This window comes from Cryptomeria japonica, chromosome 11 (assembly GCF_030272615.1).
Source record: "Cryptomeria japonica chromosome 11, Sugi_1.0, whole genome shotgun sequence".
NCBI classification, from domain to species: domain Eukaryota; kingdom Viridiplantae; phylum Streptophyta; class Pinopsida; order Cupressales; family Cupressaceae; genus Cryptomeria; species Cryptomeria japonica.
In genome coordinates, this window is record NC_081415.1 from 417313119 (window position 1) to 417385207 (window position 72089).

General features: G+C 37.5%; 1 pseudogene; it reads left to right on the plus strand.

Annotated features, from left to right (window-relative positions):
- Positions 1-2860: 2860 nt before the first annotated feature.
- Positions 2861-45373, plus strand: LOC131073578 (naringenin,2-oxoglutarate 3-dioxygenase-like; annotated as a pseudogene).
- Positions 45374-72089: the final 26716 nt, after the last annotated feature.

Genomic DNA, 72089 nt, shown 5'->3' on the forward strand with positions numbered 1-72089 from the left:
TTGATATGATCATCTCAAGTACTCAATTCAAATGAAATATCTCTCAGATAAACTTCTTAGCTAACGTAAACAATCCATCCTGAAAAATCCTTTGGGTGAAGTATGCTACCTTGGTCAACTTATCCACAACTACCAAAATGACATCATGTTTATTCTTTTATATCGGCAACCCTTAAATAAAATCCATGCTAATAACTTGTCATTTATATTTAAGTATGTCATGTGAGTATACAAACCCTACTAGGTGTATATGCTTAGTCTTGGCTTGTTTGCACTCCAATCGTCAAGCTACAAATTCAATCTCATCCTTCTCGATTCTTGGCTAAAAATATAAAGATCTCAATTTTCCTACCATCTTGGCTAGTCCTAGGCACCTTGAATAAGGTGTGTTGTGGATCTCCTCTAACATCAACCTCCTCAAATCCCTAAGTTTAGAATGTACATTCTCCCTTGGTATCTTAATAATCCATCTAACTAAAACAAATATCTATTGAATCGATGGTGCAAGGGGTTTTTCTCTACATCTTTCTCCATTATGGAATAATATCTTTGAAGATTATGAAGCAATTTCTCAAATTAGACCTTTTAATAATAATGGCTGCTAGATGCCTTCTTCTACTAAGGGCATCTATTTTTCTATGTTTCATCTCCTTGTAGTAATCATGTTTGCACTCCAATCATCAAGCTACAAATTCAATCTCATCCTTCTCGAGTTTTGGCTAAAAATATAAAGATCTCAATTTTTCTACCATGGTGTGTTGTGGATCTCCTCTAAGATCAACTTCCTCGAATCCCTAAGTTTAGAATGTACATTCTCCCTTGGTATCTTAATAATCCATCCAACTTAAATAAATATCTATTAAATCGATGGTCCAAGGGGGTTTTCTCTACATCTTTCTCCATCATGGAATAATCTCTTTGAAGATTATGAGCCACTTTTTCAAATTAGACCTTGTAGTAATCATGGCTGCTAGATGCCTTCTTCTACTAAGAGCATCTATTTATCTATGTTTCATCTCCTTAATGTATTCAATCCCAAATTTATATTCAATAAGAAACTATATCCATCTATTTTTGTGAGCATTGAGATTGGGTTGAGTAAATATATATTTAAGGCCTAGGTCATCCATCTTCAATTCAAAAGGCTTACCCAAAAGATAGTGCCTCCACATCTAAAGCACATGAACTATGGCTAATAACTCTAGGTCATGGGATGCAAAGTTTAACTTATATTATTTCAACTTGGACTAGACTAACAAGCAACCACTTGCCCATTTTGCATTAGCACTCCTCCTACTCCTTATCTTAATTCATTTTGTTATCACCATGAATTACCCATTTGGATTGGCTATAGTCAATATAGGATCTGAAATGAGCTTCTTCAAAAATTGGAAAGCTTGGTCACACTTCTCATTCCACTCAAATATTTTCCCTTTCCGTGGAGTGAAGTGATTGGTGCTACAATTTTAGAAAATCCTTATACAAACTTATTGTAGTATCTTGCAAGTCTCATGAAGCTCTAGATTTTAGTTACATTATGTGGTGTAGGCAACCCCACAATTGCTTTTATTTTCTCTAGATCAACTACAATCCCTCCCACTAAAATCATAAGGTGTAGATAATTCACCTTGTCCTTGTAGAAAGTACACTTGAATAGCTTACCAAAGATCTTATTCTCCCTTAAGAATTATAAAACTATCCTCAATCTCTTGGTGTAATGTTCAATAAATTCATGAAATTTGTAGCATTATTTGACTCAAATGGCACTAATGTGAAATCATGGTAGCCATAATAAGTCCTAAAATCTATTTTTTAAATATCCTCTTCCTTAATCCTCAATTTGTGACAGCCATATCTAAGGGACCTATCTTAGATAATATTATAGATCGTCTCATATGATCAAAGAGATCATTAATCCTTCATAGGGGATACCCATTCTTGATTTTTACCTTCACAATTTATGAGACTTCACAATTTTCTAAGGTGTTTGAAATGAGCGATTAGGTCAAACAAATTATGGTATCTATTGTTTTTTGAATTTGGTAAACTAATGATTAGGTATGTGTTGTTTTGAATTGAGCAAGTTGGAAATTAAATGTTTGTGTATGTATGTTCTATCGAATTGACCAATTAGCTGGCATATGCAGGTATTTATGGGCCAAGAGGTGTGCAAGTCCCTGATCCTCTCCAAACAGTGTTCACGAGATGGGGTAGTGATCCCTTCGGTCTTGGTTCCTATTCACATGTTGCAGTTGGGGCATCTGGCCATGATGACTATGATATATTAGCAGAGAGCGTGGGAGATGGTAGGGTTTTTTTTGCAGGAGAGGCCACCAATAGGTGTTACCCTGCAACAATGCATGGTGCATTCTTGAGTGGCCTGAGGGAGGCAGCAAACATTTCTAGAGTCAGTTAAGAAGGTGATTGTCGTTGTTTTAGATTAGCTAATAGATTTTATTGGCACAAGAATAACAATGAATCCACCATACATACATACCAAGAAACAAAGATGAGGCTAGAGGTGGACAAAAGCGAGCCAGAGGTGGAAACTTCAGCCAAAAACCCTTGCTTGCAGTGCAGAGATCGCTCTGGCGGGGGGGGCAGGTGCGGCTTGCTTTCAAAATGAAAATGAGTTGTCTTTTTTTTTTTTTAATAAAATGCCCGATGTCGTTGGAATTCCGATGAACACGGGCATTTTTAAAAAAAAAATCAAATTTTCACACAATGCTCCTTGTCCATCGGAAACCTCCATCGGAATTTGACCCCAAATGTATTAGTGTATTTGTAGATATCTTAGATATCCTCGCTTGAATTTTGTAAACTGGGAAAGACGGATCATTTGAGCTGTACTACTTTTGGGATGGCACCTCCAGAGGAACAGAGTGTTGTTCAGATGGCAGAGTTGACCGCTAAGTGCCTTCCTCAGACCTACATAAAAGATGAGGACGAAAGTCCCAAAGTTCCACATTATGTTTTCACCAATGAAATACCTGTGATATCCTTCTTAAACTCTCACAACCCTGAAAGAGAGAGGATAGTTTTTAAACTAACAATTGGTATCAGAGCCATGGTTGGCTTGAGCAGAGATGGGATCCGATTGGATAGTTGATCCTGGAGTTGGGTGCTTTTATGTTATCAATAAACAGGCTTAAGTTTAGATGATGAGGCCGAATTAGTCATCGAAAAAATTCTTGGTAGTCTAGACTCGGTAGAGAGTGATGTCCAAGTGGAGGTTGAAACCAAATCTCATTGGTGGGATGGCTAAAAAAAGGAGGAGACTTTGGCTGAAGAAGAAGAGGGTTTGTTGTATTCGTTGTTTGAAGAAGAGACTGATTTGTTTCCCTTCCAAGATGAGGAGGATGCCTCCCGGGGTGAGGAGGATGCCTCCCGGGTCTCGAATCTAGCAAATGAGGATGACCCTGAAGAAGAACAGGTAGATTGCAAAAGTGATGATTTATTGTTGCAAATTGCAGCAGTGGAGGCAGAGTGGAATGCATTGATTGCAGGTACTGCACAAGTTTCTACACAAAATACAACAAATTCATTCAGTGAGGCAACCATGAGAATTGGGAGTGATGTTTGTAGGCTATTCACACCCGTGTGAGAGTTTTATATTTGGGTATTAAAATCTGATAATAGTGATCTAGATATTCTATTACGGGGGAGCACAAGAGCAAGAGACTTTGATGGAGTAGTGTACTATGCATCTGCAGATAGTAGTGTTCCTGATTATGGACTACCGGATGAAGTAGTTATAGAATATGTTTTTAACTCTGATCTGACTTGGAGAAGATTAATTCACACTGTTCATGAATAGAGTTTGGCGATATTAAAATCTTCTCAAGAGCTAGTTGTAGTATGAGCCTTGGAATGGAGATGCAGGGAATGTTACAGGCTATGCCGGTTGGACTTCATGGGGGAGATTGTTGGGTATATGAAGCCCAACAGTCACATGGTTGTTTGTCTTCCCCAGAAGACTCTTCATTTCATATTTGATATGTTTATATAAATGGTTGTGTGCAGCCCATATATAATGTACTGTGTAATTGGATATTGGTTAATAACAATCCTCCCTACATTTCTGGTGGACGTAGCCACTTAGTGGTGAACAACGTTAATCTTGTGCCTTGAGTTCTTTGTTGTGTCTATTATTCTTTCTGCTATTTTTTGTTCATTATTATGTGTTTTCTCTACTCGTTTTTTAAACTAATAGATAAAAGCCCAGTTGAAAACGGTCTGTCAAGAGGGGGAATGTTTCAAGTTGTAGATCATGGAGTTCCCAAGGATCTTACCACCCTCATCATGAAAAATGCCATGGATTTCTTCACGCTCTCTTTGGAAAAGAAATCACAGTATGCCTGCATGAAGCCCGGAACCTATCTTGGCTATGGCAATGGCAGTTTTATCAAGGACGATCCTCTCATGGATTGGAGAGAGCTTTATGTTACCAGATGCCTCCCTCGCGAAACAAAATCTCTGGCCCACTAAGCTAGACACCATGCATTAAGCTTGTAAATTTTACTCTATCAAAATATTAGAAAATAAAATGAGATAATTATGCTCATTTTAAGAACTGTAGTTTATTATTACAGTTAAGAAATAATATGATGTTATGGTTAATGTAGGGAAATTGGAATGAGTCTCATATGAAACAGTATACACTTTAGAATGTGTATGGAATGAGTCTCAAATGAAGCAGCACACACTAGTCAATGTTTACAATTAGGAAATAATATGATGTTAGGGTCAATGTAGGGAAATGGAAAGAATGAGTATGAAATGAGTTTCACAAGAAAATATTTTATATCTGAATATTGTAGAATGACTATCACAATATTACGATGAAATGAAATAGTTATATTTATTTTAAGAATAGTATTTCGTACCTCTTTGGGTATTGTAGGAAGATCATTGCGGATTACAATGATGCTATGGTGGAGTTAGTAAGAGAGTTGCTATAAGTTATCTTTGAAGCATTGGGGGTGGAGGCAAATACCATAGAGAATGCTTTGGGGGATGCAGAGCAAAAGCTTCTCTTTAATTACTACCTAAAATGCCCACAACCTTGAAATGGGCAGAGGCAATAATGAAATAGAACCGATGTTACGCAAGTGTACTGTTGTACATGAACCAAACAATGTTTTTTATTGCTTGCAAGAATCGGTTACATTGCCTCTATAAATAGAGGTCTGCAGAGAATGATCTAGAATCACCGCCATAGGAGATCTTTCTAGATTTGCCATTAATGTTGGGTGGTGGTGGAAGAAACTAGACTATGGTAGGTGATAGAGACTATCTAGAAAGATCTTGCCATTAATGATGGGCGGTGGTGGAAGAAACTAGACTATGGTAGGTGATAGAGACTATCTAGATGATGGTAGAAATTACCAGAGTGTTCTATCAGTCCCCCCTAATTTCTACTAATTACATTGCTATTTAAAATATTCAACTTTTCTCTTAAATATTCAAATTGTTCTTGTGCTAATGCTTTTGTGAATATATCTGCCAATTGTTCTTCAGATCTACAATACTTCAAGTTGATTTCTCCATTATTAACCAATTCTCGGATGAAGTGGTACCTCATGTCAATGTGCTTGCTTCTTTTGTGAAAGATATGATTTTTTGATAGTGCAATTGTTGACTTATTATCACAATACTCTTTTTGATCATGCTTTAAGTCCATCAAGATTCTTCACATCTAGACTGCTTGACATGCCGTTGATGTTCCTGCTACATATTCTTCTTCTGAGGATGAAATAGTCACTATAGGTTGTTTCTTTGATGCCCATGCAACAACTCTTGTTCCAAGATGAAATGCATAACCTGAAGTACTCTTTCAATCACCAATGCTCCCTACAAAATCGCTATCTGTATATCCTGTCAATTCAAAATTATTTGTTGTGGAGTACAATATCCCATAGTTTATAGTCCCTACAATATACCTCAATATTCTTTTTCCAACTTGCCAATGTGAATTCTTGGGTGTATCCATAAATCTGGAAATCAAACTGACTCCATACATAATGTCTGGCCTAGTTGTAGTGAGATAGGTTATGTACATAAAGATGGTGGTCAGAAAAGTGGACACCACCCAAAATAAAATGGAAAAACAAGTAGCACGTACGTGGTTCTAAAATTTGAAATGACCGCATACACACTTAGGTTTGTTGTTCCCGAGCCTAGAGAGGGTAGCGTGTACGCGTTGCCTCTAGGAAAATGAGCACGTACACGCTATTTATAGGAAAATGAGCGCGTACACGCTAATAATCCCAAAAGAACCATGTATGTGCTAATAATCCCAAAAGAACCGTGTACGCGGTGCTTGTCAAAAAAAGTTTTGTTTTTTTTAAAATGGGTCTTATTTTCTCATGAATAGCCCGTTTTTAGTTTGTTTTTTCTTCATTTTCTCTCCTAAACTGCGAACGGGGTGCTAGATTTCTCCTCCAGACACTATGGATCAAGGATAGTTTTTGTTTGTTTTTGTTTTTCTTTCCCGTTTGTTCAATTTGTTTTACATTTTGAATTTAATTTCATTAATTTTGATTGGGTTTTTTCATTTTTTGTTTCAAAAATAAGATTCTTCTAATCCACAACAAGAACAACCAAATGCACCTCCTGAAAACCCACAAGATACACCCCCAATTCCTCCTTTTGACTGCACACTTGAAACACAGGAGCAATTAATTAATCAGTTAGGACAAAATACGCCTAAAATCAATAGATTGATTGTTAAATTGAAAACATCCGAACTTGAGCATCATCAATCCCTCGCTACTAGCCTAGAAACATTAGCTAGTGGTGTCATAGCTATTTCCACACAAATTACCAAATGGGGAAGCTTTAGGGATAAGTGTCATGAATTCTATGCCAATGGGCTATCATACGAGGGAGTAAAAAGAAAAAATATTAGTAAACAACAAATATGTGCCCTTTTCATTGATCCCAAAAATGGTTAGTCATTGCCTCTTAATGCAAAGAGGTTTCCCATACATTGGTGTACCAATGTGCAGATGAAGAATCTTTTTTGACAGAGGTGGTGGATGGTCTTTGATGATCCACCTTGTAATAATTATGAGGTGTGATTATAATTTTTGTGAAAAGTATATTGTGATTTTGTGCTCAATGTGCACCCAAAATATTTTGACATGAGAGACTTCCATGGTAGAGGTGGTGGCTCTGCCCAAGATAGACCTAGAGCCCATAAGCGATTACCCATGGAGAGTCGTCTCCCCCTAGCACCCAAACCCAAGGTGCATCAGGTTGTCCCAGTAGAGCTGAAAGAGTCGATGGAGCTACAGACTCTTTAGGAAGCCACAACATTGAATGGTGCCATCATCCAGCATGGGATGTTGTTAGCACACCCTATTGTATTGGATGATGAGCCATTAGTTTCTCTAGGTGGTGAAAGAGAGCCCATCTAGCATATGTGTGTTAGTTGCTCGGGGACATGCTCGTGGATAGATGATACAGCTGGTGCAAATGGATCCACATATCATCCATGCATGATTTGTGGGAGTAGATGTTAGGCTCACACGGCTGAGGATTTCACACTGATAGATGAGTTGATGGACATGGTGTTTGCCCATGAGTGACAGACACAGGTGTGTTGATTTGAATTCATAGCATTTTATTTATCAGTCACTTTAAATTTGTAATTACATAAATGAATTTTCATTTATACATCGATTTAAATTGAGACAAATAATATGCATTTTAGGATGCAATAGCGGTATCCCATATTCCTCCCCCAGTTACTACAGCTACAACTTTGATGCCTGAGGTATAAATTTTTTAACATGTTAAAATAGAATAGTACACTTTGAATTCAAAAAAATAGAAGATATACTAACTATCTTTAATGCTTGGTCCAATTTTTGGTTTGTAGGTGTTGACAGGGGACCAAATGTCTCAGATTGATGACATCACACTCTCAACGATCAATTTTGGCCTACAAGGCTATACGGTATCATATTTTGTACAACCCTTTTTATGTATTGTTTTGATGGAATATGGAAGTCATTTCATTTTAGATTTTTAAAATTATGTTTAATTTATTATCTGTACTAATATCTCATGTTAATTTTATATTTTTAGGGTACCCCCTCCGCGTCTAGGGCTCGTCCTAAGAAAAAGAATTCCTCGAAGATGCCAAAACGTGGGAAGAAGGTAATTGAACACATTTTTAGTTGTACAATTGCTTGAAAATGTTGAAATCAATTATTAGTTGGGGTTTGTAGATTGATTAGTATTTTTTGTCTATTTTACATGTACAATGACCATTGAGCAATGTGGATTTGTTGAATGCACCTGATTCACCCATGGATCAAGAGAGGGCAGAGGTATGCATCTCTACTTTATTTTCTTGATTTAATGATTATATGCACACATACATGTGAACTTGTGATATATTATAATCTTATAATGTTTTCATACAAAAAATTTCCATACATATTTCATCAATGGCAAACCCTCCCCTGTGCACTAGAGAAGCACCTCAAGATCCGGTACACTTTTGTTTGATATGTAAAATTAATTGTTTTTAACCTACAATACTTATCATTATATTAATTTAATTTAATCTTTGATCATTTTTTTGTATAGGTAATAGCGGTAGTTTCTCCATCGATGGTGAGCCATCCTCAATCCATTGGAGAATCATCTCAGATACGGGTATTTCATTGTTCTCTATATTATATCTTTTAAGTGTTTTTGATATATTTATGTTACTACATTGTATTAATTGTACATTTAATCTACAATAGACCCCTTCGTGGTATGACCATAACGTGGATCCATTTAAGTATGTCTTTAAGAAAACTCCTAAGAGTGACAAGGAGAGGAGAGCAAAGATGTTAGCTCCTAGATCAGCCGATGAGGTAATCTACATTTCAATTGCAAAGGAATTATAGTTAAATGCATAGTTATGTTGTTAATTGTGAACTATTTTCTATAAAAGAATTCTAACTTGGCTTTTAAATTGTGGTTTTGCAGCCCTCTACAGAGCCACGTACTGCATTGAAGAGGCTTGATTTTGATGATCCATCACAAGTTTAGGATCATCTAGTGTTATTTTTGGTCATAGAATGACCAATACATGTAGATATATTCCACATTTTTATTGTATATTGATTTGGACATGGCATATGCCATATTTTTGTAATACTTGTATTGACTTGGCAGACATGCCTTTTTTTATATATATAAATGTCGATATTTGATCCAATAAATGTGTACTCAGTTCATTATTTTGTATTCATTGTATTTTGTGGTTTTCCTTTTATAATTTTAATTGATCATTTGCCTATGTAATCAACAATATGAATATAAACAACAAAAATATATGATATAAAACATTGCAATCGTGGAATATGATTTGATAAAATTTCTAAAATGTTGAATTAACCCTACAAAACTCCTTGTATTCAGTTCATTATTGTGTATTCACTGTATTTGGTGGTTGCCCTTTTATAAATTTAAATGAATATTTGCATATGTAATCAACAATATGAATACAAGGGTATGGTAAGTTAAAAACTCAGATAGTAAAGAAGAAAACTCAAATTGTTTTAATCCCTTGGGGGAGAAGAAGGAAGTGCCCTTAGCCTCTATCTCTAGTCCTACAACCCAGGAAGCTCTAAGAAATTATCCAACCAAAGTCAACCTCCCCATTACTTCTCAAACAGGGGAGCAGAAAGATCAGACTGATTACCCAAATTATATAGTTGAAGTGGTGGCTGATACTTGTGAAGGAAATGAACTGCAAGAGAAAAATGATCAACCAGAGGAAGGGGAAATCCCTGTTTCCCAAGAAGAAAAGACTGATTCCTCTTTGCTCAAGCCTAGTCTTGAAATACAAGAAGCCCAAAAATGTTCAATTTTGGGCCTGAACCTCTCAGACTCAGTCTGGAGTTCAAAATCAGCTAACAATGATTTAAATGATTCAAATGCTTCTAGAACCCCTAACTGGGGAAATGAAGAAGAAATTTCCAAAATCCTAAACAACCCAGTAGCGGCTCCTGAGATAGACGCTGAATGGAAAATACCAAAGCAAAGGAATAAGAAAGGAACTACTCCCTTGACTTCTCTTCTTAAGAAATCTAGCAGAATAGCTCAAGTGGATGTCAGGTATACCTCCTCCTCCCCAGGTCATCCCTCTAATCACACAGTTAGAATCAAGGAGGCCAGCAAGAACATTGCAGATGGAACCCAGAAGACTCTTAAGGAGTTAGGAATTGGTAAGTATCTATGAAGATTATTTCTTGGAATATTAGGGGACTTAATAACCCCCATAAGCATGACATTATTAGGAATATAATAAGGGATAGTAAACCTGATATCTTTCTAATTCAAGAAACCAAAATGAGTAAAGAGAAAGTTGAATCATTGAAGTTTTTCAAAAATGGAAATGTTAGTGGTAGTAGCTCTGAAGGTGCTTCAGAAGGCATAGCAACCATTTGGAATCTTAATTCTGTCAAAGGGCAAGTTATCATCTAGGACAACAATTTCTCGTGTATCAAATTTGAGCACCTAAAAGATGGTACTTCATGGGTCCTCACCAACATTTATGCTCCCAACACCTTGAAGGCTAGAAATTCCTTCTGGAAAAAACTTATTCAAGCTAGGGACAGCTTCAGGAATCTTAGCTGGCTGGTTATGGGAGACTTCAATACTTCTTTGAGAGAGGAGGAAAAATATGGAGGAAGCCCCCCTCAGCTAGAAAGCAGGTTGGCCCTTATGGATTTCATTAACTCTCAGGCCCTCAATGACTTGGAAATATAGGGATGTAATTATACTTGGACTAACAGGAGAACTGGTACTGATCTTATCCAAGTTCATCTTGATAGGACTCTCATTTCCGATGACTGGTTTAGTCATTATTTTTGTTCTCTGTCGGCCCACATTCGGGTTGGTTCAGATCATTTTCCCATCACCTTTATTGCTGACTCCATCAACAGAAGGAGAAACTTCCCCTTTAGATTTGAAAAAATGTGGACCCTCCACCCAGACATCAAAAGCAATATCCAGAAATGGTGGAGCATTCAAATTGAGGGAACTGCTATGTATAGAGTTGTTAAGAAGCTTAAGAGTGTAAAGGACAACATAAGAATCTGGAATAAATCTAGCTTTGGGAAAAAATTTTAGGCCAAAAGAAAAGTCCAAGAAGATCTCAAAGAAATACAAACTCAAATCCAGAAAGATGGTTTCAGAATTGTGTCCATTGTTGATGAAAATGCGACTCTCAAAAAATATCATGATATCATTGCCAAAGAGGAATCCTTTTGGAAGCAGAGATCAAGATGCATCTAGCTTAAGGAAGGAGATAGGAACACAAGATTCTTCCACATGTCGACTATCAAGCATAAAGAAGTTAATAGGGTTACCAAACTCGTGGTGGATAAAGGGGAGATTATCAAGGAAGCTAAAAGGTTTTTTTCAAAACTGCTAATGAGGGATAATAGATTGGATACTGAAGCTCAATCTTCTTTTCTTCTTATCATCCCTTATCTCATTGATGATCATAATAATGCCTCCCTTTCTTCCATTCCTTCTAATCAGGAAATCAAAAATGTTGTCTTCTCCTTTGATGGTAACAAAGCGCCGAGCCCGGATGGTTTTCCAATGTTCTTTTTTCAAGATTTCTGGGACATTGTTGGGAAAGATGTTACCAATGGAGTCAAGGAATTTTTCGGGGCTAGGAAACTTTTGAAAGAAATCAATGGCACTTTTCTGGCTCTCATTCCCAAATCTCAAGACACTGACTCTATGGACAAATTTAGACCTATTAGTCTTTGCAATTCCTTTTATAAGATTATCTCTAAGGTTCTTACTTCCAGATTGCTTTATGTCCTTCCTTCTCTTATTAATCACCAGCAAAATGGTTTTGTCCCTGGTCGTCAAATTCTTGACTCTATTATTACTATCCATGAGAACATCCACTCTCTTTTTAAAGCTAAGAAGCAGGGTCTCATCCTTAAGCTTGATCTCTCCAAAGCCTATGATAGGGTTGACTGGTCTTTTCTCTTGAAGGTTCTCATGTCTTTTGGTTTCTCACCCAGAGTTTTGGATCTCATCACCCAACTTATCACCTCTGCTTCTTTTGTTGTCATTATCAATGGTTCACCTTCTCCTTTTTTCCAAGCTTCTAGAGGTCTTAGGAAAGAAGATCCTATTTCCCCCATTCTCTTTATTATTATGGCAAAATGTTTTGGAAGGAGTATGGAAAATTTGGTTTTGCAAGGCTCCTTTAAGGGTCTCCACCCTTCCTCTGCGGATCTTGTTTGTTCTCATCAATAGTTTGTCAATGATACTATTATCATGGGGGAATCTAGTATTTCTGAAGCTAAAATTTTGAAGAGTACTCTTTGTAAGTTTGCCTCTGCCTCGGGTCAACTTATCAATTGGACTAAAAGTGAAGGATTTTTCATCAATACCCCAGAGAGAAGACAATAGAGAATCAGTAGAATCCTGGAGTGTAGGATTGTTGATCTTCCTGCAAACTACCTTGGTCTCCCTATGGGCACTACTCCTCCTGACTCCTTCTAGAGCTCTCTAGTGGACAAATTCCAGAAAAAGTTAGCTGGATGGAAAGGAGCCCTCCTAAGTCAGGCTGGAAAGCTCCAACTTCTTAAAGCTTCTCTTCTAAGTATTCTGATATATGGTCTTAGCCTTTTCAATATTTGAGTTAAGTATGCTGATGCTATCTAGAAAATCCAAAGAAGATTCCTTTGGTTTGGGGTTGAGGACAAGAAAAGAATGTTCTTCGTGGCTTGGGACCAGGTCTGTAAACTAAACAGCCATGGCGGTCTGGGCCTGAGGAGGATCCGAACCCTAAATGAAGCTCTTCTATCCAAACAAATCTGGAGAATGTTTCATCTTGATACCAAATGGTGTAAAATTTGGCAAAGTAAGTACTCTCTTCAGTCCTCTTCCCTTTCTTCTTTTATCAATTCAGATATTAGTATTAATGGCTCCCACATATGGAACTATGCCTCTAAATGTAAAGAAAGTATAGCTAAAGGAGTGATCTAGAAAGTTGGAAATGGTAGGAGAATTAAATTCTAGGAGGATCCCTAGATTTTTGATAAACCTTTGATAGAAATCGATGAATGGGCCCCCTATGCTCCCTCTTGTATTAGATCTTTTGGCTCCTTAGTTGCTGAGTACTGGACTGGTAATGAATGGCAGAATATTGAAAGCATCCACCCAAGCCTCTCTAAGTTCAAGATCCATTTGTCTGCGGTTTGGTTGAACAAAGAGTTTGACTCCTTGATCTGGAAACATGATCCTAAAGGTACCCTTACTATTTCCTCTATGTATTGTGTTCTATCCCCTGATCCTTTAGGTAATCCCTTCTCATCTAAAGTCTGGATTAGAGGCCTTACCCCCAAGATCAATTTCTTCTTCTGGATCGTCCTCCATAATAAAATCTTGACCCTTGACAACCTGAAATGCAGAGGCTTTGCTATCCCTAATAGATGTGCTCTATGCCTTCAGGAAGAAGAGTCGATGGACCACCTTGCCATTCATTGCCCCTTCTCAGCCTCAATTTGGGAAAGATTTCTCAATAGTTTTAGCATTGCCTGGGTGTTTCCCAACACCATCACAGATCTATTTTCCTCCTGGAACATAAAATGGACTAATTCTTTTTTGAGATCTTTGTGGCAGCTCTTGCTTCCTCACATCCTATGGGGACTATGGAAAGAAAGAAATAATTGAATCTTTAGGGATGTTTCCCTCAATCAGGATATTGTGTTCCAGAAAATCCAATGGGCGATTCAGGAAAATATAGAGATCATTGAGCGTCCTTGTTTTTCGAACAATACTCTGGAAGCAAATATTTTAAGTGTGTGGAACATGAAGAGTACCGACAGTCCAAACCTCAATCATAATAAAAGGCTTGAAGCCAAATGGCAAACCCCCCCTCATGGTTGGTTCAAAGTTAATTTTGACGGTGCTGCCAAAGGTAACCCGGGTCCTTCAAGTTGTGGAGTTGTTATAAGAGATGACAAAGGAATGTGCAAGGAAATGGTTGCTGTCCCTATTGAAATTCAAACTAATCATAAAGCTGAAGCTGTGGCTGCTCTCCAAGGTATCCTCCTAGCAAAAAAATGGAATTGTCCCCACCTATGGATTGAAGGGAACTCAAACAATATTATAAATTGTCTTAAGGGGATCTCAAAGCCTTCATGGTCAATCAACAACATTATCATCTCTGCTAGAGACCTTATTAGTACCTTTAAAAAAAGCTACATTTCCCACATTTACCAGGAGGCCAATGGATTTGCTGACTGGGCTGCCACTGCAATGGTTAACAAGGAAGCAATTACCACGTGGACGGGAGAACAAGGACTCCCCGAAGATGTCAGGCAAATCATTTTCTATGATTGTTATAGAAGTACTCCCAAGATACTTGATGGACAGGATAATTATGAAAAGAACTGACTTGAGTACTTCGAGTCATTATAATAATGAGAGACTCATTTATTATATTACCAATGCCATAAATTCCCACGCTTTCTGGGTGACTTTGATAATTCTGAAAAGCTCACCGGCTAATCTTCTCTGCAAGTTTCAAAATTTGGTGTTGAACAACGACAATATGGGTGGTAACAGGAGGCGATATGAACCAAGTAGCTGTAAAGAATGGAAATAGAAGGAGGAGGTTTGGGGTTTTCTGTAGAAGGGTGGCTTCTCAAAATTCATGGAGAGACTCCATGGTCGAGATGACATGGTCACCAGTTTTTTCTGTAAAAATTGGAAAAAGGGCATGCTGAAAAAGGGAGACCAAACTATAGAAATTGATGAAGATTTGATTGCTCAAGCTACGGGCCTCACAAGAGAAGGGTGCAACTTCTACAGATATAGGAAAGTCAGTAGGGAAGATATTGAAAGATACCCAGACACCGAGAAAGAGAAGAAATGGCTGGTAAAGTTGAGCAAAACCTACTACCTGCCGAGGGCTTTTGCCAAACCCTAGCGGGAAGTCCTCTTTGTTTTAATGTGATACATCACTCTAGATGGTAGGTTCAATAAAGTTTATGGTTATCACTTTGTTCTACTAAATCACTTTAGGCACAATGATAAGGTTAACTTCCCTTCTTTTCTACTCTATTCGATGAATGCGTCCCTCAAGGCCTACAAAGAGAACCCACGAGGTGATATGGCCATGCACCAAGGCCTTATGGTACTAATCTATGACCATCTTAAGGCCAACCAAATTGCTCGGATGCAGCCCTCTGTGGATTCTGAGGATGAGGGGTTTGACCCTACCTTCTTAGAGGAAGTGAAGTTTGAAAGTGACCCTTCGACTGATACTGAGGATAGCATGGATGTCTCGGATAATGAAAGTGGGAAGAAGAGGAAATAAATCAAAACTAGACCCTCATCCTCTAAGGGCAAAAAGCCTAAAGGTAGACCCTTGATTAGCATTTCTTTCGAAGAGGAGACTTCAGACAACTCTGAGGAGGAGTACCCTCAAGGGCGACTGAAGAAGAAGAAAAAAGCTCACACCTAGGCTAGGGAAATGCACAAGAAGAAAGAGGAGACTGTTAAGGAACCAGAAGCCCACAAGCAGGTAAGGGCCCTAGAAGATGATCAGAATCTGGAAAAGGAGACCATGGAAGAGGCTCTTAGGGCTGTTGACACAACCATCCAGCACACCCCTAAAGAGGAAAAGGCAACCCCTAGAAAAGTTGACCCCCCCTCTAACCCTCCCCCCGAGGGTTTGCAAGGTTTCATGGAAACAATGGAGTGGCTCATCAATGGTTACAAGAAAGTTGTGGACGAAAATAAAAAACTCTGTAACAGAATCTTGATCCTGGAAACCATCAATACATGGGAAGGGAAGACCATGGCCAACTTCATAGAGGACCTAAAAAGTACCATCACCAAAGATGAAGACATAAGAGATGCTTTCAACCCCAGGTTCAAAAAAATTGAGAAGGATTTGCTGGAAAGAATCTTGCTGACACTAACAACCACACTCTCATGGAAACTATTAGCAAAATTGGTAAAATTGAGGAGTGTCTAAAGAAAATTGTTGAACAGAGCCTTAGCATCCTATAGATTTCAGCCAACAACACCAACACTCTCATCAGCAAACTAGATGATGAAAAGGAAATCCTGGACATTGACCCGGAAATGGAAGGAACAAGGGAAGCTCAAGGCCCCATAACCCGCACCAGAGGCAAAAAGAAGGACAAAAAACCTAACAAGGATCTGGAAGACCTTAAAGCTATCGGGGCTACTTATGATGAGCTGGTGACAAAGGTGGAGGACTTGTTGAAGAAAATTTATGTGTAGCGCCTTCTTAGTTTCTTTGTTGTTGTTAGTTTTGTTGTCTTTTCGGTTCATTGGTTTTTTGTCAGTCTTTTTGTATGTAGTTCTTAAGCACTAATATTTTTGGTGTCTTATCTTAATATCTTATGTTAAAGGTTTTGGGTCCTGAAAACCTATTTTTTAATTAATCAGAACAATATGAATATAAATAACAAAAATCGACAATATGAATATAAACAACAATATGTGTTTGGTGCAAGAGCACCCTCACGCTTGCAATGGTCGAATTTTGTTCATCGTGTGCATAAACCAAAATCACGAGTGTGTCTAGGTGGACAATTTTACACTAGGCATGCCCCTATCATGCATCCCAAAGTGTTGGAATGTCAAGAGTCATACCATACCGGTGCGATCTCTCAGGTGCCTTGAGTCCAAAAAATTATCAAAATTTGATAGACTATTGCTTCAAATCCAGGACACAAATGGTCGATCTGTTTGAACCCATGGGGTCATGTGAGGCTCCTCTACAATGGCCTATCTTAGTTTTTGACGACTCGGAGCCATTTTTAATTGGTAGCATTTTTCGCATGCTGCAAAAACCATCAGTTGCATGCAACGCAAAGTTGCAAGATTGGCTATAATTGATTCGGCTTGTCATGTGCACAAACTGATGTCGCAAGCACATTTGGGTGGGTAGGTTTATGCTAGGCATGCCCCTGCCATGCATCCCAAAGTGTTGGAATGTCGAGAGTCATACCATACCAGTGCGATCTCTCAAGTGCCCTGAGTCCAAAAAATTATCAAAATTTGATGGTATGTTTCTTCAAATCCAAGACCCATATGGTCAATTTGTTTGAACCTGTGGGGTCAACTAAGGCTCCTCTACAATGTCCTATCTTGATTTTTGACGACTCGAAGCCATTTTCAATTAGTAGCATTTTTTTGCCTACTGCAAAACTATCAATTGCATGCAATGCAAAGTTGCAGGATTGGCTATAATTGATTCAACTCATCGTGTGCACAAATCAACATCGCATGCATGTCTAGGTGGGAAATTTTATGCTAGACATGTCCCTGTCGTGCATCCCAAAGCACCAAAACATCGAGAGTCATACAGTACCAGTGCGATCTCTCAAGTGCCTTGAGTCCAAAAAATTGTCAAAATTTGACAGACTGTTTCTTCAAATCCAGGACACATATGGTTGATCCATTTGAACTAGTGGGGTTGGGTTAGGCTCTTCTATAATGTCTTATCTTGGTTTTTGATGACTCATAGCCATTTTCAATTGGTAGCATTTTTTGTATGCTACAAAAACTGTCAGTTGCATGCAATGCAAAGTTGTAAGATTGGCTAGAATTGATTTGGTTCATCATGTGCACAAACTGACATCACAAGTGCATCCAAGTGGGCAGGTTTATGCTAGGCATGCCCCTTTCATGTATCCCAAAGCGTCGGAACATTGAGAGTCATACCGTACCGGGGCGATCTCTCAAGTGTCATGAGTCCAAAAAATTGTCAAAATTTGATGGACTGTTTCTTCCAATCCAGGATACATATGGTCAATCCATTTAAACCCATGGGATCTCATGAGGCTCCTCTACAATGGCCTATCTCGGTTTTTGACTAATTGGAGCTATTTTCAATTGGTAGCATTTTCTCGCCTGCTGCAAAAATCGTCAGTTGCATGCAATGCAAAGTTGCAAGATTGGCTAGAATTGATTTGGCTCGTCATGTGCACAAACTGAAATCACAAGTGCATCCAGGTGGGAAATTTTATGCTAGGAATTCCCCTCTCATGCATCCCAAAGCACTGGAACATCGAGAGTCATACCATACTGGGGTGATCTCTCAAGTGCCATGAGTCCAAAAAATTGTCAAAATTTGACGGACTGTTTATTCAAATATAGGACACATATGGTTGATCCATTTGAACTTGTGGGGTCATGTAAGGCTCCTCTACTATGGCCTATCTCAGTTTTTGACGACTCGGAGCCATTTTCAATTGGTAGCATTTTTTCGCCTGTTGCAAAAACCGTCAGTTGCATGCAATACAAAGTTGCAGGATTGGCTAGAATTGATTCAGTTCGTCGTGTGCACAATCTGATGTCATGAGCGCATTCGAGTGGGTAGGTTTATGCTATGCATGCTCCTCTCATGCATCCCAAAGTGCTGGAATGTCGAGAATCATACCGTACTGAGGCAATCTCTCAAGTGCCCTGAGTCCAAAAAATTGTCAAAATTTGACAGACTATTTCTTCAAATCCAGGACACATATGGTCGATCCATTTGAACCTATGGGGTCATGTGAGGCTCTTGTAGAATGTCCTATCTTTTTTTTTGACGATTTGGATCCATTTTCAATTGGTAGCATTTTTTCGCTTGCTGCAAAAACTGCTAGTTGCAGGATTGGCTAGAATTGATTCGGTTCGTCGTGTGCACAAACCGACATCACGAGCACATCTGGGTGGGCAGTTTTATGCTAGGCATGCCCTTGTTGTGCATCCCAAAGTGCCAGAATGTTGAGAGTCATACCCTACCAACACAATGTAGAAGTTGCTTGACAACTTTTTTGACAATTTTTTTGACAACAATGACAATTTTTGCTCAAATTGTATCTAGTCTCAATCTAAGACCCCTATGACCCAATAATGACTCAAATAATTCTCTATGATTATACAAGAATAAAGAATGCTCATGATTTCTAGAGACACATCACATATACTCAAAACATAGTCACAAAACATTGACACACAAAATAGTCACAAAACATTGTCACATATTAGTCAAAAATTTGCCTCTAAATATGGTCAAATCAGCTCTTGGCTATTTGATTATACAAAAAAATGTCTTACAAATCATCTCATGGGCTTTTATACAAAATTTGGTATTACAATATGTGCAATTCTGCTCATCGCCATTTTAATATACAAAATTTGGCATGTACATATGTACAAATCAGCTCATTGCCATTTAAATATACAAAATTATGCCCCTAAACATGTAAAAATCAGCTCATGGGAATTTATATCTACAAAAAATGAATATAGAACAATATGTCGATGATTTACACAAAATTATCAAATTCATTCTACTCTGAACTGTAGAATCAATCAAGTGATCCTTCAGGATCGACTCTAACCCGTATTGTGTCAAGTATTGCCTCATGGTCAGATTCACGAGCTTTTCATAAAATCTTGTTATGAGGTCTACCACGATACTTCATCAAATGAATATTTGTTGCAACAACAAGGTTAGAGAAATGAAGAACATGTCTGTGTGTTTCAAAGTACTCAAACAACCAAACATCAAAATTCTTGATAGGTTATCTCTGAAGCCATGTTCTTGACATGACAACAGACCCTATTGGGTACTCAATACCCTCTCCGTCAATGATTGTGGTTGTCAATTTTTTTTTTGGCTCAACACAACAACAAAAATAGTAATATTTTCCTTCTTCATTGTTCTCTTCTGCAACAATTGCATACACATGACCTGCATTTTATAAAGTGTTAATTAATACCAAAAATAAAGTATGATGTACAACAAAAATTACCAAAAAGAATACTTGCAAAAAAATTAACTCAAAAAATCACCTGAATCCACTAGGTCAGATACATGGTCAAAATCCATTGATGTCTCCATCTAGCTCAATTGTAGTGCTTTGGAAATTTTATATGAATCAATGGGAACCAACGGTCTACAAGACCATTTGTCAACCCACTCTTGTGATTCACATTCTTCCCACAAATAATACATGCATGAAGAGAAAAAAAATACCATCTGTCTCGTATAAATTACCAGTGAACTTGAATTTGAACTCATAAATGAGTGCATGTCACTCGATCCTACAACTGCACAACAATCTAGATAGTTTTCAATGTTAGATTGAGTGATCAACCAAAAATATCTATGAACCATTGAAATACATGGATTACCTAGATCCATCATAGACTTACATCATCGCACAATTGTTTTTACATCTATCAACTTAGCACCACCTTTGTACTTCAATTCTTCTCTAGCTAGGGCTCTTTTCACACATGCTCCTGCACCATCGTGCTCTCCCTTACCATGTCCAGCCTTAGTGAAATTCCAAAAATGTTGTACACCACTTGTCATATGCATCCCTGTCAACCAATAAAACATCCTTGCATTCTAGAATTGTGCAGTGCAATTATCTGACCATATTAAGTGTCGGTTGTATCGTATGTTCCTTTCCCTTAAACTATCATAGAAAAATTTAAAGCATCCTTGTACAAACTCTGATGAATTAGTACGATCATCACTTATGTAGAAGTGATACTCTCTTACAACCTTTCTATCTTCCTCTGTGCTATCATCTGCATGCATGAATGCTATGTGTACAAAAATAGAAACTTGTGTAAAGTGATAATACATAGATTCCACTTCATTTTGAGGTTGTAGTGTATAATTTTTAGAGAAATCAATGATAGAGACAATGGTGCCAAGAGGAAATGTGTCCTTACATAACTTGAATTGCTCATCTAACCATCGAGCTCTATGTGTATGCATTATATACTCATAAACTAGTTTCTCTTGAAACATTTTCATAAATTCAGCTACAGATATATCATTTTTCACTAGCTCACGTCTCTTCAAATATTTTCCATCTTTAACTCCATATGTGATTGTCTTGTATTTTCTGAAAGAAACTAGTTTCGTACCAATTTCATGTGTGCTCTCCAAATGTATGCATCTTGGTAAACGTTGCAAACCACCACATATAGCACAAGAACCTTCCAAACAAGGCATCTTATAATAAATGCAACCATCATGTCTATTACATAGCACACTTGAAATAGATTCTCTTACCAACTTAGGAGGTGCTTGTATATTGCATTCTTGCAAAACATCTTTAGTGTGAAAAGTAGAACAAATATGACGAAAAAATATCAAAGTGCATGGAAAATTCAATATGCATCCTACAACAACACATGGTGCGTACATGATTAATCTTAATATAAAAAGGTTTTTCCATTTCAAAAAATCTTTGAGAAATTCTTATTTGAGGAAACTTTTGAAGATATATTTCATAAAATTTAGTTTGAGTCATATCCAAATAGTGTTTGGCATGTGGCTCATGATTTGTAGACCCAATTTGTCTTCTAACAACATCTCTTTGGTTGGGCGAAACTCTCGTGTTGTCATGCCAAAAATTTTCAATTAATGTTCTTAGTGCACCAACAACAGCCTTTTCTTTGCGTGGTAGTCTACCCGAGAATGCCCAAAGAGAATTATTGTTAGGTTCCTCTATTTTTTCTTGCATCTTTAATGCTTTACTTAATGTTGTTCTACTAACATTTAATGACTTACTTGTTTTGCTTATCAAACGATCTTTTTTTATTTTCTTGCTCATTATGGTTGATGTAATGACACATCGAGTAGCATTAGAATCTTTAGTATGTGATTTTGAACCAATAGCTTGATATGCATCAAATATATTTCTCACAATAGTTCTTTCACTGTTAGTTTTAGATGATCTTAGGCCTATAATTTTCATTGTCTCTCTAAAATTCAAATTTTAAATCATTTTAACAATTAATTGACATCTTGCGGTTCGGTTTAAGTTTTCAAAATAGTTTTGCCATATTCTTTTAACCATTCTCCTACAAGTTCGTTCATTCATTTTATTGGGCATTGGCTTCAATATATTCTCATCAATGTCAATTAGATACTTTGGTTTCCTACGAATGATTCTAGGAGGTGTTAACATCGGTCCATTATGTACATTCAATTCATCAGATAGAGAAGGTGTATGTTCATCATTTAATTGATTATTCAATGTGGTATCTTCTTCAATTGCATTAGGTTCATACGGTAAATCAAATTTCTCTTCTTCAATTGCATTAGGTGCATTATGTTCGTTTGGTAAATTGAATTGAGATGTTGAGGATGACATACCTTCTTCTCCCATTGTTCTTATGTCACATAATTTCTTCATATGTTGCCTTTGTCTTTCCTTTTCAACCTCTCGTTGTTCCATTATTCCTCACTTGTTCTTTCCCATGGTTGATATCGGTTGTCCTAAATAGAATCATATTACATATATAGGTAAACAAAAGTTCATAAACAAACAAATAACCATAAATATGCATCTTATCACTATTTTTTGGAATCAAACTATTAAACAATCACAATACTATTGACAAAACTAATAAGAACAACAATTCAATTATTTGAAATCATGCAAAAACAAAAAAATCACTTACTTCTATGTATAAAACAGTGATAGAAGTGCAGACACAGTTCCAATGGGGCCTTCAACGACCTCAAAAACTTCTTTTGAGGTCGTTGAGGCTCATGGGCAACTAAAACTATGTCTATGTACCGTGTACGCACTAAATTAATAACCATGTGCATGCTTTTAGTCCATAAAATGTTGGCAAGCCCAATGATATTTTTTCCCCATTCTATACTAATAAGTAGCATGTATGCACTCCTAAGCCTAAAAAATGTTATCATAGGGTAGCGAATAATGGGCTTAGTACCCCGTACGCGCTTACAATTAATAAGTTCCGCGTACACGCTCCTACGCCTCAAAAAAGATATGGCAGGGTAGTGAACTAATAGGTTCAATACCTCGTACGTGCTATTGGTAGTAGAAAAAATATGAATGAAAAGGGAGGGAGGGAGGGAGAGAGAGAGAGGGAGAGGGGGGAGAGTAGGGGGGAGGGAGAGAGGAGGGGGGGTGGAAGGGAAGGAGGGAGAGAGGGAGAGGAGAGGGGGGAGGGAGAGGAGAGGGGGGAGGGAGGGGAGGGAGAAGTAGAGAGAAAGGAGGGGAGGAGGGCAAGGAAGAGAGAGAGAGGGAAGGAGGGAGAGGGAGAGAGAGGGAGAGAGAGGGAGGGGGGAGGGAAGGTAGAGAGAGGGAGAGAGGTAGAGAGAGGGAGGGGGGAGGGAAGGTAGAGAGAGGGAGAGAGAGAGAGAGAGAAAGGGAGAGGGAGAGAGGGAGTGAAGAAGGAGGGGGGAGGGAGAGGAAGAGAGATCAAACCCAAGACACAATATGACCCCTAACAACATCTAAGGGGTCATAGGGTGTCCTAAGGGGTCATATGACACTATATTATCCCTTACAATACCATAGGACCTATAACGACACCAAATAGTGTCTTAAGGGGTCATAGAACACCATATGACCCTTTAGAACACCATATGGTGTTGTTATGGATCATTGGTGTCCCGAGGGGTCATATTGCATCCTATGACCCCTTAGGACACCATGTGGTGTTGTTATGGGTCATATGGTATCTTAAGAGGTCATATGGTGCCCTAAGGGATCACAAGACACCATATGACCTCTTAGGAAACAATACAACCTCATATGACACCTAAGGGGTCATATGGTGGGCTAATTAAAATGATATATTATTTTTAAAGTTATGAATAGAACATCATACAATAGAACATCAGTAGTTTAGTTTTGATATAGCTAAGTTAGACCATTGTCAACATAAGAAAGACTACAAGCGAACAAACAATGAGGATTCGCTAAAAAGAAAGTGTAAGAGCTTGAACTAACCCTAAGAGTACTGCCTAAGTTCTAAAACATATGATGCTATTACATTTGCAAGGTTATAGGACTGATCTCGATTGTGACTATAGGAATTATAGAAGAAGAGAATGAGGGAGGGAGAGAAGAAGAGGAAGAGTGATGGGGTATGGAGGAAGGGAGAAGGGGGAGAGAGCGAGAGAGAGGGATGGGGTGTGGAGAGAGAGAGAGAGAGAGAGAGAGAGAGAGAGAGAGAGAGAGAGAGAGAGAGAGAGAGAGAGAGAGAGAGAGAGAAGAGAGAGAGAGAGAGAGAGAGAGAGAGAGAGAGAGAGAGAGAGAAGGATGGGGGAGGGAGAGGAAGAGAGATCAAATCTAGAACACAATATGACCCCTAACAATTTCTAAGGGGTCATAGGGTGTCCTAAGGGGTCATATGACACTATATTATCCCTTAGCACACCATAGGATCTATAACGACACCAAATAGTGTCCTAAGGGGTCATAGAACACCATATGGTGTTGTTATGGGTAATTGGTGTCCCAAGGGGTCATATGGCATACTATGACCCCTTAGGACACCATATGGTGTTGTTATGGGTCGTATGGTGTCTTAAGGGGTCATATGGTGTCCTAAGAGGGTCACAGGACACCATATGACTTCTTAGGAAACAATACGACCTCTAATGACACCTAAGGGGTCATATGGTGGGCTAATAAAATGATATATTATTTTTAAAGTTATGAATAGAACATCATACAATAGAACATTGGTAGTTTAGTTTTTTAGTTTTGATATAGATAAGTTAGACCATTATCTGCATAAGAGAGACTCCAAGCAAACAAACAATGAGGCTTCACTAAAAAGAAAGTGTAAGAGCTTGACCTAACCCTAAGAGTACTGCCTAAGTTCTAAAAAATATGATGCTATTAAATTTGCAAGGTTATAGGAATGATCTCGATTGTGACTATAGGAATTACAGAAGAAGAGAAAGAGGGAGGGAGAGAAGAAGAGAAAGAGGGAGGGAGAGAAGAAGAGAAAGAGGGATGGGGTATGGAGGAAGGGAGAAGGGGAGAGAGTGAGAGAGAGAGGGATGGGGTATGGAGGAAGGGAGAAGGGGGGGGGGGGGAGAGAGAGAGAGAGAGAGAGAGAGAGAGAGAGGGGGGGGGAGGGAGAGGAAGAGGAAGAGAGATCGAATCCAGGACACAATATGACCCCTAGCAACATCTAAGGGGTCATAGGGTGTCCTAAGGGGTCATATGACACTATATTATCCCTTAGCACACCATAGGACCTATAATGAAACCAAATAGTGTCTTAATGGGTCATAGAACACCATATGACCTTTTAGAACACCATATGGTGTCGTTATTGGTCATTGGTGTCCCGAGGGGTCATATGGCATCCTATGACCCCTTAGGACACCATATGATGTTGTTATGGGTCGTATGGTGTCTTAAGTGGTCATATGGTGTCGTATGGGGTCACAAGACACCATATGACCTCTTAGGAAACAATATGACCTCTAATGACACCTAAGGGGTCATATGGTGGGCTAATAAAATTATATATTAAATTTAAAGTTATGAATAGAACATCAGTAGTTTAGTTTTGATATAGCTAAGTTAGACCATTGGCGGCATAAGAGATACTCCAAGAAAACAAACAATGAGGATTTGCTAAAAAGCAAGTGTAATAGCTTGACCTAACCCTAAGAGTACTGCCTAAGTTCTAAAACATATGATGCTATTAAATTTGCAAGGTTATAGGACTGATCTCGATTGTGACTATAGGAATTACACACTTGATTTCTTTCATGGGCATGTACCATTCCAAGCCTTTTGACAAGTGATGATCATCATATATTACCACTGCCATGCATACAACAAACTTTAATTTCTTTAGGTGATAGGCGTTGTGTAACAACATGGGAACTCTTGCATACCCACCACTATCATTCTCTAAGACATCATCTGTGTTACTCTCCCTCTTTCTCTTCCTACCGATTGTTTCCTTCTGAAAAACAAATTGTAGGTACTCTGACTCATCATGTTGCTTTGTTGACACTATTTTCCACATCTGCTCTACTCATTAAAAACACATTCGAGAAGAATATTGTTGTAGGTTTCCTTGTTTGTCATTGTAATGCACCCATGGTTCAATTTCAAACCCTATTCTTCCTATTCAATATACACACGCAAATCCATCAATCAATTTTCTTAGGAGAGCATACATGATAAAAATCAAAGAGGAAGTTGCAAATAAGAAATAAATCCACTTACTTCTTGTGTGAGGGAAAAAGCGAGACTAGGTTATCATGCCCTAATCCTACCTTTTGACACACATTACGGAACACGAAAGAGCCTAGAGGTATCACACAATTGGCTACTTCTTTTTGTGAAAGAGAGAGCCATGGGCTACCTATTAGGATTTCTATTCCTTTGTTGTATTTGAAAGGTAAGATTATGCAAGTTCAATTCCTAACCCTAAAATGCAAGTATGAGCTAACAACAAGATTGCAGAATTGAACTTAAACAATGGAAAGCTGTAAACACAAGGATAAAACAAGAATGCAGATGCGTACCCGGAGTCAAAATTTGACTGAAAATGTTTGGGCGAGGGCGCGGGTGCCACTGTCCTGATTCTGTCTCGGAACTGCACCTGAAATTGTTGTTTTGCACTCTGGAAAATTGTCTGAAATGCTGTCTGTCAGGAGGACCAGGGCGCCCAGTGCCTCTGTCCCAGGGACCAAGGCACCCAACACCCCTGTCCTGATAGGACTAGGGCACCCCACGCCCCTATCCTGGTATTTTGCTCTGCAATTTGGTGTGGGGTGCTGTCTCGACCTGCTTTTTCCGGATCTGCAACCTGCGGCGTCGTCCGAGTCTCGAAACCTGCACTTATATCTGAAAAAGGTGTTTGGGCGGCTATATAGGGTTTTTCCTTAGTCAAACCCCCGCTTTGGTGATTTCCACCTCCACGAATAGCCAAGTTGTATTGTAAAAGTAATGTGTGTGCAGACCTTGTGTGTGTGCAAGATCTAAAATGCAAGCAAACTAGAGCAACCTAGAAAGTAAACCCTAATTGCTTGTTAATGATAATGTAAATGCTCTAAATCAAGATGCAAAGTGATCTAAAGCATGAATAAATGAGATATTGAAGCTTATGCAAAGACATGAAAACAACATGAAATCATACCCAACCCCCAAGGGAGGGGTACAAGCCAATCTTCAGTCGGTAATCTCCTATTGTTCTTCAATGTCTTCCAAGCCCTAAATGGATGAATGGAATTGATAAATGCTTGATAGAGGGATGTTGAATGTTGTTGAAGTCTTCAAAGATCTGCTCTTTCGCTGCATATGAGGTTCCTGAAAACAAAATTCCCATCCCTTCAAATGAAGAAAGAGAGCTCTTATGTATGAAACCCTAGGTCGCAATTTTGTCTTTTGGCCAACCTAGAGATTGAATCTCCCACCAATTTCTTGGGGTTAAGCTTTATTTTATGATTGGATCGTGCTCCTAAAATTTTGGGAAAAATGTCCGGGACCGTGTGCACTCCGGGCGCCACGGTCCCGACAACTTTTCACCAAATTTTCAGGGCCGTTAGATATGATGATTTTAGAGAGAATCCCGAAGTTACAGGTGATTTCGAGATGTTTTAACCCCCGAAATCAAGCCCCCAAGTTCAAATTAGGACTTAATTAGGGTTTTCGATTAGATGATGCATTGGAGGAATCACATGAAAAGGGGCACACTTTACTGAAAGGGCCCGACTTTATGATGTGAAGGATGATGAAATAGGACCTTAGACCTAATTAATTTGATTAATTAAGTGCTAAAGGGGAAATGTAATGCAAAATGCAACTGCGCCAAGGCGGGTGCTAAACTAGGTGTTAAATTGTACTGCTTTAGCAAGTGCGTACAATTTATGACATTACATTTAGCCCCCACTTTAGCGGTCATATGAGTCCTACGTGCATATGCAAGCTAAAGTATAGAATGTAAACATCATTTGAAAAAGGATATATCCATAAGTTGTCGGACGAAGCCCCCAGCGGTATCTACAGTACACAGTCAGGAACCGCACCCTACAAAACACACGTTAGATCACAAAATCACCTAATGCTTACTAAGAAAGGTGATGAAATTTGTGAGTAGCTATATGCCCCCCCCTATTTCGGCTTTCTTATTAGGGAGGTGAAACAGGGTAGCATGTTTACTTACGACAAATTGTGTAATAGAGTATTGATGAGGGGTGTTCACTAAAAAGGCTTCATCAGAGCACTTTTTGGAACATCCCGAGAGTAGGGGAATGAAAATACAATTCCTACACAACAAACGGTTTGAAAATCGCATCTCCCAAACTCAAGTTATGATGAAATGAGTGATAGAGGAAAATTAGGGTTTTGAAAGTAAATGTAAAAGAATGAAAGTATATACCTTTGAAAGTGACATTTGCATTTGTCACTTTGTTGATTCTGAGTATTGTCTATTGCAGCGAAGCCCACATAGCCATCATCATGCCTTCACGATGACCAGAGCATCCCACGAGGATTGAGATCCTGCGACAGGCCGTGATCGACGACGAGCCACTGGACGAGGTGAGTTGACTGAACGTTGACTTTTGATTTTCTGCATTTGACTTTTTGTGATCATTTGCGGGCCCTGGAACCCGACCGTGGGTCCCACACAAGGTGCCATGGACCCTGTGGGGCGCCATGGTCCCCTCAGGGCACCATGGTCCCTTCAGGGCGCCATGGTCCTTGACAGGGCGCCATGGTCCCAATCAGGACTTGGCGAGAGATGCCAGGGTTAGCATACGATGTTTGACAATTTGCATGAATGATTTTTGATGATTGAGTACTGATTATAGTTATGTTTTTGTGATGCAGGGTCTCCCATACATGAGAGAGCACACGGCGGGGCAGATTCTTCGCAGTTTGCGAGATCAGATTCCCCGACTTACTCAGGCAGAGAGAGACACATTGTCGATAGTAGGTTTGTGGTCTATGATTCTTATGCCAGCCATCCGATTTCATCCCGCGATGCTGATGGCACTCATGGAGCGATGGGACCCTGACACATGCATGTTCCAGCTTCCAATAGGGGAGATGACGGTGACACTTGAGGATGTGTACCGCATTCTTTGCCTACCGATCAGAGGAGCTACCGTGACATATGCAACCGATCGGTCAGTAGAGGATCATCAGAGGGAGCAGGTATATTGCATAGGGAGAGTCATATCGAGTGAGATGAGAGGTCGTATCATGGTCAGCTGGCTCTTACATCCTACAAGAGAGGTGCCCCTCATGAGACATCTTATGATAGCCATCATTGCACTAGCTGTCTGCCCTAACGGGCGAGGTACACACATGCATGGGGGTCTCACATGGTGCATCAGGACTATGGAGAGACACAGGAGAGTATATGCCTAGGGTCGGAGTATGCTTGCACATCTCTATCACGACCTTGAGGAGTATGTTTTCGAACAGGGTTGCAGCTTGATGACATGCACACTTCTGCAGGTGTGGATATTTGAGCACTTTACATGCACCAGGCCTGTCAGCTATCTGATGAGTACGGCTAGCGAGTGACCTAGGGTATTTGCTTATCCACTTACCAGCGAGTGGAGATTTGGAGATCTATTGTATTGGAGAGTGATAGTTGACAGATTGACAGCTGAGGTGATCATGTGGAGACCATATCTGCGGATGCACAGATGGGATGGGATGGAGAGACAGTTAGCATGCCTACAGAGGAACTGCCTACTGAGAGGACGATATCCCCACATCATAGTCCCATTCTACTTTGACCGAGTACGGAGGCAGTTTGGGCTAGAGCAGTGTGTTCCAGCCGATGTGCCCATCTACACTCGACACTCCCGAGTCCTTCCCAGACCCAGAGCAGTAGCGAGACCGACGATAGACGATATTGAGATCATAGTTATGGAGGGGTCCAACCAAGATGTGGTCACTGATTATGCTGCAGACCCCGGGGCACAACGCAGGTATCATTCCTGGTTTATGAGATCATACCCAGGGCCTATCTTTCCACCAAATCACCCGACAGGCCATCCAGGTCCATGGAGGCATGGAGATCGAGATGAGGATCAGGGATCCAGATCGAATGAGCCAGAGGAGGGAGAGGATCATGAGGAGGCAGGAGGTCCTGGTCTGCCTATAGGAGATCAGCCTAGTGCCGAGGAGGAGGAGGACGAGGATGACGACGAGGAGGAGAGAGATGATGATGAGGAGAACGAGGATACAGATGAGGATGGGGATGATGAGGAGGAGGAGGATAGAGATGATGAGGAGGGGTCAGATGCTGCTCCCCACCATTTAGGAGATGATACCATAGCCCTGGATCCTCCTCTTATTCCCCAAAAGGGGGAACACGAGGCGCTATGGAGACCTGCACCTATTGTGCACAGATCGCTCGAGCGTGGGGAGCCTAGTAGTTCCCAGTCACAGATGCTACCATATCACGATCCCTACTGGTGTGAGGGAGATCCAGGTATAGTAGGTTTATATTGATTGATTGATGTTTTGATGATATAAAATGGTACTAACACAAAATCTGTTCCACTGCTACAGCTAATGTGTAGGAGTGGCGCTCCTTGATCTAGCAAGCAGTGACAGATATCTCTACGATAGCGCAGATCCCTAGTTCCTCATAGGTTGCTTATAGACCTCAAGGGAACGCGGGTCGGGATGATGATTTGTTTTCTCCATTCTGAGTACAGGTAGAGATATGGAGGGAGAGAGAGTGAGCTCTATCAGAGGACCTTCAGCGAGCACAGCGTGATCTAGCAGCAGCTCAGGCCGAGGCTACCTTGTATCACGCTATCCTTATGGATAGGGATCGTAGGAGTTCCTCTCGGAGCCATTCACGATCTATATCACGGTATACGCCTATGGGTCCACCTGCACAACCGGATCAGGAGGGAGCATCTAGTCATCACTCTCTGGCCACTAGCCCTAGGGATAGAGGATGATTTTATGATGTAGGGTAGGTCATATTTTGGGTGTATAGGGACCTACCTTTGTATATTGGTCCACATATATATATATATACACATGCTTCTTTGTTTCAAACGTGTTATCTTTAATGCCTAAACAATGTGTATTGTGATTAAAGTTAATACATTTGGTAAATGTACATGTATGTTCCAAATTTAATTTCCATGTGATTGATTTCTCAATGCTCCATGATTAAATTGATACATGTGTGGCTTAATTAAAATATTTGATCAAGTACTATATTGATGATAAGGAAGAAAGTATGTATTAAGCCTACAAATCATATAACCAATGTGATTTAATTTGAATTTAAACACAACATGACATGATTCAACTTAACACATAAAAACATTGTATAATATGTCAACATAATGAAAATGTAAATCTTTTGTAATTTACTTAAATGAATTCAAGACAAACCATAAAGTAAAGACACATGCTTGTCAGGAACGAAGCAATATAGATTAAACAAAACATCATTTAATTCTATTTGCTCTAATCAAAGATATGTTAACATATTATCCAATTTTGAAGAAGTGAGAAAGGAAATAGATAAATGATAAGGAATGAGGCATTAAGCATAGTATCTACGCAAGTGCATAGTGTTTATAGGGTCTTTAAGAGGCATACCGTCTACATCCGCTATTTTGTAAGCACCTGATCCATAATCTTCAATAACGATATACGGTCCAAGCCAATTAGGACTGAATTTTCCCTTTTCTTTAGGTAAGGCATTCACATTGCGCTGATTCTCATAGAGCACTAAGTCACCCACTGAGAAGGAACGTTGAATAACCTTATCATTATAGCTTCATTGTAGAGTTTTGTGATACGCTTGAATATGCTCAAGAGCATTTATACGTTGTTCATCAAGCATCTCAAGCTGTTGAAGTCTTTGTTCTCTATAGGAGTCATCATCTATTATACCTTTGAGAGAAACTCTAAGTGATGGAATCTCTAATTCTAAAGGCATAATAGCATCAGCACCATAAACAAGATTATAAGGAGTAGTTCCCGTGGCAATTCGTACACTCGTTCGGTAGGCCCAAAGAGCATAGATTAGCTGAGTACTCCAATCCTTATCATGCTTGTTCACGGTTTTGCGAAGAATTTGTTCGATTATTTTATTGGATGATTCGGCTTGACCATTTGATTGAGGATAGTATGGTGTAGAAAATCGATGTTTAATATGATATTTCTCGAGGAATTGCTTCACGTCTTTATTCTTAAATGATGTCCCATTATCAGAGATTATAGTGGAAGGTATCCCAAATCGAGAAATAATGTTTTCTAGAAGAAATCGACAAATCACTTCGGCTGTAGTGGAGCGAAGAGGAACAGCTTCTACCCACTTTGTAAAGTAATCTGTTGCGGTTATAATGAAAATATGTCCTTGAGATGAAGGAGGGGAGATTTTACCAATAAGATCCAGCCCCCATGCAGAGAAAGGCCAAGAAGCTACCTGAGAACGGAGTTCTTGGGCAGAAGCATGAATCAAATTATTGTGTTGTTGACATTGATGACATTTCTTAACAAATGAAAAAGAATCCTGCTGCATAGTTTGCCAATAATATCCCATACGAAGTAATCTTTGAACCAAGGATTTACCTCCAAAATGCCCCCCACAGGCACCTGAATGCGCCTCTTCAAGAGCAATAGGGATTTCTGATTTGTTAAGACAGCGAAGGAGAAGACCGTTATAACCCCTTCGGTAAAGAACATTAGAAAGAATGATATACCTAGCAGACAACTTGCGAACTCTAGCCCTGGTGTTCCTATTAGCGGAATCAGGAAAGGTACCATCAGTCAAGTATCTTACGATATGTGAGTACCATTCATCTGAGTCTATGAAGTCGCAACATGTCACCAGGCTGGAATCATCTACAATAGCTGGAGAAGTAAGGTTGTGAATAACAAATTTAAGATCAACCACAGGGTCCTCTAAAGATACAAGAGAAGCCACACATGTCATTGCGTCCGCATGTCGATTATCTTTTCAAGGAACAGGTTCTATGGTGTAAGAATCAAATTTTTATAACAAAGAGATAGCAAGGTCTTTATATTGTGATAACTTGTCTTGTTTTGCTTGATACAGTCCTGTTACTTGTCTTATAATCAGTTGAGAATCTCCAAAAATATGTATGTGTTTTATATTCAGAGCTAAGGCTGCCTTTATTCCTGCTATAAGAGCCTCATACTCAGCAATGTTATTGGTACATAGGAAATTGAGACGATAAGATAAGGGAATAGACTTCTTTGTAGGAGAAATCAGAACAACACCTGCCCCCGATCCCATACGACACTTAGAGCCATCAAAATACAACTCCCAAGTTTCATCTTTCTCTATACAAAGAATGAAGTCGTCAGGAAAAGACTCAGGGTTAGGGAAGGAGAAAGGTGAAGGGGCCTCAACTAGGTGATCGGTCAATGCTTGCCCTTTAATTGCTCTTTGTGAAACAAATTTAAGGTCAAATTCAGTTAACATCATAACCCACTTAGCTAGGCGTCCTGATAAATCGGTTTTAGAGAAAAGATGCTTCAACGGATCAAACTTTACCATGACGTGGACTTCTAAGTTTAAGAGATAATGTCTCAATTTCTGAGTCGCAAACACCAAGACCAAGCATTGTCTTTCTATCGCAGAATATCGGGTCTCATAATCGAGTAAGGTACGACTTATATAATAAACCGGACACTCCTTACCATCTTTATCATGTTGTGCCAATAATGCTGCAAGAGCATGAGTGGAAGCAGCTGTATAAAGAAGGAAGGGCTGAGAAGGTTCGACCGGTCGAAGGATAGGAGGATTAGCCAGATACATTTTTAAATCTTCAAATGCTTGCTGACAATCTTCATTCCATTGAAAAGTGATATTTTTTTTGAGAAGTTGAGTAAAAGGAAAGGTACGATCCGCAAGTTGAGATACGAACCTACGAATAGCTTGAATCTTTCCTTGTAAGCTTTTGAGTTGAGACACATTTCTAGGAGGTGGCATGTTGACAATAGCATCTATTTTCTTAGTATCCACCTCAATCCCACGATGCGAAACTATGAATCCTAATAGTTTTCCACTATCCACACCAAAAACACATTTTCGGGGATTCAAGCGCATGTGATATTTATGAATCCTTTCAAATATTTGACGAAGGATCTTAATATGATCTATGCGAAGAATGGATTTGGCTAAAACATCATCAACATAGTCTTCTAAAATCTTATGCATGTAATCGTGAAAGATAAGGGTCATCGCTCGTTGATAAGTTGTACCGGCGTTTTTAAGTCCAAAAGGCATCATTATCCAACAAAACGTACCCCAAGGAGTGGTGAAAGCGGTTTTGAATCGATCTTGAGGGTTAATGAAAATTTGATTGTATCCTGAAAAACCATCCATGAAGGATAACAAGGCATGTCCTGCCGTAGAATCAACTATCATGTCAATGTTTGGAAGAGGGAAATCATCTTTTAAAGAAGCCTTATTTAAATCTCAGAAATCGGTACACATTCTTATTTTATTATCTGGTTTAGCCACAACGACAATATTTGAAATCCATGGGGAGTAATCAATAGGGCGGATAAATCCAGCCTCCAATAACTTTTCAATCTCAGCCTTAACAAGCAGAGCCACCTTAGGATTCATTTTTTGAATCTTTTGTTTCACGGGCTTAGCATCAGGGACTAAGACAATATTATGAGTAAAAATCTTAGGATCTATACCAGGCATGTCAGATTATGTCCAAGCAAAGATCTCGGGGAATTCATGCAATAAATCTTCATATTGTTTTTGTTCCTCTTCATCCAAACATTTTCCAATTTTAATAACTTTTTCTTCATTGCAAGGATCCATCTTAACATTAGTAGTGTCACTTATGAGAAGATTACTTTGTTGAGGAGTATCCTTTAACTGAGGGAATTCTTTCACAATCTCATCATTATCAATCTCTTTTCCAAAATAGGCCTCAGTGTTCAAACAATAAGGGAGTCCCCTATTGTGATGATAACAAGGAAGAGTATCATATGCTCCTAAAAACTCAGCTAAAGCATCATTGGTAGGAAAAACATCAAAAGCACAAGCACACGAAGGATCCTCATCAATGTACTTAGGGTGTTGCATTGATAGAGATGTAGAAATAGCATTAACACTAATACATGGTCTCTTAGAAGCTTTAGTACGCTTGCAGGGATTATAGCCAAGTCCAAAGGCATAATTGTGAAGATTATTCTCTAGAGGAACTTTTATCCCTTGTTCGTGAGCACCACAACCATTTCCATGATACCCATGCTTAGCAAAAATGCGAAAACCATGACCATAACGATCAGCCATTTCAGAAAGAGAAGGCGGTTTTTCATAAGACAAAGAATCAAACTCTTCAGCATTAGAGGTGTGAGGAGAAGAAGTTTGGGAAGTGGCCACAAAATTATTGCTCATAGGCTTAGGTAATGTTGATTGATTTTTAGCTTCTTCCTTCTTTTCAACTTTAAGCTCTCTAGAAGGAACCTTATATTCACCTACAAAGGTGGGATTAAAATCAAGGGATCCCCAATCGTCGTCTGCAAGAACCTTCTCAGGATCAAAATCCTTCTTATGTGTAGTTTCAAGTCGAGAAGAGTCTTCTTCAGGAGCTCCAGACTCATCCAAAGAATTTTGATCATCAGAGAGTGAGGATTCATCGATAGGTATTTTGTTTAAAGAGTCATCACTAGACGAGGATGGCTTAGAAGAACCCCCTTTGGAAGTAGATGTTTGTAAACAAGCTTGGAAATTAGTATCACCTATCAAGGTATATGTCTTATTGTTATAGATAAATTTAACTTGTCTGTGCAATGTAGAGGGGACAGCTTGCATACTGTGAATCCAAGGTCTCCCTAATAACAAGTTGTATGTTATATTTCCCGACATAACATGGATAGGAGTAGGCAAAGTAACAGGCCCCACTGTGATGGGTAAGGTGATAGTACCTAATGAAGTTTTAGCCACATTATCAAAGCCTCGAATAGGACGAGAGTCCGGCTCAATTAGGGATGTATCCACATTCATCTTATGCAAAAGATTAGTGCTACACACATTAAGACCAGAGCCATTATCTACTAGTGTTTGTCTTATAGAAATGTCTTTCATGATAACCACAATCATCAAGGGATCATATTGATGTTGAATTTCACTAGTAGGCAACTCATCTTGGGTAAACACAATTTGAGCTTTAGGATTCATCACAGAGTTAACCAAAGATGCTATATTACTAGATGTCTTCGGTGGAGGAACATTCAAATCTTTCAAGGCATCTTGTAACATTCCATGATGAGCGGAAGAAGTTTGAATCAAATCCCAAAGGGATATCTTAGCAGGGGTAACTTTAAGTTGTTCTATGAGATCATATTCCTTACTAAGAACTTGTGAAATATGTGGAGCTTGCGGAAGAATTGGTTGAGGATTCGGAGGAGAAATTGGAATAACAGGAGGAGGACTAGGCTGCCTATTATTTCTGGTATGATAAGTATGGGCAACCGCATGATAACTCTCTCTAGTTATTTGCTTGGCATAACTATAAGGACTTATAGGTTTTCTTCCTTGCACAATGATGATTGGTTTATTCGGAGTACGAAAGGAATCATGATCATACCCTCCCTGGACAGTAAGGAGAGGTGATTTAGGAACTTGAAAGGTGGGAGAAGGATAAGCACCTTGGACTTCAAAGAGAGGCTTTTTATGCTCATTCAAGTTTATCATGTTAACCAATTTAGAAGTCTTGTTCTTGTTTAAAGATTTCGATAAAGCCACAAAGTCATCAAGAGCATCATCCAACAAAGCATGATCATATCTATGAAAAGGTTTATCTTTTGATTCAAAAGGAGACATCTCCTCATAGAGGGGATTATTGAAAACAACCATGTTACTAGATTCAGTGGAAGAGTTGATAGGAATGTACCCTTGAGAGGACTCATTCAACTTATCTTTCTCATCACAATGAAATGGCATAGTAACAAGGTTTATGAGTTTTTGGTAAAATGAAGGTTTGGCATCTTTAGGGTTCAAAAACTCATCTAAAGCTTCATCTAATTCATCTTGGCTATACTCATAATAATCATCATAAGCATGAACATTTTGTAAATAAAAGTCTGACATTTTGAAATAAAAGTTGCATGAAAATTAAACACACAATGCAAAGAAACACACTCTTTTTTTTTTTTTTTTTCTCTTTTTAATGAAAATGAAATGAAAACACACTAAATCTAGATCTAGATCTAACAAATGCAATGCAAGAAGAAGCAATGATAGATTCACGTCGGGTTCACCAAAATGTGTGAGGGAAAAAGCGAGACTAGGTTATCATGCCCTAATCCTACCTTTTGACACACATTACGGAATACGAAAGAGCCTAGAGGTATCACACAATTGGCTACTTCTTTTTGTGAAAGAGAGAGCCACGGGCTACCTATTAGGATTTCTATTCCTTTGTTGTATTTGAAAGGTAAGATTATGCAAGTTCAATTCCTAACCCTAAAATGCAAGTATGAGCTAACAATAAGATTGCAGAATTGAACTTAAACAATGGAAAGCTGTAAACACAAGGATAAAAAAAGAATGTAGATGCGTACCCAAAGTCAAAATTTGACTGAAAATGTTCGGGACAGGGGCGCGGGCGCCACTGTCCTGATTCTGTCCCGGAACTACACCTGAAACTGTTGTTTTGCACTCTGGAAAACCGTCTGAAATGCTGTCTGTCAGGAGGACCAGGGCGCCCAGTGCCTCTGTCCCAAGGACCAGGGTGCCTAGCGCCCCTGTCCTGATAGGACCAGGGTGCCCCACACCCCTTTCCTGGTATTCTGCTCTGCAATTTGGTGTGGGGTGCTGTCTCGACCTGCTTTTTCTGGATCTGCAACCCGCGGTGTCGTCCGAGTCTCGAAACCTGCACTTATATCTGAAAAAGGTGTTTGGGCAGCTATATAGGGTTTTTCCTTAGTCAAACCCCCGCTTCGGTGATTTCCACCTCCACGAATAGCCAAGTTGTATTGTAAAAGTAATGTGTGTGCAGACCTTGTGTGTGTGCAAGATCTAAAATGCAAGTAAGCAAACTAGAGCAACCTAGAAAGTAAACCCTAATTGCTTGTTAATGATAATGTAAATGCTCTAAATCAAGATGCAAAGTGATCTAAAGCATGAATAAATGAGATATTGAAGCTTATGCAAAGACATGAAAACAACATGAAATCATACCCAACCCCCAAGGGAGGGGTACAAGCCAATCTTCAGTCGGTAATCTCCTATTGTTCTTCAATGTCTTCCAAGCCCTAAATGGATGAATGGAATTGATAAATGCTTGATAGAGGGATGTTGAATGTTGTTGAAGTCTTCAAAGATCTGCTCTTTCGCTGCATATGAGGTTCCTGAAAACAAAATTCCCATCCCTTCAAATGAAGAAAGAGAGCTCTTATGTATGAAACCCTAGGTCGCAATTTCGTCTTTTGGCTGACCTAGAGATTGAATCTCCTGCCAATTTCTTGGGGTTAAGCTTTATTTTATGATTGGATCGCGCTCCTAAAATTTTGGGAAAAATGTCTGGGACCGTGTGCACTCCGGGCACCACGGTCCCGACAACTTTTCACCAAATTTTCAGGGCCATCAGATATGATGATTTTAGAGAGAATCCCGAAGTTACAGGTGATTTCGAGATGTTGTGACCCCCGAAATCAAGCCCCCAAGTTCAAAATAGGACTTAATTAGGGTTTTCGATTAGATGATGCATTGGAGGAATCACATGAAAAGGGGCACACTTTACTGAAAGGGCCCGACTTTATGATGTGAAGGATGATGAAATAGGACCTTAGACCTAATTAATTTGATTAATTAAGTGCTAAAGGGGAAATGTAATGCAAAATGCAACTGCGCCAAGGCGGGTGCTAAACTAGGTGTTAAATTGTACTACTTTAGCAAGTGCCTACAATTTATGACGTTACACTTCTATAGAAGTGCAGACACAGTTGCAGTGGAATATGGATGGAGGGAGGGAGAGAAGAAGAGAAATAGGGATGAGGTATGGAAGAAGGGTGAAGGGGAGAGAGTGAGAGAGAGAGGGATGGGCTATGGAGGAAGGGAGAAGGGGAGAGGGGGAGAGAGGGAGAGAGAGAGAGAGAGAGAGAGAGAGAGAGAGAGAGAGAGAGAGAGAGAGAGGGAGAGAGGCACCTTGTATGTGTTTGAGAGGGGGAGACAATACACTTATATGTGTATATATATACTTAATATATTATATATTATTATATACATATATATATATTATATATTATATGTATATACACATATTATATATACAATATCATATTATACACACGCCCAAAATTTAAACAATAGCACGTACTGTTTATAGTAAAAAGAGCGTGTACACGTTGTTTATAGTAAAAAGAGCATGTACGCGCTTCTTATACCATAAGTACCCCTTACACACTTTTTGTACCACAAGTACCCCGTACGCGCTTTTGACTATTTAGGCTTGGATGACAAAGCTACGGTTTGGAAGTTTGATTTCCCTCCATTTCTCTCATTTTTGATGTGTTTTATTTTATCAACTTGGTTTATCGACTTTGTCATCATCAAGTTTACACTTCATCAAGTGGGAATTTCTAAAATTGCCACCATATTTTCACCCATCTTCTGAGCTTTCTAACCATATAATTTTTTTAAAATTTGAAGAACAATAACATATTATTATTGAATTTCTTTTACCAGTGTCTCCATAGTTCTCACAGACATAGGTGCACCATTTTTTTAATAAATTTTGATATACTTATCCAAATTTTAAAAAACTTTATATATTATTGTAGTGCAGTTGATTCTTTACAATTTAAAAAAAATAAAATTGTATTTTCGATTTGTTTATTGCAACTTATGCTTCATGCACAAACAAGTACCTAATTTTTAGGATGTGCTCGATTGGAAAAATCATACAAAAAAATTACTCAACAAAAAATTACAAAAAAATACACATCTTCTAGTGATCACTCTTAACTATCTTTTTGCCATAGGATTTGTCAAAATACTAAATCTAACTATGACTTTTTTGATGCGCACGTCAGACACTATGTTATGTTTTTCAAAAAAAATCAGGGTCTATTTTTCATGCATGAAGTATTTGACCCCCTTAATCTTATCAAATTTTGAAAAAGTTTAGTAGTTTGGAAACTATATTCAAAGTACTACAATATTTGTTGTTCGATTATCTTCATATCTTGAGTGGATGACTTTCAAATTTTGCCTCCAAGTTCAGGTTCACCTGATTTCAAAAAAATAGTGTCCACTTATACCCCCCTTTTTTACCACCATCTTTGTGCACTTACCCATACATCAAACTTCCAACAAGTCTCCTATATATGATTGAATCAATATTGTACTCTTTATCTTCTTTGCTAAGCTTTGTACCTGTTGCTATAGGAGTAGATCTTGGTTTGCAATTTATCATTCTAAACTTCTTCAATACATCCTTTGCATACTTAGTTTGACAAATGAAAATCCTTTTATTATTTTGTATAACTTCAATTCCAAGAAAGTACCTCATTAATCTCAAATTCCTTTTTCATTTCTATTTTAAACTCATCAATAGATAAACTTCTAGTAAAGATCAAATCATCAACATATAAACAAACAATTAGCATCTAACCTTGTTTGTTGTCCTTCGTGTATAATGTGGGTTCATTGCTGCTTCTGCTGAATCCATTACTCACCATGTATGCATCAATCCGACTGTACCATGCTCTAGGTACTTTCTTTATTCCATAGAGTGCCCTTTTTAGCCTATATACCTTATCTTCTTGCCCATTTTTCTCATATCTTGGTGGGTGTTGTACATAAACTTCTTCTTCTAGAAAACCATTTAAGAAAGTTGATTTGACATCCATTTGGTAGACTTTCCACTTACTTTGAGCTATTGTAGCTAATACCAGTCTAACTGTATCAAGTATTGCAACGGGTGCGAATGTTTCATTATAATCTACTCCATATTGTTGTGCAAATCCCTTGGCTACTAACCTTGCCTTGTGCTTTTCTATATCTCCATTTGCATTAAATTTGGTCTTGTAAACCTATTTTACACCTATGCATTTTTTTCCCTTTAGAAAATCTACATATTCCCATGTGTCATTCTTTTCTATTGATTCTATTTCTTCATTCATTGCTTTAACCCAACATTCTTCTTTAATTGCATCTTCAAAATATGTAGGATCATGAGCAAATAAAGCAAAAATTGATTGCAAATCTATTCCAACTCCTTGATCATAAATTTCTTGTAAATTTCTTATTTTCTTACTTCTATTTCTTGATCTTAATGATGCAAGAGTAGGATTAGAGTCATTACTTACTTGTGAGTTAGGAGAGGAATGACTTGAAGATTCATCTTATTCAAGATCCCTTGCTGAATTATCTCCTTGTGGACTACTTGATGATGTTCCTTCTTGTTCATGCAATTGATCTCCTTGGCTTCCTTGTTCTTTTCCTTCTTCTTCATCATAAGGTATTGTTATAGTACCTAAAATTGTTTTGTCTATACTTCCATCCCAAGATTCTTCTTCTTTAATGACAACATCTCTACTAATGAAAACCTTCCTAGTGATGGGATTAAACAACTTATATGCTTTGGACTAGCAGGTTGATTAATTATTAGAGCAGGTTTCTGAATTGACAGTGGTGCATAGGGAATAATAGTCGCTCGGTTGGCATGTTACGTATAGAATCGATAAAATGGCCCTACTATTGCCCTCCACCATAGAAAATCTATAGTTCAAGTAGGTACATGACACTCAAAATGTCATGCTAAACAGCATGGAGGTTCAAGTCCTCTTCAAGGCAGACATATTAGAATGTCTATTAAATGAGCAATTCAATTGATATTATAATTATAATATCAACAAATTGTAATATTGACAAATTGAATTGAAATAATATCAGTTTTATTTTCTTTTTTGATACAGGCTAAAATACTCAAAATTATTGTTTTCAAAGTCTTGCAAAATTCGGACCGATCGAATTTGAACAAATAATAGGAATCTATAGAATCCAATGAAAGATTATTTCTTCGGAATAAAAAAGAAAGAGTAAACATAGTAGAGAATATTTCATCAAGTTCAAGCGAACTGACTTGGTTCATATTTATTACTATGCTTACTCTTACATCATCGTAATATCAATTTATATTGAAATGAAAGATCTAGGCTTTTTTATAGGACGTAGAGAATCAGGCCTTCTGTACCACAATAAAGATGCATTTCTCACCTTTATCATCCAACTTACTCCTTATTTCCTTAGGCACATGTGCAAATGCAACACATCCAAAAAATTTGAAATGAGATACAGAATGAGACTTACCACTCCATGCTTGTTGTGGAACCTTGTCTTTCACACTTTTTGTTGGACTCTTGTTTAATATATATACTACACAAACTACTGCTTCAACCCAGTATTCATTTGGTAATTCTTTTCCTTCAACATACTCCTTGCCATTTCCATTATTGTTCTATTCTTTCTCTCTGCAACACCATTTTGTTGAGGTGTGTAACTCATAGTGAATTGTTTCTTTATTCTATGATACTTGCAATAATCTAAGAACTCATTTGATTTGTATACTCCACCTCTATTTGATCTCAATACCTTGATGGGTAGGTCACTTTGCTTCTCAACCAATGCTCTAAACTCTTTGAATTTTCCAAATTCTTTTGATTTGTACTTAAGGAAACAAACCCGTATTTTTCTACTAAAATCATCAATAAAAGTTAAGAAATAAATGCTCCCCCCTAATGATGGTGTTTGCATTGGACCATATATATCTGTATGCACAATCTCTAAAGGTTTCCATGCTCTATATGACATCCCTTTTGCAAATTTATCTCTATTTTGTTTAGCCAAAATACAACTATTACATGAATTTAATGGCTCTTTAATTAGGGGCAATCTTGTTACCATTTTCTTTTGCTGCAATAAGGATAATCCTTTGAAGTGAATATGTCCATACCTCAAGTGCCATACCCATGCTTGATCCAAATAAGTTGTCTTGAAATTTGCTTCAACATCTCCAACCTTTTCGCTCTTCATTCAAAGTGGGTAGATTCTATTTCTTGTCATTTCAATCCTTGCAATCACTGTGTTACTAGGAGATTTATCAAATATAGTACACACGTTGTTCTCAAAGATAACCTTATAACCTTTTGAACAAGTTGATCCACACTTATGAGATTATGTTTCAAACCCGGTACATAATAAACATCAGGAATAGTCCTCTTACCAAAATTTGTCATCACATTGATTGTACCTTTTCCCATTACTTCCACTGTGTCATTATTACCCAATTTCACTTCTGATTTAATTGAACTATCCAAGTAATCAAATAAATCTCTATTTCATATCATGTGATTGCTACACCTGCTATCTAGAAACCAAGAATCACTTGGACTTTCTTGTTCTACATGACATGTAATAAACAATGTTTCTGAACTATTTTCAGAAAAAAAATTACATTTTGCTTTCCTATATCAACTTGTTTCTTTCGACATTCACTAGCAAAGTGTCCATACTTCTTGCAGTAGTAATATTGAATATTGGACTTATCATACCTTTGGGATGATTGATTATTGCTACGTCCTCTTGTGTTGAAACTTTGATTTCTCCTTCCTCATGGTTCAGGACTTCTTCTTTCCTCTCTTTGAAAATTGTCTCTTCCTCTTCCTCTAAATCTTGAATTTCCTCTACCTCTGCCTCTGCCAAATGTCATTTATGACTTAAAGGCATTCTCCAATGAAGAATTATTATTCCTATTCAACCTGTATTCATGATTGTATAATGATCCAAACAACTCATCTATAGACAATTTTGACAAGTCTTTACATTCTTCAATTGCAACCACAATAGTATCAAACTTGCTCGGCAAACTTCTAAGAATCTTTTCTATGACTTTTTGATCTATTAACTCGTCACCATTTAATCTAACTTGATTAACCACATTCATAACTTGAACTGAAAATTGTTCTACTGAATCATATTCTTTCATTTGAATATTTTCAAAATCCCTTCTAAGTGCTTGCAACTTTGCTACTGTAACCTTACTTGTTCTTTGGTATGTTGTCTCTAATATTTTTGATGATTTCTTAGCTGAAGTAACTCCATTAATTCTAACAAGAACAATATCATCCATACCTTGTTGAATAATTTTTAAGGCCCTTATGTCCTTCTTCCTATTCTCCTCAAGCTTATTCTTTTCATCTATGGTTAATGATGCCTCATTTTATGGTTCTACAAATCCTTTCTCTACTATATCCAACAATTCTTGAGAATGAAACAATGTATTCATTATTATTGCCCAAGTATCATAATTTTTACCAGTAAGAAGTGGAATAAGGGGCTGAAAATAGTTAATACCTGATTCCATACCTGCTAACAACTTTAGCTACAATCTTTTTCCCAAACCATTGTGTGATCTGCTCCTTCTGCAAAATCTTTTGAGTCGGTTTCAACTCTCAATCTTGGCTCTTAACTTTGTTATTAAAGCTGATTAACGATCTTCTTGAAAACCGATCTCCTCTTAGTTGTACGGTCTTCCTCAATGACTAGGCGATCTCCTCAAACTGATGTTTCCCAAGGTTGCGACCTTTCTGCTAATTATTGTTTCTTTTACAGACCTTCTGTTTGGGCGGCGGTCTTCAAAAAAACTTCAATCTCTTTCTTGATTCACCTCTCTTTAATAACTTTGTCATAATTCTGAAATGGGTGACAAACCATGCTCTAATACCACTATGAAGTGGGCACATGCATTAATGAAATAGAACAAATTTCTACGCAAGTGTACTATTGTACATGAACCGAACAATGTTTTTTATTGCTTACAAGAATGGGTTACATCGCCTCTATTTATAGAGGTTTGCAAAGAATGATCTAGAATTACCGTCATAGGAGATATTTCTAGATTTGCCATTAATGTTGGGTGGTGGTGGAAGAAAATAGACTATGGTAGGTGATAGAGACTATCTAGATGATGATAGAAATTACTAGAGTGTTCTATCAAACTTGAGATGACGCTGGGACTAAAGAGGCGCACAGATCCAGGGACCATAACTTTGTTGCTCCAAGATAAAGTTGGCGGTTTGCAATTCACCAAAGATGATGGCAAAACTTGGGTGATTGTGGAACCCATTGATGGGGCATTTGTGGTGAATTTGAGAGACCGAATGCATGTAAGTGTTAATTTTCTTGCCTCTTCTTCCTCATCTTCTTGAATTCGCCCTCTTTCTTGCCATTCATGTTTTTTATCAAGTGATTGATTGTGTAGGTGTTAAGAAATGGTATTTTCAAGAGCATAGATCATCGAGTAGTGGTGAATTCAATCACAACACGATTGTCCATTGTAGCTTTCCACAATCCAAACCTTAATTCTATGCTTTATCCACTGGATGGACTGGTTGATGATGAGCATCCAAATAAGTTTCAACGTTATATCTACAAAGAGTTTTATGCTAGGAAAATGACCAAACATATTCAGGAGAGAGAGGAAAAACTATCGAGGAAGAAGGAAAATTGTGGTGAGGATAATGGAATAATTTAATCACTCTAGACAAAGAGGACTATTATCTATGAACCTCAATCCATAGTCAAAATTATTGAATTTTATTGTAATAATATGTATTAGCATTAAGATTTGGGATTTTAATGTGATTACATGTATTTATTGTATTCCTCCTACTTATTTCTAACTCCACTATTGAATGTGATAATAATACTGGACAACAACTTTTCTCCATTCAAATTGAGTCTAAAGCATCATATCATGATTCTAACATATGGTCTAATATATTCCTTACATAAAAGGGTATACAAAGGAATAAAGTGCACATTGTCTTTACTCTTACATACATTTTCACAATATATGAATTATATTGTATAATCCAATTTATAAAATAGGGTTAAGTTAGTGCTAGAGATTGTTGGTCATTGTTGATGTTAGGATATGTTGTTGTCATTGATGTCAACATATTCCTATGATTTGTTCTGGTGTGTTTGGGAAGATCTTATGATCCGGTTTTGCAGTTTTGTTTTGTTGATCATTGTTTTACAAAGTTCAGTATTTCTTCCGATATATTCTGGTGTGATCAGACCTTGTGATGAGATTTTGGAATATTGTTTTGGATGATCTTGTGCATCATCATTTCAGATGGATCATGATTTGGTGCTCCGCAAGTTATCTTTCATCTTGACAGTTGTTGATTGGTTGTGTTCTTGAGCTTTCAGACATTGACAGATGAAGATTTGATTAGTGGTGTTGGCATAGCTATTCCTGATGATTCTGACATGCTTGCTAGTGTTTCCTAGTCATGTCCTATTTGTTTTGATGATCCATATTGATCGTTGAGTGATTTTTTGGTGGTTTTAATGAGCCAGTGATGATTTTTGTGTTATGCAGTATTTTTGGTGGTGTAGCGTGTTGCAATTGATCTTGGCGTGATTTCCAATGGAGTTGAGTGTTTTGTAATTTGATTTAGGTCCATGTTATGTCATGTAAATAATTATATTGGTCTGGTGGCTGATATCTATATCCTGTGATATAATTTTGTAATTGTGAGTTGAGGGTTTAGCTGACCTTGTTATCAAGGTTGATGATTTCCGTATATAGGTGATATTGTCATTTAATTTAGTAGTTGAGGTAGTGTCTGCATTATCAAAGAGTGGTATATGTGTGATCAAGTGATTCATCCTTTAGTGTTATGATTGAGGAGAGATTGGTGTTGTTGAGCAAATAACTGTGCTTAACCGGAACTGTAATCAGGCATTTGGAGATGCTATTCTTTCAATTTATTTCTTCCAAATTGTAGTCGGAATCTTATTGTAATTCAGTGAGACTTCCCTGAGGGTTGTATCCTTTTCAGCCATTATCTTTTGAGAAGTGATCTCTAGACAGTGTGACTAAATGCATGTGCATTCCACATTATAATATTTTCACATACTACTGTAGAGTATCATCTTACTATGGGTAGGTTCCCACTGTGGTTTTTTCCTTAATCGGGTTTTCCACATCAAAATCTTGGTGTTGTGTGTTGTGCCATTAATTTTCTTATCTTTATTATTGCTACAATTTATTAGATCTATTTTTGTGGTTAAGTTTGTGTATCCAGTGAAGACTGATTCACCTCCCCTCTCAGTATTCTGTCATTGTTGCTGCCAACAATTGATATCAAAGCTAGATCCTCTAGAAGAAGCTTAACTACTTGAAGAGATCCAAGATGGCAGATTAAGGCATTATCTTTAAGAAGGACAGTTTGAGGTTTGATGGAAACAACTATGCTATATGGAATAACCAGATGGAATTGCACTTGAAATATCTTGGTGAAGATTACAAAAAATGCCTATTCTTCTCCTCCAAATGGACCGGTTACTGTTGATGACATCAAGAAAGATGAACATAATATTACAGAAAAGGAAGCATTGCTTAGTGCCTTGACTGATTCAAAAATGACAAATGTAATGGGACTTCAGACCGCACATGAGATATGGGAAAAGCTTGAAATCTTGTATGAAGGTGATAAAAAAGTGAGAGTTGATAAGTTACAGAGTTTGAAAGGAAAGTATGAGATGTTGAAGATGTGAGATGATGAGAACATACACTCTTTCATGGCTAAGGTGAATGATCTGGTCTTAGGTATCAGATGTGTCAGTGGAACCCTTGAAGAAGATGAAATAGTTTCTAAGGTGCTGAGATCTTTGCCTCTTGCTTACAAACATAAGGTTGATGCTATTGATGAGATCCAGAGTGTGACTACAGTAACAAGAGATATGCTGGTTGGATAGATTGTTGCATTTGAGCTAAGAAAATTTGGAGAATCACATGGAAAGTCTGAGACAATATTTAGAGCATCAACATATGTATCCAGTAAGCAGAAGTATGCTCTTGGTGAGTGCAGAATATCTAGATATGAAAAAGAGAGAAGAGAGATGGAAGAGAAAGAATAGGAGGTGGATGAGCTTGAAGCATTAATTTCCCGAAGATTGCCTAAAGGAGCCAGTAAGTATGATGGAAAACTATCTCTAAAATGCTTCTCTTGCAATAAGATAGGACATTTTACTTCTAGATGCCCAGAGAGAATTACTAAGTATGATAGGCATGATAAGTTTGATAAGCATGACAAAAATGATAGATATAAGAAGCATTCAACAAGTATGATAAGCCTTACAAGTCTAAGCAAAAGTATAGGAATCATAAGAACTGTTATTATGTTGTCGATGAAGGTATTACAGATAAAGAATCAGAAGGAGATGAAGTTGTATTCCTTGCCATTGAGGAAGATGGACCTCTACCTGTTGATTTCACAAGTTGTACTATTGAAGAGAAATCTTTAGCTGCTAAAGTTGAAGAGAAGGATGAATGGGTAATTGATAGTGGTTGTTCACATCATATGACCAGTGATAAAAGAAAATTTGTTAGTATGGAAAGATATGATGGTGGAATAGTTAGATTTGGAGATGACAAAGCCTGTGTAATCTGTGGGAGAGGTTCTATTTATTTTGATGGTAAGAATAATACTGATGATGTCTTGTATGTTAAAGGTTTGAAGCATAATCTTTTGAGTGTTGGACAAATGGTTGATAAAGGTTATGATCTAAAATTCAAGGATGGAAAATGCAATATCCTAAATGCCTCTGGTGTAGAAATTGCATCTGGATCTAAGACTAAAGGTAACATTTTTCATTTGAATGTTAGTGAGAAAAGTTGTTTGATTGCTCAGATTGATGAGAGTTGGTTGTGCCATAGGAGAATGTGTCATGTGAATTTTGATTCAATGATTAAGATTTGTTTTACACAAGCTATTAGAGATTTTCCTAAGATTATTAAGCTTGCTAATCCGGTATGTAAGGAATGTCAGTTGGGTAAGCAAACAAAAATTTATTTCAAGAGCAAATAGTATACATTTGATGGATTGCTAGATCTTGTGCATACTGACCTGTGTGGACCTAAAAATGTTAGAAGTGTGTAGGGTGATAGATATTTTATGTTGCTAATTGATGATTATTCCAGGATGATGTGGGTTATTTTTTTGAAGGAGAAATAAGAAGCATTGGACAAGTTCAATATATTCAAAGCTAAGGTGGAGACTGAGTCTGGATTGAAGGTGAAGTGTCTGAGATCTGATAGAGGTAGAGAATTCTATTCCAGTGAGTTCAATTCATTTGGTGAGAAGCATGTGATTAGAAGGCAATTATCTACTCATATAACCCGTCAACAGAATGAAGTTGTTGAAAGGAAGAAAATAATTGTCTTGGATGCTGCAAGGACTATGTTGATTGAAGGGAATGTTATGAAGATCTATTGGAGAGAAGCTATTAGCACTATTGTTTACATTTTCAATAAATTTCATATTAAAGGTGATACCGATAAGACTCCTTATGAGCTATGGTTTGGTCATGTTCCTATTGTGAGATATTTCAAAGTATTTGGTAGAAAATGTCACATCAGGAGAGATGAGGATATAGGAAAGTTTGATGTTAGAAGTGAAGAAGGAATTTTCTGGGGATATTCAACAAAGAGCAAAGCCTACCTGTACTACAATAAGAGACTGGGAAAGATAGTGGGAAGAGATAATGTGAAGGTGGATGAGAACCTTGGGAAAGAGATCAAAGCATGTGGATATGATGATGGAAAACATATTGTTTTAGCCCCTGTTCAGATTGAAGAACCTAAGCATAATCATTTGGTAGAGATAGTTAACCTTGATGTTGCTGTTGTCGGTGAAGATGTTCAAGAACCTGAAAAATCAGAACAATCAGAAGACTCTAAGGTATGTAAGATTGAATCATTCTAAAAATCAAATTATTGGTGATAAGAATAAAGGTGTGATGAATAGTAGAAGGTTAGCTACTAAAGAAGTATGTTTGATTTCTAAAGTTGAACCTAAAGTTTTTGCTAAAGCCTGTAAAGATGAAAATTGGATGAGAGCTATGGAAGAAGAATTAGATTAGATTGAAAAGAATAACACATGGGAGCTTATTCCTAGACCTAAGAATAAGAATTTTATTGGCACTAAATGGGTATTTAGGAACAAATTGAATGAAGTCGGTGAAGTTGTCAGAAATAAAGCTAGACTGGTTTGCAAAGGATACTCTCAGAAAGAAGGAATTGATTATGAGGATACTTTTTCTCTAGTGGCCAGACTTGAAGCTGTCAGACTGTTGCTTACATATGCCACTTATAAAGATTTCAAGGTATATCAGATGGATGTCAAATTTGCCTTTTTGAATGGTAATCTCGAAGAAGAAGTCTACATTGAGCAACCTAATGGGTTTTCATTATCAAATGATGGAGGCATGGTATGTAAACTGAAGAAAACTCTTTATGGATTGAAGCAAGCCCCTAGAGCTTGGTATGTTAGACTAGATAAGTATTTATTGAAATTGGGATTTAATAAAGGCGCCACTAACAATAATATGTAATTTAAGATAGAAAATGATAACATCTTGATTGTTGAAGTCTTTGTTGATGATATTATCTTTGGAGGTGATGATAACCTAAGTATGAAGTTGGTTGGTGATATGCAGAAAGAATTTGAGATGTCTATGATTGGTGAGATGAAATTTTTCTTAGGTTTGTAGATTTCACATTTTGGAAAAGCTATATTTATATGTCAAACTAAGTATATGAAGGAATTACTAAAGATGTTTGGATTAGATGACTCCAAACCGGTTGGAACTCCTATGGTGAATGGCTATAAATTGTCTAAGAATGATGAATCTCCAAAAGCTAGTAAGAGTTTGTATAGATCTATGGTTGGTGGATTGCTATATATTACTCAAACTAAACCAGACATTATGCGTGTTGTGTGCATGGCTGCTAGATATCAAACTAACCCAAAAGAGAGTCATGCCACTGTTGTAAAGAGGATATTCAAATACCTAAAGGGGACTGTGGATTATGGTTTGTGGTATCCAAGGAATGATGATTTCATGCTATGTTCTTGCATTGATGCTGATTGGGCTAGTGATGATGACCGAAAGAGCACTATCAGTGGAACATTCTTTTTGGGTAAGAAGTTGGTTTGGTTTCATGGGCAAGTAAGACACAAGATTTCAGTGTCCTTATCTACTTCTGAAGCTGAGTATATTATTGCTGGTAGTAATTGCACTCAGGTAGTTTGGATGAAGCAAATGTTGAAAGATATCAGAATTATCTATGATGAGCCTATTGCCATATACTGTGATAATTCCAATGCTATTAACATGTCAAATAATCCAGTACAACATTCAAAGACTAAGCATGTGTCAATCAAATATCATTACTTGAGAGAGCAAGTTAGTGAAGAGATGGTGAAGTTGGAGTATGTATCTACAAAGGAACAAATAGCTGATATTTTTACTAAGCCTTTGCCTGCAGATACATTTATCTATTGAGAGACAAGTTGGTGGTATCTATCCCTCCTGTTGATAACTATATGCATTGAGTTGTATCAATCTGGTGGATTTCAGAGCCTTATCTTTTTATCTGGATTGATGAGTTGGTGATGCTCCTTTGGTGGAGTAGTTTGATATCCTGGTTGTGTGTCTCAGGGAGAGAGAATCATGATTTGGTTATCTGTTTTGAGATCTTTAGCATTGTTGTCAAAGGGGGGGAGAGATCGTGTGAAAAACTGCTTTATCTATCTTGAACTTAGGGGGAGTTTGCTAGAGATATCTTATTTCTTTGCATTGACTCTTTTTCACATTCATATGTTGCAATCAATGCCAAAGGGGGAGATTGTTGGTCATTATTGCTGCTAGGATATGTTGTTGTCATTGATGTCAACATATTCCTGTAACTTGTTCCAGTGTGTTTGGGAAGATCTTATGATTCGGTTTTGCAGTTTTGTTTTGATGATCACTATTTTGCAGAGTTTAGTATTTCTTCCAGTAATTTCGGTGTGATCGGATCTTATGTTGAGATTTTGGGATATTGTTTTGGATGATCTTGTGTATCATCATTTCAAATGGATCATGATTTGGTGCTCAACAAGTTATCTTTCTTCATGATAGTTTCTGATCGGTTGTGTTCTTGAGCTTTCAGACGTTGACAAATGAAGATTTTATAAGTGGTGTTGGCGTAGCTATTCCTGATGATTCTGACATTCTTTTTGGTGTTCCCTAGTTGTGTCCTATTTGTTTTGATAATCTACATTGATCGTTGTGCATGTTTTTGGTGGTTTTAATAAACTGGTGATGATTTTTGTGTTATGTGTTATTTTTGGTGGTGTAGTGTGTTGCGGTTGATCTTGGCATGATTTTCGGTGGAGTTGGACATTTAGGAATTTGATTTAGATCCATGTTATGTCATTTAAATCATTATATTGGTCCAGTGGTTGATCTTTGCATCATGTGATGTAATTGTGAGTTGAGGGTTTATTTGACCTTGTTATCAAGGTTGATGATTTGTATATATAGGTGATATTGCCATGTAATTTAGTAGTCGAGGTAGTGTCTGCATTATCAGAGAGTGGTATATGTGTGATCAAGTGATTCATCCTTCAGTGTTGTGATTGAGGAGAGATTGGTGTTGCTTAGAAGACAACTGTGCTTAACCGGAACTGTAATCAGGCATTTGGAGATGCTATTCTTTCAGTTCATTTCTTCAAGATTGTAGTTCAAATCTTATTGTAAGTCAGTGAGACTTCCTTGAGGGTTGTAGTCTTATGGGCCATTATCTTTTGAGCAGTGAGCTCTAGGCAGTGTGCCTGAATGCATGTGCATTCCCCATTGTAATATTTTCACATACTACTACAGAGTATCATCTTACTATGGGTAGGTTCCCACCGTGGTTTTTCCTTTAACCGGGTTTTCCACGTCAAAATCTTGGTGTTGTGTGTTGTGCCATTAATTTGCTTATCTTTATTATTGTTGTAGTTTATCAAATCTATTTTTGTGATTAGGTTTGTGTATCTGGTTTAGACTTATTCACCCCCCCCCCTCCCAGTCTCCTCATTGTTGTTGCCAATATTGTTCAAATTAAAATGTTTTCATTAGGTTTTAAAAGTTATAATGTTTTAGAAGGTAATTGTTATTATATCATATTATATGCTAGCTTTTTTTAATTGAGTAGTTATGAATACATGATTATTTTAGGTTATTATATATAAATTGAAAAGCATCATGTAATTACATAGATTTATGTATTTTAATAATTAATTGAATTTACATTTCTATAAATAGAATGATAACTTATTTTTCTCTAAAGATGTAATTGTGAAAATACTTATCTTTTGTACCATATTATGATCCTCTAACGGTCATATGATGAATACATCACTCAAAAAATGCCTTGTAGTGTGCCCAAGAGATTGAATAACCACAAACATTCCCTAGTTTACCATATCTTTAAGTCAATGTCCAATGTCAAGAAAATAATTTATTTGTCTCATCTTCATATTTTTAATTTTGTTGAATTGTAATGGCTAATATTCCCTTGCACATCTTATGACTAACCTTTCTTCATCCATGTGCTTTTCATTAACCATCTTGTGTGATTAGGATACTCACCTATTCTAAGCATCGACACTATGCCTAAATTCATATATTTCATTAGTTCTTGTGATTGGAGTATGATGTTGGTGGATGAAAATACACTATATATTCTAGTTTTTAAATTCTTTTTTGGTCTACAGTTGGAGTTATGTCAATCCGAGTTTAGGTTTTTACAATGACAAAGTGATAGTGTATAGGGAATGTGTTGCATTCATATTTCTTTAGATATGTTGATGATGCAATTTTACGATTTGGATTTTTTATATTAGGTGATGCTATGTTGAGCATCTGCAAGTGTTTTTGGTGGTTCAAATTATAATTTGAATAAGTTGAGTTGGTGTGCCTTAATTGTTTTATCTCTTGGAGTCAACCTATAATATTTCTGCATGTGCAATAGTGTGTTGATCCATAAGCATTAATTTGGGATGGATAGAAAGGTGTGTTGGCATGGTGTGATGCTTCACATCCCTCATTCTACCTTTTGCATTTCCTTGACGAGCGTTTTTGGACTGGAAATTTATATCTACATGTTACATCTAATTAGACCGACCAAATTGATGTTATTGTGACTGTGAATGGTATATAAATGATGAGATCATTGTAGACACCCAAAATTGTCCAGTCTAATTAAATAAATATTTTATTTATTTAATTATCTAAGCTTAATTCTTCTATTAATTAAATAAATCTTTATTTATTTAATTAATTCATTTATCCTCTTCTAGCCTTATTTCTAAATTAAATAAATATCTTATTTATTTAATTGATCCCACTCCTTCTATTAATTAAATAAATCTTTATTTATTTAATTAATTCATTAACCTTTTCTACCCATGACACATGTCATTCATCTCTTAATTCATACACTACCTACCCCTTTCATTATTTTATTATTTCTTTTACCTACCCTCTAATCATAGCCGACCTCCTTTTACACCTCTCAATCTTATCCCTCCATTTCTTATAGTGTCTTCTATATAAGGAGATGCTTCCTTCATTATCAAACCCTAACCATTCTATGAATTCTAATCAATCATTCTAACTACTTGATCAATTGACTACACTACGATCCTACTAGCAACCACATTCCGTTCTTTGTTGAGCTCTTGTGCACATAAAATCTGAGAGCAAATATATCAAGCAAGATCAATGGAGATAGGAAGAATGGAGATCCAAACCCTATTGGACATGTGATGGTATAATCTTTGTGATTTCATTTGACTTGCATTGTCTTAGGTAATCTTCATATGTTATGGTGGATCTTTGTTGTTGTTAGGCTAGGGTTTTGTGGTTGAATTCATTTAGCCTTTCAATATTGTTATTATTGTTATCCATTTTCACCATATACATTTTGGCATGCCCCGTGGGACATGGATTTTTGTTAGATCTGTGTTTTTTTTTCAGATTTTTTTAACCCTATATTGTTGTTTTGTAAAACAATTTGGAGAATAATCTTGTGCAGCTAGGCTTTTGGACACAAAATCAAGATCTTGGAGAGATTCGATCATATCTCACAAACGGCTAGGAAATTTTACACCAAATTTTTTTTGCAGGTTGAAGAAAGTATCAGGAGCTCTCAATACAAAATTCAGAATTTTTGGAGCAAATTTTCATTTTCTATGAATTTTTTATGATTTTTCATAAAAAATTAATTTTGAGAGCAAATGAGAGAATGTTTTGGATTTTCTTACATTTTTGGAAATCTCTCATAATTATACATAGGATCTATTCTTTTTTATTTTAATTTTGATGCAAAATATTTCCCTAAAAATTGGATCTTTAAAAATTAGGGTTTTCCTTATTTTCATCAGATCTCACAAACGGCTTCGAATTTTGACATAAAATTTTTTTGCAGGTTAGGAAAAGTATCAGAAAGATTCAGTAAAAATGTCAGAGTTTTTGGATTGATTTTGCATTTTATATGAATTTTTTATGATTTTTCATAAAAAAATAATTTTGAGAGCAAATTAGTGAATTTTTTGGATTTTCTTACATTTTTGGAAATCTCTCATAATTATACATATGATTTGTTCTTTGTGATTTTAAATTTGATGCAAAATTATTCTTCAAAAATCAGATCTTTGAAAATTAGGGTTTTGCATTATTTTACTAATATCTCACAAACTGCTTAGATTTGTTGCAAAAAAGTTTTTTTACAGGTTTGGATGACCATTAGGACTCTCCAGTAAAAATTTCAGATTTTTTGAATCGATTTTGCATTTTATATGAATTTTTTATGATTTTTCATAAAAAATTAATTTTTGGAGCAAATTAGCAAATTTTTTGGATTTTCTTACATTTCTGGAAATCTCTTGAAATTTTACAAGTGGTTTTTTTTTATGATGAATCAAATCTTTTAATTGGTCAACAAAATGCATTGTTGAAGGCCCCTATTTCACAAAGTCTTTTGGATCTAAAATTTACCTAACTTGTGTACTTGCAGGAAGGGGTGATCATTTGAAACAATCCAAACTACTAATAAATATTTGTTGCAGGTCCTTGGCAAGGGTTTTTGGATTTTTATTGTGTGCCTTGTTTTCATAGACTAGCAAACACTTCAATTGGTGCACTAAAATTGAATCATTGTCTTTTGTGTCTTGAGCAATAGGCTCTTTTTGTTTAATCTTTAGAGGGCCTGTCTTCCCGTGTGGTCATTAGGACTACTAGTGAGAAGAGAACAATCCAAGTGGTAGCGAGGAAAACCCACCTCTTTCGAACCACTAAAAACAACTGTATTCATGGTGAAAACTATGATAACATGTGCTAATTAGTTCATACCGACACTATGTCTCCCCATAAACCCGTTTGATCAAATTTATTTGATCATTTGTAGGGCGTAACCCCTACCGGCTGGGAGCCTTTTGTATTTACAGAGCTGAAAGTGCCGCATGTATGGCCACACGAGCGGATGCCCTTACTAGCACCTTTTTGTTTTAGAAGCCAAAATCTTTCTAGTTGTTGAGGCAGGAGGTCGGACCTCTGGTAGCGGCCCACACACATACGATTCTTAGTAGAGATACAAAGTTTGCCACGAGGAGTTTTCGTGGGGACTGATGCTTGGCTGACCCGAGAAGTGAGTGTCGAGGGTGGAGCCAATGAGTTCAAGCATCTAAGTATCCGCTCTGAATAGCGTAGCCTCGAGGGTAAAACCCCATGTGGGGTCAACAACTATTGTCTTGGCCAGCCATAAAAATTGTGCTTGACTTATTTTAAACATTCAAAACATTCAAGACCAAACAGCAAAACATTGTGTCTTTTGTGTCTTCAAGTGTGTGCAAAACATTTTTACATCAAACAACACACTTTTCTTGGAGTTATTTTGAGTCTAAACACTTGCAAACATTGAGTCCTCATCAACATTGTGTCCTCTTGTCATGAAAAACAGTCAAACATTCAGATTTGGTCACAACCAACAACTTCACAAATTGGAAAAATTTTACAGTCCAGCAAACAGGAGCAATCAGTTTCGGAATTCTTGAGCTTCCTAGGTTGTTTCTCCAGGTTTTCATCTAGCATTCAACTTGTCTTTGGGTCTCACAAAGTCCATCATTGCTTTACATCTTCCATTAAATTTACATCTGTCTAAACTTGAGTCAAAAGGTCACTTGCTTGTCCTCATCATACTTTGTCAACACACTACATACAACAACATTTTGCTAAGTGGTCCCTCATCAAGGTCTATCACCTTTGGGTCTCATTTGGTCTTACTTAGAGTCAAAGTCAACTTACCTCATCAAGAGAAACTATCCTCTCTTTGGAAGTCACACCTACTCTACTACATACATACTTGGTCTTACACTTTGGACATTGCAAGTACACTTCAGATTCATTTACATTCCATTCAACTCTTGGTCTTCCATACTTTTTCCATTTTTCATCTAGTCTCACACATCTCAGTCAATACCTAGTTCATGGTTGAAACTTGTCTTCAAAAATCTAGGAGAGAAACTAAAGAGGCTCAAGAGTCTGCAAACATGAGTTCTTATGAGTATGACAATGATATCTTTTTCAATTCTGATCATATTACATTACTCGACATGGATGCCTATAGAAACATTCCAAATGTTGAGAACATGGGCACTACAAACAACAATGATACACACAATGATGATATGGACAACTTTTCAGTACATTTAGTAGATGTGGAAGAATCCATAATGGATCCTCGCTTCAATCAATTGATTGAGGAAATAATGAGGAGGGATAGACAATACTTCTTACAAATGATGGCACAAAATGGAGACAAGATACCTCATGATTTTGACATGTCTCAAATAATGGAAAATCAACCTTGCAACAAACTCACTCAAACATGGATCAAAGGAGACCTAATAGTGGAGGCAATAGAAGACCACATCTTGTGCCTAAATCACCATCATCTTTGTTTCAAAAACTAGAGATCCCACATACACATGGTCAAGCATATGATACTCACCTTCACAGACCGTTATGGAAGTCTTATGCAGAAAGATATGCTCAATCACATACCAATGCTAAGGATCAACCACCAAAGCAATTGGATATTCAAAGGTGTGCTCAAAATTTGGACACAAGGAAACCCCGTGTCAAATTTGGGGCTAACACATTAGAACACAACATGCCTGTAGAGTATGGTATACATGGACAAAATAGATATGGCATTCCTCAACATGAATCTATACCAAGTGGTCCATATACACATCAGCACTATAGACCTCCTCCATATGAACATGTGTATGATCAATATCATCCATATATGCAACATGCTCCTCCTCCAATTAGTGCCTCAAGCATGGGGTATGGTCCAAGAAGTCGATCTCCACCTAAGAGCGATTTGGAGCAACAAATCAAGGACTTACAAAAGAAAATGGAGGACATAAATACACCAAAGTCAACATACACAATGAGAGACATATGTCCTTATCCATTTGACAAGAGCATTCCAATGCCTCCATTTCCTACACACTTTGTGACGCCTAAGTTTGATAGGTATAGAGGAAAAGGGGATCCTAAGGCACACATAAGATAGTTTTTCACAGCTTGCATTGAGGTAGTAGCAAAAGAGACATATTTGATGAGATTATTCCCACAAAGCCTAGGTGATCAAGCTATGGAATGGTTCTCCCAACTTCCACCTGGTATTAAGTCATGGGGTGACTTAGCAGAGGCATTTATCCAACATTTCTCCTACAACATAGAGACAGACATATCAGTCACTACTTTGTGCAACACCAAGCAAAAAGAGGGAGAATCTTTTGCATCATTCTTACAAAGATGGAGAAATCTAGCCAGCAGATGCTCTTGTGAAATTCCACAAAAATAAATGGTAGAAATGTTCACCTAGAATGTTAATAAAGACATTGGCTATGATCTAAGAAAAGCTTGTTTTTCCACCTTCAAGGACGTTATTGAAAAAGGCTTAGCGATAGAAAAGGTCCTAATTGAACAAGGAGTCATCAAGATATTCAAGGAAAACAAAGATGACTTTAAAGGAAAAGACAAGCCAAGATTTTGGAATAAAAACAAGAACACAGTCAATGATGGTGTTGTTGATGCCAACACAGTGCGACCCAAATTCATTTTTTCTGGATCAAGTTCTACAAACAATCAAGTGAATACTCAAACAACTTCCAGATCATGAAGGAAGTACACCCCATTGGGAGAACCACTTGAGTCAGTCTTCAAGAAGCTAGTGGCAAACAAGGTAATCATAGTTCCAGATTTTCCTCCATATGAACCAAAGGTTAAACCAAATTGGTGGAATGATGATGAGTATTGTGAATTTCATAAGAGTAAGGGTCATAAGACAGGAAATTGTCATCGACTAAAGAACATCATACAAGATCTCATTGATAGAGGTGACATTGAGATTGAAGGACACTCATCCAATCAAGAACATGAGATGTTTAAGGAACCATTCCCAAAACATGACAAGGGAAAAGCTAAAGCCATAGATGACCAAAGAAATTATACCAGAGCATCTTATAACTATGATTCAACTGTTAATCACATTTCAATGGACAATTATGTCTCTACCATTATCATCAAGGACAAAAACCCCAAGAATTCTACTGAGAGAACCAAGATTGTCTTAAAAGGCATTGGATCTTCTTCCGAACCTACCTCTGAATGTCATGTTACAACCCATCAAGGTAAATTCACTTTGCAAGGTGCTCCAACTAAAAACATCGCTTCCTCATCAACCAAACCTGAGTATGACCTTGTAGAATAGTTAGGGAAGACACCCACACTCATCTCCATCCTTGAGCTCTTATGCATATCCCCCGCACATAAAGCCATTCTTGACAAAATCTTGAGAGACACCGCCATTCCTATTGATCTAAACGTGGACCAGTTTCAAGCCATGGTGGGATACCTTTCCATTCCACACTCCCTTACATTCACAGAAGCCGATGATGCCTTCGTAAGTCAGCCACATAATGAACCACTACACGTTGAAGCCTTCATACCAAACATAGAATCAAATGAGTCCTGATAGATGAAGGAGCAGGTCTAAACATTTGTACATTGAACACTATTAAACAATTGGGATATTCTGACAAAGCTGTGAATTCTACAAACAAAATTACTATCAAAGCATATGATGATGAAGAGCGTTCATCCAAGGGTACAGTCACCTTACTTCTCAGAGTTGGGCCAGTTACAAAGGATGTGGTTTGTCAAGTACTTGATCTGGATCTCACATACAACATATTGCTAGGATATCCTTGGATTCATGAAATGAGGGCAGTCCCATCTACATATCACCAATGCATTAAGTTTCCTCACAATGGAGTTGAAATAACAGTTAATGCTGACCCAAATCCATTCATATATTGCAACAATCTATGACCTAGATCAGAAATAACAATTCCAACCAATCGAGAAGTTGTTCCATCTTCAGCATATGTGGATCTAGAATCATTAGAAGCTTCTACGTCAAAACAAACAGAGCTAAAAGAAAAATTCAAGATTAAAGACATGGGATGTAGTGAGTATATCTTTCATGTTGATCAACTCCCACTATCTCCTAAGACATTCAGTTGACAAGAACAATCTATAAACAATTTACAAGGAATTGGATGTGAACCACCTAGTGTTGTGGCTACTAAGTCTAAATGTAAATCTCCTCTAGTGGTGCAAGCAACTTTTATATCAATAGTCCTAAGAGTGGATCCAACAAAGAATCTATTGAGCATATCACCAACCCTCTTAAGAACTCACATAGCCTTACCATTTCATCCACTCATTCCATTTCCATTCCACTCCCAGACTTGGATCAACAAGAATTACAAAAGCCCTTACTCATTGGGGATCAAAAATCAAGATTTGAAAAGAAAAATCTAAAAGTCAAAAATAAAGAAAAGTCCTTTAATCCAAATCAAAATCAAAAGCTATTGGACTCTGCAAAAATCAAAGTCAAGGATAAAAATCCTATGAAAGAAAAGGAACAAGAGTTGATCTCCCCTAATATCAAAATAACTGGGGGCAAAAGTTCTAAAATTTCAAGTCAAAAAGAATACTTGTTGATCCTAAGTCTCCATCATGCTATCCTACTTTCACTTCTTTTCACAATCATAAGCCTTCATCACTCATCCACTTGTTCCTCACATCCTTTCCCTTCTGGTGATACATCATGGACCTTTAATGGAGCTTCCTCAAAGGACTTTGTTATCAGAGATGCCCAAACTTCTTTAGGTGACACGCATATGGGCCTACGTAGTCCACACACTAGTAATTCTATCTTAGTTCCTTTATCAAGGAAGATAGTCACTCAAGCTACACATCATTCAGTCAAGGAACAATATAGTTACAATCATAAAGTCAAGCCTCACACATTTGAGGTAGGTGACCTGGTTCTCAAGGAAAACCCCAAAAATCAGCAAGACAGAGAGAAGAAGGGCAAGTTTGAACCAAATTGGCTTGGTCCTTACATCATTACAACACCATATGGATTTGGGGCATATCAGCTCTCAACTGCAGAAGGTGAACCTTTGGAGGATCCTATCAACAACATGCACCTTCATAGGTTCTACACATAGCTCTTTGGAATATCCTAATTCAAAAATACAAAAAAATCAAAAATTTCAAAAATACAAAAAAAATCAAAAATTTCAAAAATACAAAAAAAATTATAAAACAAAAAAAATCGTTACTTGGTGAAAACCTGGCAAACAGGTGCCTTGTGACACAAAAAAAATTGAAAAATCAAAAAAGTAAAGAGAAATAATTTCATCCAATGGTAAAAACCACTTTGGTGGCGCCTTGGGCAAGTACCATGGTGAAAACTGGGTCACCAGTGCCATGCGTAGAGACATTGCTCCTCCCTCCTTCAGGATTCTCTTTCATCACTTCACTTTGCACACACTCATGACCAATTCATCCATAATAAACTTACCCATTCCCATCATGGCTTGTTATTGATCTACCCAAGATTGGTTAGCCATTCATAATAAACCTCCCTTTTCACCTCCCTTTCCATCCATAATAAATCAGATCCTATCTGTGGCTAAGGAAAATCCTACGTCTAGTGATGGGTGTGGAACTAAGAGCATCACATGTTTTGAGGAGTATAGTTTCTTCCAGCTTCCTTCAGTCTATCTGCGCACAATCCGCAATAAAGCAACATTTGCATCACAGATCTGCAATAAAGTATCGGTTTCATGGATTCAGTCAGTTTCAGATGAGACACAGCAACAACAATGGGCTTCAACAAATCAAATCTTTCAGCAGACTCAGACAACATATGGTTCAATGCTATCTATCCTTTTTGTGAAAGTAAACATTGTGACCACAATCAAATAAGACTTATACAAGTGACAAGACACACTAAACTTGAGGGCTACAGTGGATGTTGGTGTCGAGTCTTGGTTTTCTTTTGATTTCATCTTTTTTTTGGTGACATGTCTTTTAGCTTTTCTGGGATGTCTCTGACTAGAGATTCGATCTTGAGGATGTCTTTGACTAGAAAGGTGAGGATGGGGTATCGTCACCTATTTTTCTTTGCTATCTGTGGATTGTCTCTTAGTAATGCTATGACTTGTCCAAGGATATGAGGACACTGTGATTCTAGTGTGAACTAGGGTATTCCTTGTTTGTGACTGTCTTATCTCCATGCAAACAGGTACAATGACTTTCTGGGTCGAACATATGCCTTGATTGTCATAACCTACTTGCCATAATAAAGCTCAATGATGATAACGCACAAGAAGCTCTTTCACTTTCATATCTTCTGTCTTTCATCCCCCTTTCTTGATTGACTTCCATCATCCTTCTCGAGTCCACGTAGCCTGCTATCACATGACTGAGTATAATGACACACCAAAAACATTTGCATTTCATGTAGTTGCACCTACATTACCACATATAAGCATTTTATACATACATATAGATATCACAACTGCATCACATCCTACACACAACACCTGTTAGCACAATTTACATTTGCATTATCATATTCATCTACATTACATACATTCACATTTGCATCATGCATACACATATAAAACATAAAAGAAAAAAAAAATATATATATTGCATTGCATCATATACATATTTGCATCCATATCATAGAAACATACATCATGAAACATCTCATCACATAGGTACACATGCATATAGCTGCCGCAAAGATGAATCATCTCATATATATATCAAAATCATAAGTGTCATGATACAATGATGTCAAAATACATATGGCTATAGCCAATCCTTGTGTCGCCCTATCCAGACACAAGAACCCACTGATAACTCCTGCCAACACTATTGGTAGTGCTAATCCTGTCCATGTCATGGTATCCCATGCCACATGTTCCACCCTCATCTCCAATCCCAGATCCTAGAACGCTCATCTAAGGGCATCCCTATCTCCATCTCAATCGTACGGAATCAGCTCCTCGTCGATCGGTATCCACAAAATCCTATATACATCCTCAAGGGTGACTGTCATCTCACCCATCGGCAAATGAAATGTACATGTCTCAGAGTGCCATCTCTCCACTAGTGCAGTCAACAGTCCCATGTTCACCCAAAACTCAGGCACATACAGAATATGTCTCAATCCCATAACCTCAATCGCAACTTGGTCCTCAGCTGTCAACTCAGGTCGCAGCCTCTGAGTCGATGGGAATCTCTCCCGTGACTCCAACATAGGAAAATACTCCTGCAGTCACACAAATCAATCATCTCAGTCCTAGTGACACTCACTGTTCATCACAAAGTGTTGCTCATATTTTAGTACTCCATGTTCATCACAAAGTACTATATCTTGGTACTCACTGTTCATCACAAAGTGCCTTGATCTATCTTATCCTAGGGCCTCTGCTTGAGTGAATCCTCTTGAGTAGTTTCCTAATTGGCAACATATGTTCTATCATAGAATTGTCAATCCTAGCCCTATTTGTTATCCTAGTCTTCCCTAGAGGACCTGCTTGAGTGTATCCTCTCAGTAGCTTATCCAATCGACAACGTATGTTCATCACAGAACTGCCGATTTGACCTAGAAGACACAAATTCACATTTTTGGACACAAACGTGCTTTCCTGACATAAGCGTGCATTTATTACATTACCTAGTATACATTAATGACAACAATAAATGCATCAAAGTACAAGGAGGTTTTGTGGTACTTACTGGCTCTCCTGCCTCTGCTGGCCTCTAGAATCGGCGAACGTGGTCGAATCTATGAACCAAAGCCATCACTGCTGACTGTTGCTACTCTTTTCTCTCTCCTCACTCTAATCTCTTGGAGGTGTAGATGACAATGAGGATGTATTTCCCTCATGGTATATCTTATAGACTGCCCTAGCCCTCATTTCCCAAGTCAGTCTTCATTATCCTGTGACTTTGTCACTTTATCCAGATAGTCCATTCTATCCCATCTTTCTTATCAAGAGATTGTCTGCGATCTTTTTAGACATTTTTTTTCATCCAATCTCTCGAGGGGGCATATCATTCCCATCTTGGGGCAACTCTATATCAGTTCATCTTATCTTCTTTGAAACAATGCGACAAGCCGCATTGTCTCAAAGAGGGGAAAAATGTAGACACCCAAAATTGTCCAGTCTAATTAAATAAATATTTTATTTATTTAATTATCTAAGCTTAATTCTTCTATTAATTAAATAAATCTTTATTTATTTAATTCATTCATTTATCCTCTTCTAGCCTTATTTCTAAATTAAATAAATATCTTATTTATTTAATTGATCCCACTCCTTCTATTAATTAAATAAATCTTTATTTATTTAATTAATTCATTAACCTTTTCTACCCATGACACATGTCATTCATCTCTTAATTCATACACTATCTACCCCTTTCATTATTTTATTATTTCTTTTACCTACCCTCTAATCATAGCCGACCTCCTTTTACACCTCTCAATCTTATCCCTCCATTTCTTATAGTGTCTTCTATATAAGGAGATGCTTCCTTCATTATCAAACCCTAATCATTCTATGCATTCTAATCAATCATTCTAACTACTTGATCAATTGACTACACTACAATCCTACTAGCAACCACATTCCATTCTTTGTTGAGCTCTTGTGCACATAAAATCTGAGAGCAAATATATCAAGCAAGATCAATGGAGATAGGAAGAATGGAGATCCAAACCCTATTGGACATGTGATGGTATAATCTTTGTGATTTCATTTGATTTGCATTGTCTTAGGTAATATTCATATGTTATGGTGGATCTTTGTTGTTGTTAGGCTAGGGTTTTTTGGTTGAATTCATTTAGCCTTTCAATATTGTTATTATTGTTATCCATTTTCACCATATACAATCATTATACAGGATAGTGAAAAAAATTTATATGGTGTGATTGAGTAATAAATTATGGAAGTGTGCAAGTGTAGTTGAGTAACTTAATGAAGGCATTTTCATACATGTGTATTAACAATTAATCACATTTATCATATTGGTGGATGTTGTTGCATGTAGTTCAATCATATTGATGTTTATCTTTCAAATATTATGTATCTTACCCTAAAGAAGTGACCTTTAGTGTCCACAAGTATTTTCTATATCTTTCCCTAAGGTTGTACACCTTAGACTTGCAAGTCCACATTAGGGGCAATGAGATCCTTATCCTTGAGCCTAAAACATTTTAATATTTTTTTTAATATAGTGAGATAGTTCTCACCGGCGGTTTTTCCCTCATTGGATTTTCTACATAAAATCTTGGCATTCATGTGTGATTGCTATTGTGTTTTTCAATTCTTTACTTTTTCACTTGTAGTAAATGGAATGAATGATAATTGAGTGTTTAAATTGATTAATTTTTAATATTTTTTGATTCACCGCCCCCTCTCAGCATATGGGTGTGTTCAACAATTAGTATCAAAGCAAGGTTCATGAATAAATAGTCAACCGGCTGAGGTAGATTTGGGATTTGAACACATTGTTTGAATTAGAAGATTTGGACAGTATGGAACAACATGAATGGGATATTTATGTAGTTGTAGATATTGAAGAATAATTAAGAATTGCTCTTGCTGATCTAAATGAAAGTAGAGGAACATACAAGAAATAAGAACACATTGGTTATCTAAGGAAGTGAGTTGAAGATGGAAAGAAGACCATTGTGATCTTGAAACAAAGCTACATATCAAATCCAAAGAGTTTATAAAACTTGAAGAAGAACTGGTTATGCTAAGGAAATATATGAAAGAAACAAAAGAACAAATTGACAAGGACTTGAAGTTTAAAGGAGGCAGTTAAATGCTTACTATGAGCTAAGTGCTTAGAAGCAATCTAAAGGCAAAGAAAGATTTGGTTTTGAAAATTGAATGTTCTAATACTCCCAAAAAAGAGGATAAAGAGAAGGGAAAGGTCAAGGATGAATTGAATGAGACTAATGAAGACCAAAATAGTTTCACTCTAGTCCAGAACAAGAAGAATTTTAGGAATCTTCCTCCTGCTCAAACTAGGTATTTATCATCCTTTAATGGTAACTATTTTCATGCAATAAGTTTTGAATAGAGCTAGTGAATGTAGAATCTAACAATCAACCATAAGATCCAAGAATCATCTGCAAGAAAAACACCTATCACACAAAAGAGATCAAACAAAGATTATATGCTCTATAACAACTAGATAATTTTGTATTATTGCAAAAAAGAATTGGAGATACACTAATAGAGATACAATATTGGAGGCACAATTACAATGAAAGAAAGACTTGCTTTATAGAAAGAAAGACTTGCTTTATAGAAAGAAAGACTTGCTTTATATAAAGAAAGCTATGCCCTAATCCTAAAATTATAAGAACAAAAGAAATGCAAAGTAGAAGCTAAATTAAGCTTAACTCCAAGATATAAAAGCTAACTAGAAGTGCCTCTAAGTGAATTCAGGCTAAAAAAGTATAACGCCTAGATAAAATAAAGCACCTAAGTTTATCTTAATTGAAAAAAATTAAAGGACCTAAATAATAAATAATTAGATAATTGTCCTAAAATTACTCCAACAAAAGTCAAATCAAATCTTAGTCATTTAGTGGTGAGTTATATCCTTGCAATAAGATTGGACATAAGGCAAATGCGTGTAGAAGTAGGATGGTGTGGAATGGATATGTGAATACAAACTATGGTAGAAATGTTCAATTATTCAATGGATATTGTTATGCTTGCAATAAATATGAGAATAGGGCTATTGAGTGTGGGTAAAAGTACAAACTTGTGTCACACTTTTACAAAGGAAAAGGTTAACACAACAATAAGTGTTCAATTTCGTTGCCATAAAAGTGGCATTTGTATTTTGAATTTGAAGATGATATAGATATAAACTGATGAAATGTGTAAAATTTGATGAAGTTTAAGTCTACTATTTTTAAAATTATTTTTGTCAATAATTGATATGTTTTTTTAGCTTTAAAGTCAAATTTTTAACTACTGAAAAACGCTGAAAATTGGGGGGTTTAGGTCCCACCGAAAAAGAAAATGCAAATAAACTCTTTTTTTTTTTTAAGATTTTGACATCCCTTATAGATGACATACATATAGAGTGTATCAAAAAAAAAAAAAAATTTGATGTATATTTTCTTTATTATAGCATTTGGAAGTCGAATATACCAGAATTTGATAGTTTTTATTCTCCCACCACAATTTGTCTATTCAATTTATGATAATTAAAAAACAAAAAATATCTTTTTGGAGAAGAATCTCTCCTCTAGTGAACCATTTCTTTTTCAAATGTTTTTGAGGTTATTCAATATTTTTGTTTTGTTTTTCAAACCAGTCTCTTACCGAACATTAGAATACCTACTTGTAGTATTTTTTATTTTATATATACTAAATGTAATCAAAACATTATAAAAATTATATGAGTAGATTCTTGACTTCAATCTCTACAAAAGAGAATTTTTTGTTTTTTTAATAAATTGAATTTACCTATTGAATTTTGTTACAAAAGTCAAAGTTTCAGAAAATGACCAAATTTGGTGATGTGGCTGCCACTTAGGATGCCACTTAGACGGTTTTGGTCAAAACCTTAAAGGCCAATGTGCCCGATCATTTGCACAACCACTCGCTTGAAGTTCATATAAATAAAACATAATTTTTCATTTAAAAAAATCAATTTCAACTCAGTACAAATTAATAAAAGTGATTTTTTAATAAAATTATATTTTTTTCAAATAAAGTGGTATTTTGGTATTTTTCAAAAAAATATGTCTAATTTACATACATTTTCATCATTTTAAACATATTTAAACATATATTAATAGATATAAAAAAAAAATTTAAATACATATACATGTATTTTCAACATTTTAAACATGTTTAAGTACATAAAAAAAGATAAAAAGATATTTAATCATAAAAAGAAATATAAGCATGTGTGACCCCTAGGACCACATATGACCCCTTAGGACACTATTGGGTCCTATGGGGTCAAATTGGGTCTTAAGGGGTACATTATACACACTAGGATGCTATAAGGGGTCATATGTCATGCTAAGGGGTCACACATGTGTTCTAACACATGCATGACCCCTTATCACCACATATGACCCCTTATAGCATCATGAACACATGTGTGACCCCTTAGCACCACATATGACCCCTTATAGCATCCTAGTGTGTACATTATGCATACCATTGGGTCCTATGGGGTCAAATTGGGTCCTAAGGGGTACATTATACACACTAGGATGCTATAAGGGGTCATATGTGCTCCTAAAGGGTCACGCATGTGTTCTAACACATGCATGACCCCTTAGGACTACATATGACCCCTTAGGACACTATTGTGTCCTACGGGGTCAAATTGGGTTGTAAGGGGTACATTATACACACTAGGATGCTATAAGGGTCATATGTGGTCCTAAGGGGTCACACACGTGTTAGAACACATGTGTGACCCCTTAGGACCACATATGACCCCTTAGGACACTATTGGGTCCTATGGGGTCAAATTGGCCCCTAAGGGGTACATTATACACACTAGGATGCTATAAGGGGTCATATGTGGTGATAAGGGGTCACGCATGTGTTAGAACACATGGGTGACCCCTTAGGACCACATATGACCCCTTATAGCATCCTAGTGTGTACATTACATTCTATTGGGTCATAAGGGGTATGCTATATAAATTAGAATGTTACAAGGGGTCATATGTGGTCCTAAGGGGTCATGCATATGTTAGAACACATGTGTGACCCCTTAGGAGACTATTGGGCCCTATGGGGTCAAATTGGATCTTAAGGGGTACATTATACACACTAGGATTCTATAAGGGGTCATATGTGGTCCTAAGGGGTCACACATGTGTTCAATCCCTTAGCACCACATATGACCCCTTATAGTATCCTAGTGTGTACATTGTGCATGCTATTGGGTCATAAGGGGTATGTTATATAAACTAGGATGCTACAATGGGTCATATGTGCTCCTAAGGGGCCACACATGTGTTAGAACACATGGGTGACCCCTTAGGACCACATATGACCCCTTAGTACACTATTAGGTCCTACGGGGTCAAATTGGGTCCTAAGGGGTACATTAAACACACTAGGATGCTATAAGGGGTCATATATGCTCCTAAGGGGTCACACATGTTCTAACACATCTATGACCCCTTAGGACCACATATGACCCCTTAGGACACTATTGGGTCCTATGGGGTCAAACTTGGTCCTATGGATCAAACTAGGTCTTAAGGGGCACATTATACACACTAGGCTGCTATAAGGGGTCATATGTGGTGCTAAGGGGTCATGCATGTGTTAGAACACATGTGTAACTACTTAGGACCACATATGACCCCTTATAGCATCCTAGTGTGTATGTTGTGCATGCTATTGGGTCATAAGGGGTATGCTATATAAACTAGGATGTTACAAGGGGTCATATGTGCTCCTAAGGGGTCACACGTGTGTTCTAACACATGTGTGACCCCTTAGGACCACATATGACCCCTTATAGCATCATAGGGTGTACATTGTACATACTATTGGGTCATAAGGGGTATGTTATGTAAACTAGGATGCTACAAGGGGTCATATGTGGTCCTAATGGGTCACACATGTGTGGTCCCTAAGGACACCATATGACCCCTAACAACACCATATAACCCCTTCTGACACTATATGATCCTATGGGGTCAAATAGGGTTAGTAGGGGTCATTATGAGTCATAAGTGGTCTTAAGGGGTCATTAGAGGTCATAAGGGGTCATTACAATCCTAAGGGGTCTTATGGTGTTGTAAGGGGTCTTATGTTATACATGCTAAGATGCTAAAATGGGTCAAAAGATGTCCTAGGATGTATTAAGGGGTTGTCCAAGTACTAGGGGGTACGTTGTACCGACTATGACTTTAAAAGAGGTCATATGGGGTCCCAAGGGGTAACACATGTGTTACTAGGGGGTACGTTGTACCGACTATGACTCTAAAAGAGGTCATATGGGGTCCCAAGGGGTCACACATGTGTTAGAACACATGTGTGGCCTCTTAGGAGCACATACACGACCCCTTAGAACAACATATGACCCTATGGTTTCCTAAGGGGTCACACATGTGTTAGAACATGTATGTGTGGCCCCTTAGGACCCCATATGACCCCTTAGGACACTATATGACCCTATGGTGTCCTAAAGGGTCATTTGGGGTCCTAAGGGGTATGTTGTACCTACTAGGACTTAAAAAGGGGTCATATGGAGTCCTAAGGGGTCACACATGTGTTAGAAGACGTGTGGTCCCTTAGGACCCTATATGACCCCTTAGAAAACCATATGACCCTATGGTGTCGTAAGGGGTCATATGAGGTTCTAAGGGGTCATATGGCATCCATTTGACCTTATGTTGTACCTACAAGGACTTTAAAAGGGGTCATATGGGGTCACACATATGTTAGAACACATGTGTGGCCCCTTAGGACCCCATATGATCGCTTGGGACACTATACGACCCTATGGGGGTAATATGGTGTCCCAAGGGGTATTTTGTACCTACTAGGACTTTAAAAGGGGTCATATGGGGTCCTAAGGGGCCACATATGTTCTCTAACACATGTGTGACCCCATATGACCTTGTACAACACTATATGACCCTATGGGGTCATATGGTATCCTAAGAGGTATGTTGTACCTACTAGGACTTTAAAAGGGGTCATATGGGGTCCTAAGGGGTCACACATATGTTAGAACACATGTGTGGCCCCTTAGGACCCCATATGACCCCTTAGGACACTATATGACCCTATGGGGTCATATGGTCTCCTAAGAGGTATGTTGTACATACTATGACTTTAAAAGTAGTCATATGGGGTCCTAAGGAGTCACATGTGTTAGAACACATGTGTGGTCCCTTAGGACCCCATATGATCCCTTAGGACACTATATGAACCTATGGGTTCATATGGTGTCCTAAGAGGTATGTTGTACCTACTAGCTAAGAGGTATGTTGTACCTACTAGGACTTTAAAAGAGGTCATATGGGGTCCTAAGGTAGAACACATGTGTGGCCCCTTAATACCCCATATGACCCCTTAGGACACTATGGGGTCATATGGTATCCTAAGAGGTATATTGTACCTACTAGGACTTTAAAAGGGGTCATATGGGGTCCTAAAGGGTCACACATGTGTGACCCCGTATAGTAGTATATGAACCCATGTGGTCATATGGTGTCCTAAGATGTATGTTGTACCTACTAGTACTTTAAAAGGGGCCATATGGGGTCCTAAGGGGTCACACATGTGCTATAACACATGTGTGGCCCCTTAGGAACCCATATGACCCCTTAGGACACTATATGGTGTCCTAAGAGGTATGTTGTACCTACTAGGACTTTAAAAGGGTTCATATGGGGTCCTAAGGGGTCACACATGTGTTAGAACACATGTGTGGTCCCTTAGGGCCCCATATGACCCCTTAGGATACCATATGACCCTATGGTATCTTAAGGGGTTCTAAGAGGTCACACGTGTTAGAATACATGTGTGGCCCCTTAGGACCCCATATGACCCCTTAGGACACTATATGACCCCATGGGCTCATATGGTGTCCTAAGGGGTATGTTGTACCTACTAGGACTTTAAAAGGGTCATATGGGCTCCTAAGGGGTCACACATGTGTTCTAACACATGTGTGACCCCATATGACCTTGTTCAACATTATATGACCCTATGGGGTCATTTGGTGTCCTAAGAGGTAAGTTGTACCTACTAGTACTTTAAAAGGCATCATAACACATGTGTGATCCCTTAGGACTCCATATGACCCGTTATGACACTATATGACCCTATGGGGTCATATGGTGTCCTAAAAGTTATGTTGCACCTACTAGGATGTTAAAAGGGGTC